The sequence below is a fragment of the Xenopus tropicalis genome, chromosome 9 (genome assembly GCF_000004195.4).
Source record: "Xenopus tropicalis strain Nigerian chromosome 9, UCB_Xtro_10.0, whole genome shotgun sequence".
In the NCBI taxonomy this organism is placed as follows: domain Eukaryota; kingdom Metazoa; phylum Chordata; class Amphibia; order Anura; family Pipidae; genus Xenopus; species Xenopus tropicalis.
Window position 1 is genome coordinate 7,994,296 of NC_030685.2, and position 72,089 is coordinate 8,066,384.

General features: G+C 43.6%; 1 protein-coding gene and 1 long non-coding RNA gene across 2 annotated transcripts; one reads left to right on the plus strand and one right to left on the minus strand.

The window, feature by feature from the left end:
• The first annotated feature begins 12,788 nt into the window (after positions 1-12,788).
• LOC101734682 (protein FAM135A-like) lies at positions 12,789-54,828 on the plus strand. The gene is made up of 18 exons (XM_031893381.1): positions 12,789-12,879; positions 18,138-18,217; positions 19,018-19,154; positions 19,246-19,316; positions 42,111-42,278; positions 43,079-43,199; positions 45,201-45,354; positions 45,657-45,706; positions 45,862-46,005; positions 46,926-46,999; positions 47,220-47,399; positions 48,413-48,627; positions 48,758-48,849; positions 50,957-51,057; positions 51,147-51,298; positions 52,569-52,679; positions 52,784-52,897; positions 54,285-54,828. Exons 1-18 carry the CDS (start codon positions 12,803-12,805, stop codon positions 54,488-54,490), a joined length of 2,247 nt encoding a protein of 748 aa, XP_031749241.1. The 5' UTR covers positions 12,789-12,802; the 3' UTR covers positions 54,491-54,828.
• Positions 54,829-64,020: 9,192 nt separating this feature from the next.
• LOC116407611 lies at positions 64,021-67,140 on the minus strand. The gene is made up of 2 exons (XR_004220455.1): positions 67,046-67,140; positions 64,021-64,256 (listed from the first exon to the last, which is right to left on the minus strand). It is a non-coding gene; the product is annotated as an uncharacterized LOC116407611 (long non-coding RNA).
• Between the last annotated feature and the right edge of the window lie 4,949 nt (positions 67,141-72,089).

Here is a 72,089-nt window from a genome sequence, read left to right on the forward strand (position 1 = left end):
TGATAAGGATATTAGCAGTCACTGAGGGGTTCTGTGCCCATATAAAGGCACAAGGCTGCAGGCTGAGTTATACAGGGAACTCTGAGTATCACTCATGTATTATAAGGGATAATGTACCCCCTACTGTAAATGATAAGGATATTAGCAGTCACTGAGGGGTTCTGTGCCCATATAAAGGCACAAGGCTGCAGGCTGAGTTATACAGGGAACTCTGAGTATCACTCATGTATTATAAGGGATTATGTACCCCCTACTGTAAATGATAAGGATATTAGCAGTCACTGAGGGGTTCTGTGCCCATATAAAGGCACAAGGCTGCAGGCTGAGTTATACAGGGAACTCTGAGTATCACTCATGTATTATAAGGGATAATGTACCCCCTACTGTAAATGATAAGGATATTAGCAGTCACTGAGGGGTTCTGTGCCCATATAAAGGCACAAGGCTGCAGACTGAGTTATACAGGGAACTCTGAGTATCACTCATGTATAATAAGGGATAATGTACCCCCTACTGTAAATAAAATAAGAAATAGAGGGCTGCTGGACAAAAAGCTTAATAACTGCAAAACGATAAAAAATGAAGACCAATTGCAAATTGTCTCAAAATGTTAATGTCTACATCTACATATTAAAAGCTAATTTAAAGGTGATCCTTGTTATGGGCTAAGGGGGCCCAGCCTGAAGGCCAGTTAGGGGGGGATTTGGGGTGAGTGCTTATTTGTGCCCTGGGTACCCCTGGAACTATAGCAGGGTGACTGTTACCCCAATGTTTCTATATATCTGTAACCTTGTTATGGGCTAAGGGGGCCCAGCCTGAAGGCCAGTTAGGGGGGGATTTGGGGTGAGTGCTTATTTGTGCCCTGGGTACCCCTGGAACTATAGCGGGGTGACTGTTACCCCAATGTTTCTATATATCTGTAACCTTGTTATGGGCTAAGGGGGCCCAGCCTGAAGGCCAGTTAGGGGGGGGATTTGGGGTGAGTGCTTATTTGTGCCCTGGGTACCCCTGGAACTATAGCAGGGTGACTGTTACCCCAATGTTTCTATATATCTGTAACCTTGTTATGGGCTAAGGGGGCCCAGCCTGAAGGCCAGTTAGGGGGGGATTTGGCGAGAGTGCTTATTTGTGCCCTGGGTACCCCTGGAACTATAGCAGGGTGACTGTTACCCCAATGTTTCTATATATCTGTAACCTTGTTATGGGCTAAGGGGGCCCAGCCTGAAGGCCAGTTAGGGGGGGATTTGGGGTGATTGCTTATTTGTGCCCTGGGTACCCCTGGAACTATAGCAGGGTGACTGTTACCCCAATGTTTCTATATATCTGTAACCTTGTTATGGGCTAAGGGGGTCCAGCCTGAAGGCCATCTATACCAGATATCATAATATTCCAGTAAAAAAATATCAAAGAAACCATTAGAAAATTAGGGATATTTTGCCTTTATTTCCCATGGCAGTGAAAACAGAAGCCTCCGCTGTTTATTCAGAGTCTTTAATCTGAGGAGAAAGGTGATGGAACAGGTTCCACCGGGTTCTTGGTGTCGGTATCACAGCACTCGAGTGGGTTCTCTTTCTCAAACAATTTTCTGAATTGGTCGCAGTCCTCGTACATCTCACAGTCATTGTAGATACCTGCAGGGCAGAGAGAACGTATGTTTCATTGCACTGATCCCCCTTATGTCTCCCTAATGCACAATGGGTTCTGTGATCTGGAAATGTGCTAAAGGATTGAAAGTATTCTCTAAAGCACCCCCCCCGTAAGGTTTATTATATAGTGAATAAAGTGCCCCCTATTGTAACATATAGGGATATTATAAGCCCCCGAGGAGTTCCTTATAATATATAGTGAATAAAGTACCCCCTATTGTAACATATAGGGATATTATAAGTCCCCGAGGAGTTCCTTATAATATATAGTGAATAAAGTGCCCCCTATTGTAACATATAGGGATATTATAAGTCACAGAGGAGTTCCTTATAATATATAGTGAATAAAGTGCCCCCTATTGTAACATATAGGGATATTATAAGCCCCAGAGGAGTTCCTTATAATATATAGTGAATAAAGTGCCCCCTATTGTAACATATAGGGATATTATAAGCCCCCGAGGAGTTCCTTATAATATATAGTGAATAAAGTGCCCCCTATTGTAACATATAGGGATATTATAAGTCACAGAGGAGTTCCTTATAATATATAGTGAATAAAGTGCCCCCTATTGTAACATATAGGGATATTATAAGCCCCCGAGGAGTTCCTTATAATATATAGTGAATAAAGTGCCCCCTATTGTAACATATAGGGATATTATAAGCCCCCGAGGAGTTCCTTATAATATATAGTGAATAAAGTGCCCCCTATTGTAACATATAGGGATATTATAAGCCCCCGAGGAGTTCCTTATAATATATAGTGAATAAAGTGCCCCCTATTGTAACATATAGGGATATTATAAGTCACAGAGGAGTTCCTTATAATATATAGTGAATAAAGTGCCCCCTATTGTAACATATAGGGATATTATAAGTCCCCGAGGAGTTCCTTATAATATATAGTGAATAAAGTGCCCCCTATTGTAACATATAGGGATATTATAAGTCACAGAGGAGTTCCTTATAATATATAGTGAATAAAGTGCCCCCTATTGTAACATATAGGGATATTATAAGTCACAGAGGAGTTCCTTATAATATATAGGGAATAAAGTACCCCCTATTGTAACATATAGGGATATTATAAGCCCCCGAGGTGCTTTTATACAGATTTGGCTGAATACTCATTTGCATATGTAAATTAGGATAAGGAAGGGTTAAACCTCATGCGCGGCAAAAAATGTTCAACAGGGCAGTAGAGGAGTAAATATGAGACTTACAGAGAAAGGGAGCTGGATCCTGCTGTGAATCCCTGCCAGAAAGCAAAATGAGCCGTTAGATTAGGATAGAATTGCAGATGTGGTAATGATATTAAAGGGGTAGTTCACCTTTAGATTAACTATTAATATGATGTAGGCATTGATATTCTCAGGAAATTTGCAATTGGTCTTCTTTTTTGTGCATGTGTTTTTTCCCGTTATTTAACCTTTTGTTCAGCAGCTCTCCAGGTTTGGAATTTGAGCAGCTCCCTGGTTGCTAGGGTCTTGTTTACCTTAGCAACCTGGCAGTAGGTTAAATGAAAGATTGGGATATGAATAGGAGAGGGGCTGAATAGTAAGATAAGGAATAAAAAGTAACAATATTAATAAACGTGTAAGCGCACAGAGCAATAGTTTTTGGCTGTCGGGGTCAGTGACCCCCATTTGAAAGCTGGAGAGATGTAGAAGTGGAAGGCAAATAGTTTGAAAACTATATATAATAAATAATGAAGACCAATTGCAAAGGAATAGGACATTCTATAACATAATAAACGTTGGGTATTTGGGCTCCATACCTAGGCAAAAGCACAGGAATAAACACCATTTGAAGGGTTAGTTCTACTTTAAACTGTTAGTATGATCTAATGTAACACTGTCACAGTTTTCCCACACTACATAACTGGTACCGGCCAATCAGCATGTAGCATTTATTGGCCTGCTGTAGGTTGAATAATGAAAGCGGCCGTCTGATTGGTTACTAGACCTAGGCAAACACTACCCGTTATAAGGTTAAAAGGGTTTCTCCCTATACACACACTTACAGTAGCAATGGCCGTTGCCCAATCGCCCCAGCGCATCATTCTTACCCCAAGTCCTGCCCTTCGGGTTCATCCTTTTGCCCCCGGAGATACCTCTCACAGTAGGTTTTCATCCTGCCACAGTCTGTGGGCTTTTCCTTTTCATACAAACCATAATAGCAACGTAGGGCGCTGCCTAGAGCAGAGAAGGGACATGTGACAGACATGGTCTATAGAGTATGAGTTTGCTCATATCCTGTACAGAGAGATACCGTAAAACTATGGCACATAGGGATTCCCCTGTACTAAGCACAATTCAGCAGGAACAGCCCCCTAAGTTTGCCCATAGCCTGTACAGAGAGATACCATAAAACTATGGCACATAGGGATTCCCCTGTACTAAACACAATTCAGCAGGAACAGCCCCCTAAGTTTGCTCATAGCCTGTACAGAGAGATACCATAAAACTATGGCACATAGGGATTCCCCTGTACTAAGCACAATTCAGCAGGAACAGCCCCCTAAGTTTGCTCATAGCCTGTACAGAGAGATACCATAAAACTATGGCAGCATAGGGATTCCCCTGTACTAAGCACAATTCAGCAGGAACAGCCCCCTAAGTTTGCTCATAGCCTGTACAGAGAGATACTGTAAAACTATGGCAGCATAGGGATTCCCCTGTACTAAGCACAATTCAGCAGGAACAGCCCCCTAAGTTTGCTCATAGCCTGTACAGAGAGATACCATAAAACTATGGCACATAGGGATTCCCCTGTACTAAGCACAATTCAGCAGGAACAGCCCCCTAAGTTTGCTCATAGCCTGTACAGAGAGATACCATAAAACTATGGCAGCATAGGGATTCCCCTGTACTAAGGACAATTCAGCAGGAACAGCCCCCTAAGTTTGCTCATAGCCTGTACAGAGAGATACTGTAAAACTATGGCACATAGGGATTCCCTTGTACTAAGCACAATTCAGCAGGAACAGCCCCCTAAGTTTGCTCATAGCCTGTACAGAGACATACCATAAAACTATGGCAGCATAGGGATTCCCCTGTACTAAGCACAATTCAGCAGGAACAGCCCCCTGAAGCTGAATATTCCACTATAGGGGCTGAGCCATTAGTAATGTAAGGAACTTACTGCAGGTCAGAGTGAGGAGGAGGAGGAGGAGGAGGAAGGTGATGCTGAGGCGCATTGTGTGCTACTGGGTCCCACGGGGTTACAGCCGGGCACCGGCAACTGTAAGAGAAACACAAACCTACATAAATACCCCTGGGTTTAGGGGCTGAGCCGAGAGGCAGCAGGGAAGGGGGGGGGGGGAGGCAGATTGAGTTTAATTCCAGAGAGTGAATGGGTGGAACACATCAGGCAGAAGGAACAAACAGGTCGAGACCTAAAGTGGGACAGGCATTCATGAAAAACATTCCTTGGCACCCCTGCTGCCTTGTGCTTGGGTACCAATGGCAATTTGCCCTGTCCTTATGCCCTGGTGCAGCAGGGAGGTGGGGGAAAGGGGCAGGTATAGGACCCCTTATCCAGAATGCTTGGGACCAAGGGTATTCCAGATAAGGGGTCTTTCTGTAATTTGGATCTCCATACCTTATGTCTACTAACAAATCAATAAAACATTAATTAAACCCAATAGGATTGTTTTGCCCCCTATACGGGGTAATTATATCTTAGTTGGGATCAAGTACAGGTGTTTTTTTATTTTTACAGAGAAAAGGGAATCATTTAACCATTAAATAAACCCAATAGGGCTGTTCTGCCCCCAATAAGGGGTAATTATATCTTAGTTGGGATCAAGTACAGGTACTGTTTTATTATTACAGAGAAAAGGGAATCATTTAACCATGAAATAAACCCAATAGGGCTGTTCTGCCCCCAATAAGGGGTAATTATATCTTAGTTGGGATCAAGTACAGGTACTGTTTTATTATTACAGAGAAAAGGGAATCATTTAACCATGAAATAAACCCAATAGGGCTGTTCTGCCCCAATAAGGGGTAATTATATCTTAGTTTGGATCAAGTACAGGTACTGTTTTATTATTACAGAGAAAAGGGAATCATTTAACCATGAAATAAACCCAATAGGGCTGTTCTGCCCCAATAAGGGGTAATTATATCTTAGTTGGGATCAAGTACAGGTACTGTTTTATTATTACAGAGAAAAGGGAATCATTTAACCATTAAATAAACCCAATAGGGCTGTTCTGCCCCAATAAGGGGTAATTATATCTTAGTTGGGATCAAGTACAGGTACTGTTTTATTATTACAGAGAAAAGGGAATCATTTAACCATTAAATAAACCCAATAGGGCTGTTCTGCCCCAATAAGGGGTAATTATATCTTAGTTGGGATCAAGTACAGGTACTGTTTTATTATTACAGAGAAAAGGGAATCATTTAACCATGAAATAAACCCAATAGGGCTGTTCTGCCCCCAATAAGGGGTAATTATATCTTAGTTGGGATCAAGTACAGGTACTGTTTTATTATTGCAGAGAAAAGGGAATCATTTAACCATTAAATAAACCCAATAGGGCTGTTCTGCCCCCAATAAGGGGTAATTATATCTTAGTTGGGATCAAGTACAGGTACTGTTTTATTATTACAGAGAAAAGGGAATCATTTAACCATGAAATAAACCCAATAGGGCTGTTCTGCCCCAATAAGGGGTAATTATATCTTAGTTGGGATCAAGTACAGGTACTGTTTTATTATTACAGAGAAAAAAGAAATCAGTTTTAAAATTCTGAATTATTTGATTAAAATGGAGTCTATGGGAGACAGGCTTTCTGTAATTCGGAGATTTCTGGATAACGGGTTTCCATATAAGGGATCCCATACCTGTACTGGATATAGCTACACCGGCACCTCTTTTCCTATCTATAGAATACTATAGAATAGTTTATTTAATAGAGAATTCATGGAGAAAATGGCCCCAAGCCCGGGGTCGGAAACGGTGCCAAATCATACGGCCCAGGGAAGAAGGGACTTATAACTACGAATTTATGTAGGGTAGCTGATCCCCCCCCCCCCCAGCTGTCATTATTCCTAATCCAGCCATTAATGGGATGCCCGGCAGAGAGGGATAGAATGGCAAGCCTAGAGGCCCTGCAAGGCTATAGGGATAACCCACCTGTACTGCTGGGACAGGGAATAACCAACGCTCTTCTCTTGCCTTCCTCTATTCTCTCTCTCTCTCTCCCTTTTATCTTTGTGCTTTTTAATTAAATTGTCATAAGAACATAATTAACACCAGGATACAGTCAAATGACCGGGTTTCTCAGAACCAGGCGCTGTCACGCACCCAAGGACAGTCAGTACCAGGGGCGTCACTGCTGGGCACCCACTAAAACAAATGTACTCCGGCACCATCACACCCTGATATATATATATATATGTAACACCAGATGCCAACTGGCTCCATGCCCTTAGGGAGAAAATGATCCAGTTGGGCAAGACTAAGGTTCTGGAACACTTCTTACCAAATGGTAACTTCATTGGAATCTTGGAAAAACTTTATTGGGCAATATTGCTTTAAGATTACAGCCCTGATGTTGCTGGACTACAGCTCCCAGCATGCCTCACCCTTCATTATATGTTACATTATTCTGGGATTTGTAGTCCAGCAACAGCTGAGTAACAATTGGTTGAGCCGCGCTGTGCAGCAGGGTTTAGTTTAGGGGTAATTCCCCTTTGAGTTCACTTTTAGTATCATGTAGAAAGTAATATTCTGAGACAGTTTGCAATTGGTCTTCACTTTTTATTATTGCTAGTTATTGAATTATTTTGCTTTTAGTTCCGCAGCTGTCCCGTTTGAAATTTCAGCAGTTATCTGGTTGTCCAACATCAAATGGTACTGACCCCCCAACATCAAATGGTACTGACCCCCCAACATCAAATGGTACTGTCCCCCCCCAACATTAAATAGAATAAAAATAATGTCCAACATCAAATGGTACTGACCCCCCAACATCAAATGATACTGACCCCCCCAACAGTAAAAAGAATAAAAATAATGTCCAACATCAAATGGTACTGACCCCCCAACATCAAATGGTACTGACCCCCCAACATCAAATGGTACTGACCCCCCAACATTAAATAGAATAAAAATAATGTCCAACATCAAATGGTACTGACCCCCCAACATCAAATGATACTGACCCCCCCAACAGTAAAAAGAATAAAAATAATGTCCAACATCAAATGGTACTGACCCCCCAACATCAAATGGTACTGACCCCCAACATCAAATGGTACTGACCCCCCAACATCAAATGGTACTGACCCCCCAACATCAAATGATACTGACCCCCCCAACAGTAAAAAGAATAAAAATTATGTCCAACATCAAATGGTACTGACCCCCCAACATCAAATGGTACTGTCCCCCCAACATTAAATAGAATAAAAATAATGTCCAACATCAAATGGTACTGACCCCCCAACATCAAATGGTACTGACCCCCCAACAGTAAAAAGAATAAAAATTATGTCCAACATCAAATGGTACTGACCCCCCAACATCAAATGGTACTGTCCCCCCCAACATTAAATAGAATAAAAATAATGTCCAACATCAAATGATACTGACCCCCCAACATCAAATGATACTGACCCCCCAACAGTAAAAAGAATAAAAATTATGTCCAACATCAAATGTTACTGACCCCCCAACATCAAATGATACTGACCCCCCAACAGTAAAAAGAATAAAAATTATGTCCAACATCAAATGGTACTGACACCCCAACATCAAATGGTACTGACCCCCAACATCAAATGGTACTGACCCCCCAACATCAAATGATACTGACCCCCCCAACAGTAAAAAGAATAAAAATTATGTCCAACATCAAATGGTACTGACCCCCAACATCAAATGGTACTGACCCCCAACATCAAATGATACTGACCCCCCCAACAGTAAAAAGAATAAAAATAATGTCCAACATCAAATGGTACTGACCCCCCAACATTAAATGGTACTGACCCCCCAACATCAAATGGTACTGATCCCCAACATTGTATGGTACTGACCCCCAACATTATATGGTACTGACCCCCCAACATTAAATGGTACTGACCCCCCAACATCAAATGGTACTGACCCCCAACATTATATGGTACTTGACCCCCCAACAGTAAATAGAATAAAAATAATGTCCAACATCAAATGGTACTGACCCCCAACATCAAATGGTACTGACCCCCAACATCAAATGATACTGACCCCCCCAACATCAAATGATACTGACCCCCCAACATCAAATGGTACTGACCCCCCAACATCAAATGATACTGACCCCCCCAACAGTAAAAAGAATAAAAATAATGTCCAACATCAAATGGTACTGACCCCCAACATCAAATGGTACTGACCCCCAACATTATATGGTACTGACCCCCAACATCAAATGGTACTGACCCCCAACATTATATGGTACTGACCCCCAACATAATATGGTACTGACCCCCCAACAGTAAATAGAATAAAAATAATGTCCAACATCAAATGGTACTGACCCCCAACATTAAATGGTACTGACCCCCCAACATCAAATGATACTGACCCCCAACATTATATGGTACTGACCCCCCAACAGTAAATAGAATAAAAATAATGTCCAACATCAAATTTTACTGACCCCCCAACATCAAATGGTACTGACCCCCCAACATTAAATGGTACTGACCCCCCAACATTAAATGGTACTGACCCCCTAACATTAAATGGTACTGACCCCCCAACATTATATGGTACTGACCCCCCAACATTAAATGGTACTGACCCCCAACATTAAATGGTACTGACCCCCCAACAGTAAATAGAATAAAAATAATGTCCAACATCAAATGTTACTGACCCCCCAACACCAAATGGTACTGACCCCCCAACATTAAATGGTACTGACCCCCAACATTAAATGGTACTGACCCCCCAACATCAAATGGTACTGACCCCCTAAAAGTAAATAGAATAAAAATAATGTCCAACATCAAATGTTACTGACCCCCCAACATCAAATGGTACTGTCCCCCCAACATCAAATGGTACTGACCCCCCAACATTAAATTGTACTGACCCCCCAACATTAAATGGTACCGACCCCCCAACTTCAAATGGTACTGACCCCCCAACATCAAATGGTACTGACCCCCCAACAGTAAAAAGAATAAAAATTATGTCCAACATCAAATGGTACTGACACCCCAACATCAAATGGTACTGACCCCCAACATCAAATGGTACTGACCCCCCAACATCAAATGATACTGACCCCCCCAACAGTAAAAAGAATAAAAATTATGTCCAACATCAAATGGTACTGACCCCCAACATCAAATGGTACTGACCCCCAACATTAAATGATACTGACCCCCCAACATCAAATGGTACTGACCCCCAACATCAAATGATACTGACCCCCCCAACAGTAAAAAGAATAAAAATAATGTCCAACATCAAATGGTACTGACCCCCCAACATTAAATGGTACTGACCCCCCAACATCAAATGGTACTGATCCCCAACATTGTATGGTACTGACCCCCAACATTATATGGTACTGACCCCCCAACATTAAATGGTACTGACCCCCCAACATCAAATGGTACTGACCCCCAACATTATATGGTACTTGACCCCCCAACAGTAAATAGAATAAAAATAATGTCCAACATCAAATGGTACTGACCCCCAACATCAAATGGTACTGACCCCCAACATCAAATGATACTGACCCCCCCAACATCAAATGATACTGACCCCCCAACATCAAATGGTACTGACCCCCCAACATCAAATGATACTGACCCCCCCAACAGTAAAAAGAATAAAAATAATGTCCAACATCAAATGGTACTGACCCCCCAACATCAAATGGTACTGACCCCCAACATTATATGGTACTGACCCCCCAACATCAAATGGTACTGACCCCCAACATTATATGGTACTGACCCCCAACATAATATGGTACTGACCCCCCAACAGTAAATAGAATAAAAATAATGTCCAACATCAAATGGTACTGACCCCCAACATTAAATGGTACTGACCCCCCAACATCAAATGATACTGACCCCCAACATTATATGGTACTGACCCCCCAACAGTAAATAGAATAAAAATAATGTCCAACATCAAATTTTACTGACCCCCCAACATCAAATGGTACTGACCCCCCAACATTAAATGGTACTGACCCCCCAACATTAAATGGTACTGACCCCCCAACACCAAATGGTACTGACCCCCTAACATTAAATGGTACTGACCCCCCAACATTATATGGTACTGACCCCCCAACATTAAATGGTACTGACCCCCAACATTAAATGGTACTGACCCCCCAACAGTAAATAGAATAAAAATAATGTCCAACATCAAATGTTACTGACCCCCCAACACCAAATGGTACTGACCCCCCAACATTAAATGGTACTGACCCCCCAACATTAAATGGTACTGACCCCCCAACATCAAATGGTACTGACCCCCTAAAAGTAAATAGAATAAAAATAATGTCCAACATCAAATGTTACTGACCCCCCAACATCAAATGGTACTGACCCCCCAACATCAAATGGTACTGACCCCCTAAAAGTAAATAGAATAAAAATAATGTCCAACATCAAATGTTACTGACCCCCCAACATCAAATGGTACTGACCCCCCAACATCAAATGGTACTGTCCCCCCAACATCAAATGGTACTGACCCCCCAACATTAAATTGTACTGACCCCCCAACATTAAATGGTACCGACCCCCCAACTTCAAATGGTACTGACCCCCCAACATCAAATGGTACTGACCTCCCAACTTCAAATGGTAATGACCCCCCAACATCAAATGATACTGACCCCCCAACATTAAATGGTACTGACCCCCCAACAGTAAAAAGAATAAAAATTATGTCCAACATCAAATGGTACTGACCCCCCAACATTAAATGGTACTGACCCCCCAACATCAAATGGTACTGACCCCCCAACATCAAATGATACTGACCCCCCAACATTAAATGGTACTGACCCCCCAACAGTAAAAAGAATAAAAATTATGTCCAACATCAAATGGTACTGACCCCCCAACATCAAATGATACTGACCCCCCAACATCAAATGGTACTGACCCCCAACCTTATATGGTACTGACCCCCCAACAGTAAATAGAATAAAAATAATGTCCAACATCAAATGGTACTGACCCCCCAACATCAAATGGTACTGACCCCCCAACATCAAATGGTACTGACCCCCAACATTAAATGATACTGACCCCCCAACATCAAATGGTACTGACCCCCAACATCAAATGGTACTGACCCCCCAACATCAAATGGTACTGACCCCCCAACTTCAAATGGTACTGACCCCCAAACATCAAATGGTACTGACCCGCCAACATCAAATGGTACTGACCCCCAACATTAAATGGTACCAACCCCCCAACTTCAAATGGTACTGACCCCCCAACATCAAATGGTACTGACCCCCCAACATCAAATGGTACTGACCCCCCTAACATTAACAGACACACACAGGAGTTGTAGCTTCACAGCGTGGTGCATCAACTCCTCTGCGCTCTCTCTATCTTTCTCTCTCTCTTTCTCTCTTTCTTTTTTTTATTTAACGAGGTAAGAAAATACTATATACTAAATACGATATTATTATTATATTTTCAAATCTTTAAGACAACCAGGGTAGGGGTACAGGGGGGTGGTTGCACTGTAACAGAACATTGAAATAGTCCCAATATTCGCCATTTTCTTTTGGCCGCCCGGTGCATTTTTTTTTTTAGTAATGAGCGAATCTGCCCCCATAACTTTTTTTGATTTCACATTTTGCATAAAAAAAAACAAAAAAACACGACGCACAACAAAGGTGGCATTAGATATGTGCAATGGGGAATTTGTCTGCCAATATGGAAAATGGCGGCTTTGCCCATATCTTCCCCATAAGCCAATACACGGGGCCCCCCGGCTGCTGCCCAATAGTTTCCCTTAGGCTGCTCCCCTGATGATTAAAGAGCGTTTTTTTCAGATTGTTATGAGAATGACCAGTTGTCCGTGTTTTTATATTTTCCATTCACTTTCCCATTTGTTTTGCAGTTATTTCATCTAAAACAACAATGAAGAAAGTTCAAGCTACGCTAGAATTTTCTTTACATTTCAACCAATTCCAAGGTCTGCTTCCGCTGAAAACTGGGTAAGTCTGTCTATGATCTGTATATAGAATAGAATAGGGTCCCTTGTACGGGTTCAGGGTCGGACTGGGCCACCGGGGCACCTGGGAAAAACCCAGAGGGCCCCAGCGGCCCAGACCCCATCTCTTTTGGTGCTCCCCTGGCACATTTCACTTACAGACGCAGGGGAGGACGTTGGTTGGGGTCCCCTGTGTGGGTTAGGGGGAGCAGCGGGGCCCCCCCATTGGGGGTACCTTGGGGGGTGCGGGGCCCCTGGGGCGTTAGCCCCAGTGGACCCTGCCAGGGGTGCTGCAACCATGAGACAAATTGGGCTCTCTGCAGTAGTGATGTGCCCCCCCTGGACCCCCCCAGATCGTGGGGTCCCCTGCGGTGGGTTAGGGGGGTCAGTACCATTTGATGCTGGACATTATTTTTATTCTATTTAATGTTGGGGGGTCAGTACCATTTGATGTTGGGGGGTCAGTACCATTTGATGTTGGTGGGTCAGTACCATTTAATGTTGGGGGTCAGTACCATTTGATGTTGGACATTATTTTTATTCTATTTAATGTTGGGGGGTCAGTACCATTTGATGTTGGACATTATTTTTATTCTATTTAATGTTGGGGGGTCAGTACCATTTGATGTTGGGGGGTCAGTATCATTTGATGTTGGGGGGTCAGTACCATTTGATGTTGGGGGTCAGTACCATTTAATGTTGGGGGGTCGGTACCATTTGATGTTGGACATTATTTTTATTCTATTTAATGTTGGGGGTCAGTACCATTTGATGTTGGACATTATTTTTATTCTATTTAATGTTGGGGGGTCAGTACCATTTAATGTTGGGGGGTCAGTACCATTTGATGTTGGACATTATTTTTATTCTATTTAATGTTGGGGGGTCGGTACCATTTGATGTTGGGGGGTCAGTACCATTTAATGTTGGGGGGTCAGTACCATTTGATGTTGGACATTATTTTTATTCTATTTAATGTTGGGGGGTCAGTACCATTTGATGTTGGGGGGTCAGTACCATTTGTTGTTGGGGGGTCAGTACCATTTGATGTTGGGGGGTCAGTACCATTTGATGTTGGGGGGTCAGTACCATTTGAAGTTGGGGGGGTCAGTACCATTTAATGTTGGAGGTCAGTACCATTTGATGTTGGACATTATTTTTATTCTATTTAATGTTGGGGGGTCAGTACCATTTGATGTTGGACATTATTTTTATTCTATTTAATGTTGGGGGGTCAGTACCATTTGTTGTTGGACATTATTTTTATTCTATTTAATGTTGGGGGGTCAGTACCATTTGATGTTGGACATTATTTTTATTCTATTTAATGTTGGGGGGTCAGTACCATTTGATGTTGGACATTATTTTTATTCTATTTAATGTTGGGGGGTCAGTACCATTTGTTGTTGGACATTATTTTTATTCTATTTAATGTTGGGGGGTCAGTACCATTTAATGTTGGGGGGGACAGTATCATTTGATGTTGGGGGGTCAGTACCATTTGATGTTGGACATTATTTTTATTCTATTTAATGTTGGGGGGTCAGTACCATTTAATGTTGGGGGGTCAGTACCATTTAATGTTGGGGGGTCAGTACCATTTAATGTTGGGGGTCAGTACCATTTGTTGTTGGACATTATTTTTATTCTATTTAATGTCGGGGGTCAGTACCATATAATGTTGGGGGTCAATATCATATAATGTTGGGGGGTCAGTACCATATAATGTTGGGGGGTCAGTACCATATAATGTTGGGGGGTCAGTACCATTTGATGTTGGGGGTCAGTACCATTTGTTGTTGGACATTATTTTTATTCTATTTAATGTTGGGGGGGTCAGTACCATATAATGTTGGGGGTCAGTATCATTTGATGTTGGGGGGTCAGTACCATTTGATGTTGGGGGGTCAGTACCATTTGTTGTTGGACATTATTTTTATTCTATTTAATGTTGGGGGGGTCAGTACCATATAATGTTGGGGTCAGTATCATTTGATGTTGGGGGGTCAGTACCATTTGATGTTGGGGGGTCAGTACCATTTAATGTTGGGGGGTCAGTACCATTTAATGTTGGGGGGTCAGTACCATTTGTTGTTGGTCATTATTTTTATTCTATTTAATGTTAGGGGGTCAGTACCATTTAATGTTGGGGGGTCAGTACCATTTAATGTTGGGGGGTCAGTACCATTTAATGTTTGGGGGTCAGTACCATTTGATGTTGGACATTATTTTTATTCTTTTTACTGTTGGGGGGTCAGTACCATTTGGTGTTGGGGGGTCAGTATCATTTGATGTTGGGGGGTCAGTACCATTTGTTGTTGGACATTATTTTTATTCTATTTAATGTTGGGGGGTCAGTACCATTTAATGTTGGGGGGTCAGTACCATTTGAAGTTGGGAGGTCAGTACCATTTGATGTTGGGGGGTCAGTACCATTTGATGTTGGGGGGTCAGTACCATTTAATGTTGGGGGTCAGTACCATTTGATGTTGAACATTATTTTTATTCTTTTTACTGTTGGGGGGTCAGTACCATTTGATGTTGAACATTATTTTTATTCTTTTTACTGTTGGGGGGTCAGTACCATTTGATGTTGGGGGGTCAGTACCATTTAATGTTGGGGGGTCGGTACCATTTGATGTTGGACATTATTTTTATTCTATTTAATGTTGGGGGGTCAGTACCATTTGATGTTGGACATTATTTTTATTCTATTTAATGTTGGGGGGTCAGTACCATTTAATGTTGGGGGGACAGTACCATTTAATGTTGGGGGGTCAGTACCATTTGATGTTGGACATTATTTTTATTCTATTTAATGTTGGGGGGTCGGTACCATTTGATGTTGGGGGGTCAGTACCATTTAATGTTGGGGGGTCAGTACCATTTGATGTTGGACATTATTTTTATTCTATTTAATGTTGGGGGGTCAGTACCATTTGATGTTGGGGGGTCAGTACCATTTGTTGTTGGGGGGTCAGTACCATTTGATGTTGGGGGTCAGTACCATTTGATGTTGGGGGGTCAGTACCATTTGAAGTTGGGGGGGTCAGTACCATTTAATGTTGGAGGTCAGTACCATTTGATGTTGGACATTATTTTTATTCTATTTAATGTTGGGGGGTCAGTACCATTTGTTGTTGGACATTATTTTTATTCTATTTAATGTTGGGGGGTCAGTACCATTTGATGTTGGGGGGTCAGTACCATTTGATGTTGGACATTATTTTTATTCTATTTAATGTTGGGGGGTCAGTACCATTTGATGTTGGACATTATTTTTATTCTATTTAATGTTGGGGGGTCAGTACCATTTGTTGTTGGACATTATTTTTATTCTATTTAATGTTGGGGGGTCAGTACCATTTAATGTTGGGGGGGACAGTACCATTTGATGTTGGGGGGTCAGTACCATTTGTTGTTGGACATTATTTTTATTCTATTTAATGTTGGGGGGTCAGTACCATTTAATGTTGGGGGGTCAGTACCACTTGATGTTGGGGGGTCAGTACCATTTGATGTTGGGGGTCAGTACCATTTGTTGTTGGTCATTATTTTTATTCTATTTAATGTTAGGGGGTCAGTACCATTTGATGTTGGGGGGTCAGTACCATTTGATGTTGGGGGGGGTCAGTACCATTTGATGTTGGGGGGTCAGTACCATTTGATGTTGGGGGCTCAGTACCATTTGATGTTGGGGGGTCAGTACCATTTGATGTTGAGGGGTCAGTACCATTTGATGTTGGACATTATTTTTATTCTATTTAATGTTAGGGGGTCAGTACCATTTAATGTTGGGGGGTCAGTACCATTTGATGTTGGGGGGGGTCAGTACCATTTGATGTTGGACATTATTTTTATTCTATTTAATGTTAGGGGGTCAGTACCATTTAATGTTGGGGGGTCAGTACCATTTAATGTTGGGGGGTCAGTACCATTTAATGTTGGGGGTCAGTAACATTTGATGTTGGGGGCTCAGTACCATTTAATGTTGGGGGGTCAGTACCATTTGATGTTGGACATTATTTTTATTCCTTTTACTGTTGGGGGGTCAGTACCATTTGAGGTTGGGGGGTCAGTACCATTTGAGGTTGGGGGGTCAGTACCATTTGATGTTGGACATTATTTTTATTCCTTTTACTGTTGGGGGGTCAGTACCATTTGATGTTGGGGGTCAGTACCATTTAATGTTGGGGGGTCAGTACCATTTGATGTTGGACATTATTTTTATTCTTTTTACTGTTGGGGGGTCAGTACCATTTGATGTTGGGGGGTCAATACCATTTAATGTTGGGGGTCAGTACCATTTGATGTTGGACATTGTTTTTATTCTATTTAATGTTAGGGGGTCAGTACCATTTGATGTTGGGGGGTCAGTACCATTTAATGTTAGGGGGTCAGTACCATTTGATGTTGGGGGGTCAGTACCATTTAATGTTGGGGGGTCAGTACCATTTGATGTTGGACATTATTTTTATTCTTTTTACTGTTGGGGGGTCAGTACCATTTAATGTTGGGGGGTCAGTACCATTTAATGTTGGGGGGTCAGTACCATTTAATGTTGGGGGGTCAGTACCATTTAATGTTGGGGGGTCAGTACCATTTGATGTTGGACATTATTTTTATTCTTTTTACTGTTGGGGGGTCAGTACCATTTAATGTTGGGGGGTCAGTACCATTTAATGTTGGGGGGTCAGTACCATTTGATGTTGGACATTAAAAAAAAATTTTTAGTTTTTCCGAAAATAACTCCCATAATTCGTGATCGATTAACGTTTAGTTACTTTCTTTGGCAAATAAAAATTCGGCAGGTTTGCTCTGTCGAGAACCATTGAGTCCTATGAAGGCTTATAATAGCAGAGTCAGTGACAGCCTGTCCTTGGTACATTTTCAAGGGGATATTAATCCCCTCATTGGTTTTTATTTCACACATTTTCAAGGGGAAGATAATCCCATCATTCTTTTCAATTCCACTCAAATTTTTCGAGTTGTAATGATACGTTCGGCTTGAAAAATTCAGAAATTCGAAATTTTCAGACTACCGATAACAGCATTATTGTGACATTTTATAAATACAACAAAGATTGCGTTTTATTCGGATTTATACCATGTTATACGACTTTGAAGGCCAGAAATAAACAAACTTTAGTAAATCAGTCCATAGGGATTTGGCTGAATCCAATGTTTGGAGAGAAAAGAATCATTCGAATGTCAGATTTTAAATGTTGATACTGTAATAATAATGATTTGTTTTGCTTGTAGATATTATAGAATCTGGGCGTCATTCAGCATTCCGAGGAGCATCCCTCACTCGATGGAAGCACGGATTTACCGAACTAGTGGTACGTTGTTACTCATACCTTCATATGGCACCACCAGTTTAACTACTTCTGCATATGGAACGTTCCGGATCAGTGCAATGGGTTCAGCCGCTTCATTATGTTCCGCTTTCCACTCACTGATTCTGGAGTTTCTCTCCAATGCACTTTAATGGGTGTTTTCTTTTTCTGGAACTACACGGGCCGATTGTAGCTGCCGATATCAGGCCCTTAGACAGGTTCGGTAGCTTATCGGCCCGTGTAGGGGCACAAACGGCGGACCTGCCCGACCGATATCTGGCCTGAAATCGGCAGATATCCATCGGGCAGGTTAAAAAATTTAGTCGGATCGAGGACCGCATTGGCTCGTTGATGCGGTCCCCGAACTGACTGTGCCCATTACCGTTGTTATGGGCCAAACGACCAAATTAGCCTAAATTCCCACGATATCTTCCACCCATAGGTGGGGATATTGGGAGAAGATTGCCAAGCGAGCAGATCTTAACGTGTATGGCCACCTTTACACCTTGTTTTTCCATATATTAAGCTGGCCATACACTTGATTGAATTAAAACAGTGGACACAGGCACCATTGGACAGAGGACCAATGAGCCAACGTGGTCCCCGATCCAACGGAGAATCAACTCTGCCCGATCAAGAGACCTTCCCAATTTTAGGGCGGATCTCGGCCCACCAACATTGTTCCACTTACCCGCTGGTTTCCTAAAACAATCACTATCTTAGCTGGGCATTATTTTTCAGAGATGTTAATTGCTATAAATGAGTATTAGTTCATTAAACGGTGTAAATATATTCTGTTTTAGATGGTTCGGAGCAGCCGGCTTCAATCAGCGAAAATGTCCTTCGCAGCTGCGTGTTTAAAATAGTCGACTTCGAGCAAGGTGTTCGGATTGACGATGTTGGGATATTCAGCATTATTGCCCTCCTGGATGAGAGTAAAGTAAGTGATAGAATTCCTGAGACTCTTTCAGAGCAGATCTGTGTTTCTGGGTTCTGTATCTTATGTTTCTTCTCTTTCCCTGCAATGGCAGATTGAAGAGACTCTGAATGCCCTGGAGGGAAAGCTGATCTTCAACATCTACTTCAGGCAGAGGTACCTTGAGTAAGTACATATGAACATTATAACTATTATAACATTAGAACTATCTATCCAATCACATACAGACCCACACTGACCTATCCACTCACATACAGACCCACACTGACCTATCCACTCACATACAGACCCACACTGACCTATCCACTCACATACAGACCCACACTGACCTATCCACTCACATACAGACCCACACTGACCTATCTATCCACTCACATACAGACCCACACTGACCTATCTATCCACTTACATACAGACCCATACTGACCTATCTATCCACTCACATACAGACCCACACTGACCTATCCACTCACATACAGACCCACACTGACCTATCCACTCACATACAGACCCACACTGACCTATCCACTCACATACAGACCCACACTGACCTATCCACTCACATACAGACCCACACTGACCTATCCACTCACATACAGACCCATACTGACCTATCTATAAACTCACATACAGACCCACACTGACCTATCCACTCACATACAGACCCACACTGACCTATCTATCCACTCACATACAGACCCACACTGACCTATCTATCCACTCACATACAGACCCATACTGACCTATCTATCCACTCACATACAGACCCACACTGACCTATCTATACACTCACATACAGACCCACACTGACCTATCTATACACTCACATACAGACCCACACTGACCTATCCACTCACATACAGACCCACACTGACCTATCTATCCACTCACATACAGACCCACACTGACCTATCCATTCACATACAGACTCATACTGACCTATCCACTCACATACAGACCCACACTGACCTATCTATCCACTCACATACAGACCCACACTGACCTATCTATCCACTCACATACAGACCCACACTGACCTATCTATCCACTCACATACAGACCCACACTGACCTATCTATACACTCACATACAGACCCACACTGACCTATCCACTCACATACAGACCCACACTGACCTATCTATCCACTCACATACAGACCCACACTGACCTATCTATCCACTCACATACAGACCCACACTGACCTATCTATCCACTCACATACAGACCCACACTGACCTATCTATACACTCACATACAGACCCACACTGACCTATCTATCCACTCACATACAGACCCACACTGACCTATCTATACACTCACATACAGACCCACACTGACCTATCTATCCACTCACATACAGATCCAAACTAACCTATCTATACACTCACATACAGACCCACACTTACCTATCCACTCACATACTGACCCACACTGACCTATCTATCCACTCACATACAGACCCATACTGACCTATCTATACACTCACATACAGACCCACACTGACCTATCTATCCACTCACATACAGACCCACACTGACCTATCTATACACTCACATACAGACCCACACTGACCTATCTATCCACTCACATAGAGACCCACACTGACCTATCCACTCACATACAGACCCATACTGACCTATCTATCCACTCACATACAGACCCAAACTAACCTATCTATACACTCACATACAGACCCACACTTACCTATCCACTCACATACAGACCCATACTGACCTATCCACTCACATACAGACCCACACTGACCTATCCACTCACATACAGACCCATACTGACCTATCCACTCACATACAGACCCATACTGACCTATCCACTCACATACAGACCCATACTGACCTATCTATCCACTCACATACAGACCCATACTGACCTATCTATCCACTCACATACAGACCCATACTGACCTATCTATACACTCACATACAGACCCATACTGACCTATCTATCCACTCACATACACACCCATAGTGACCTAGCTATACACTCACATACAGACCCACACTGACCCATCTATACACTCACATACAGACCCATACTGACCTATCCACTCACATACAGACCCACACTGACCTATCCACTCACATACAGACCCACACTGACCTATCTATACACTCACATACAGACCCATACTGACCTATCCACTCACATACAGACCCACACTGACCTATCTATCCGCTCACATACAGACCCATACTGACCTATCTATCCATTCACATACAGACCCACACGGACCTATCTATCCACTCACATACAGACCCACACTGACCTATCCACTCACATACAGACCCATACTGACCTATCTATCCACTCACATACAGACCCACACTGACCTATCCACTCACATACAGACCCACACTGACCTATCCACTCACATACAGATCCACACTGACCTATCTATCCACTCACATACAGACCCACACTGACCTATCTATCCACTCACATACAGACCCATACTGACCTATCTATACACTCACATACAGACCCACACTGACCTATCTATACACTCACATACAGACCCACACTGACCTATCCACTCACATACAGACCCATACTGACCTATCCACTCACATACAGATCCACACTGACCTATCTATCCACTCACATACAGACCCACACTGACCTATCTATCCACTCACATACAGACCCATACTGACCTATCTATACACTCACATACAGACCCACACTGACCTATCTATACACTCACATACAGACCCACACTGACCTATCCACTCACATACAGACCCACACTGACCTATCTATCCACTCACATACAGACCCACACTGACCTATCTATCCACTCACATACAGACCCACACTGACCTATCTATACACTCACATACAGACCCACACTGACCTATCTATCCACTCACATACAGACCCACACTGACCTATCCACTCACATACAGACCCACACTGACCTATCCACTCACATACAGACCCACACTGACCTATCCATTCACATACAGACCCACACTGACCTATCTATCCACTCACATACAGACCCACACTGACCTATCCATTCACATACAGACCCACACTGACCTATCTATCTACTCACATACAGACCCACACTGACCTATCCACTCACATACAGACCCACACTGACCTATCTATCCACTCACATACAGACCCACACTGACCTATCTATCCACTCACATACAGACCCACACTGACCTATCTATCTACTCACATACAGACCCACACTGACCTATCCACTCACATACAGACCCACACTGACCTATCTATCCACTCACATACAGACCCACACTGACCTATCTATCCACTCACATACAGACCCACACTGACCTATCTATCCACTCACATACAGACCCACACTGACCTATCTATACACTTACATACAGACCCATACTGACCTGTTTATCCACTCACATACAGACCCACACTGACCTATCTATCCACCCACATACAGACCCACACTGACCTATCTATCCACTCACATACAGACCCACACTGACCTATCCACTCACATACAGACCCACACTGACCTAGTGCTGGGCGGTATGACCAAAAATTTATATCACGGTATTTTTTTTATTATATCGGTATCACGGTATTTGACGGTATTTTTTTTTCCCCATGCATGATTACGTGACCACCCCAAACACCCCCCCCCAACCCCAAACACCCCCCCCCCCAACCCCAAACACCCCCCCATCCAACCCCAAACACCCCCCCATCCCCTTCACATAAATAAACCTTACGGGCCAGGCAGCCGCAGGCACCCCCGACAGCTCACAGAGCCTCCTGGCAATTTTTCTTACTATTTCCGGGTTGCGCGCGTGACGTCAGCGCGCACAACCCGGAAATAGTAAGAAAAATTGCCAGGAGGCGCCCACACCGGTATGCCGGTAAGTTAAAATTTTTTATCATCTTTTTTAAAAAAACCGGTGTTCGGTATATACCGGTATACCGCCCAGCACTACACTGACCTATCCACTCACATACAGACCCACACTGACCTATCCACTCACATACAGACCCACACTGACCTATCCACTCACATACAGACCCACACTGACCTATCTATCCACTCACATACAGCCCCACACTGACCTATCTATCCACTCACATACAGACCCAAACTGACCTATCTATACACTCACATACAGACCCACACTGACCTATCCACTCACATACAGACCCATACTGACCTATCCACTCACATACAGAGATACACCGAAAACATCAATAGGCAGGCACTCCCGGAGTGCCTGCCTATTGATGTTTTCGGTGTATCCATGATGGCTCCCTCTGGCTGAAGGTCTGGGGCATGAGCACCTGGGCCCAACTATACTATGGGTGAGATTTGATTTATACCCCCTTTCTTATGAGCATATGTATCCCCCTCCTTTGTTCCACTCACATACAGACCCACACTGACCTATCCACTCACATACAGACCCATACTGACCTATCCACTCACATACAGAGATACACCGAAAACATCAATAGGCAGGCACTCCCGGAGTGCCTGCCTATTGATGTTTTCGGTGTATCCATGATGGCTCCCTCTGGCTGAAGGTCTGGGGCATGAGCACCTGGGCCCAACTATACTATGGGTGAGATTTGATTTATACCCCTTTCTTATGAGCATATGTATCCCCCTCCTTTGTTCCACTCACATACAGACCCACACTGACCTATCCACTCACATACAGACCCATACTGACCTATCTATACACTCACATACAGACCCATACTGACCTATCTATCCACTCACATACAGACCCACACTGACCTATCCACTCACATACAGACCCATACTGACCTATCCACTCACATACAGACCCACACTGACCTATCCACTCACATACAGACCCACACTGACCTATCTATCCACTCACATACAGACCCATACTGACCTATCTATCCACTCACATACAGACCCACACTGACCTATCCACTCACATACAGACCCACACTGACCTATCTATACACTCACATACAGACCCACACTGACCTATCCACTTACATACAGACCCATACTGACCTATCTATCCACTCACATACAGACCCACACTGACCTATCTATCCGCTCACATACAGACCCATACTGACCTATCTATCCATTCACATACAGACCCCACACGGACCTATCTATCCACTCACATACAGACCCACACTGACCTATCCACTCACATACAGACCCATACTGACCTATCCACTCACATACAGACCCACACTGACCTATCCACTCACATACAGACCCACACTGACCTATCCACTCACATACAGACCCATACTGACCTATCCACTCACATACAGACCCACACTGACCTATCCACTTACATACAGACCCATACTGACCTATCTATCCACTCACATACAGACCCACACTGACCTATCCACTCACATACAGACCCACACTGACCTATCCACTCACATACAGACCCACACTGACCTATCTATCCACTCACATACAGACCCATACTGACCTATCTATCCATTCACATACAGACCCACACTGACCTATCCACTCACATACAGACCCACACTGACCTATCTTTCCAATCACATACAGACCCACACTGACCTATCCACTCACATACAGACCCACACTGACCTATCTATACACTCACATACAGACCCACACTGACCTATCCACTCACATACAGACCCACACTGACCTATCTATCCACTCACATACAGACCCACACTGACCTATCCACTCACATACAGACCCATACTGACCTATCCACTCACATACAGACCCACACTGACCTATCTATCCACTCACATACAGACCCACACTGACCTATCTATCCACTCACATACAGACCCACACTGACCTATCTATACACTTACATACAGACCCATACTGACCTGTTTATCCACTCACATACAGACCCACACTGACCTATCTATCCACCCACATACAGACCCACACTGACCTATCTATCCACTCACATACAGACCCACACTGACCTATCCACTCACATACAGACCCACACTGACCTAGTGCTGGGCGGTATGACCAAAAATTTATATCACGGTATTTTTTTTATTATATCGGTATCACGGTATTTGACGGTATTTTTTTTTCCCCATGCATGATTACGTGACCACCCCAAACACCCCCCCCCCAACCCCAAACACCCCCCCCCCCAACCCCAAACACCCCCCCATCCCCTTCACATAAATAAACCTTACGGGCCAGGCAGCCGCAGGCACCCCCGACAGCTCACAGAGCCTCCTGGCAATTTTTCTTACTATTTCCGGGTTGCGCGCGTGACGTCAGCGTGCGCGTGACGTCAGCGTGCGCGTGACGTCAGCGTGCGCGTGACGTCAGCGTGCGCGTGACGTCAGCGCGCACGTAACGTCAGCGCGCACAACCCGGAAATAGTAAGAAAAATTGCCAGGAGGCGCCCACACCGGTATGCCGGTAAGTTAAAATTTTTTATCATCTTTTTTAAAAAAAACGGTGTTCGGTATATACCGGTATACCGCCCAGCACTACACTGACCTATCCACTCACATACAGACCCACACTGACCTATCCACTCACATACAGACCCACACTGACCTATCCACTCACATACAGACCCACACTGACCTATCTATCCACTCACATACAGCCCCACACTGACCTATCTATCCACTCACATACAGACCCACACTGACCTATCCACTCACATACAGACCCATACTGACCTATCCACTCACATACAGACCCACACTGACCTATCCACTCACATACAGACCCATACTGACCTATCCACTCACATACAGAGATACACCGAAAACATCAATAGGCAGGCACTCCCGGAGTGCCTGCCTATTGATGTTTTCGGTGTATCCATGATGGCTCCCTCTGGCTGAAGGTCTGGGGCATGAGCACCTGGGCCCAACTATACTATGGGTGAGATTTGATTTATACCCCCTTTCTTATGAGCATATGTATCCCCCTCCTTTGTTCCACTCACATACAGACCCACACTGACCTATCCACTCACATACAGACCCATACTGACCTATCTATACACTCACATACAGACCCATACTGACCTATCTATCCACTCACATACAGACCCACACTGACCTATCCACTCACATACAGACCCATACTGACCTATCCACTCACATACAGACCCACACTGACCTATCCACTCACATACAGACCCACACTGACCTATCTATCCACTCACATACAGACCCATACTGACCTATCTATCCACTCACATACAGACCCACACTGACCTATCCACTCACATACAGACCCACACTGACCTATCTATACACTCACATACAGACCCACACTGACCTATCCACTTACATACAGACCCATACTGACCTATCTATCCACTCACATACAGACCCACACTGACCTATCTATCCGCTCACATACAGACCCATACTGACCTATCTATCCATTCACATACAGACCCACACGGACCTATCTATCCACTCACATACAGACCCACACTGACCTATCCACTCACATACAGACCCATACTGACCTATCCACTCACATACAGACCCACACTGACCTATCCACTCACATACAGACCCACACTGACCTATCCACTCACATACAGACCCATACTGACCTATCCACTCACATACAGACCCACACTGACCTATCCACTTACATACAGACCCATACTGACCTATCTATCCACTCACATACAGACCCACACTGACCTATCCACTCACATACAGACCCACACTGACCTATCCACTCACATACAGACCCACACTGACCTATCTATCCACTCACATACAGACCCATACTGACCTATCTATCCATTCACATACAGACCCACACTGACCTATCCACTCACATACAGACCCACACTGACCTATCTTTCCAATCACATACAGACCCACACTGACCTATCCACTCACATACAGACCCACACTGACCTATCTATACACTCACATACAGACCCACACTGACCTATCCACTCACATACAGACCCACACTGACCTATCTATCCACTCACATACAGACCCACACTGACCTATCCACTCACATACAGACCCATACTGACCTATCCACTCACATACAGACCCACACTGACCTATCTATCCACTCACATACAGACCCACACTGACCTATCTATCCACTCACATACAGACCCACACTGACCTATCTATACACTTACATACAGACCCATACTGACCTGTTTATCCACTCACATACAGACCCACACTGACCTATCTATCCACCCACATACAGACCCACACTGACCTATCTATCCACTCACATACAGACCCACACTGACCTATCCACTCACATACAGACCCACACTGACCTAGTGCTGGGCGGTATGACCAAAAATTTATATCACGGTATTTTTTTTATTATATCGGTATCACGGTATTTGACGGTATTTTTTTTTCCCCATGCATGATTACGTGACCACCCCAAACACCCCCCCCCCAACCCCAAACACCCCCCCCCCAACCCCAAACACCCCCCCATCCCCTTCACATAAATAAACCTTACGGGCCAGGCAGCCGCAGGCACCCCCGACAGCTCACAGAGCCTCCTGGCAATTTTTCTTACTATTTCCGGGTTGCGCGCGTGACGTCAGCGTGCGCGTGACGTCAGCGTGCGCGTGACGTCAGCGTGCGCGTGACGTCAGCGTGCGCGTGACGTCAGCGCGCACGTAACGTCAGCGCGCACAACCCGGAAATAGTAAGAAAAATTGCCAGGAGGCGCCCACACCGGTATGCCGGTAAGTTAAAATTTTTTATCATCTTTTTTAAAAAAAACGGTGTTCGGTATATACCGGTATACCGCCCAGCACTACACTGACCTATCCACTCACATACAGACCCACACTGACCTATCCACTCACATACAGACCCACACTGACCTATCCACTCACATACAGACCCACACTGACCTATCTATCCACTCACATACAGCCCCACACTGACCTATCTATCCACTCACATACAGACCCACACTGACCTATCCACTCACATACAGACCCATACTGACCTATCCACTCACATACAGACCCACACTGACCTATCCACTCACATACAGACCCACACTGACCTATCTATCCACTCACATACAGACCCATACTGACCTATCTATCCACTCACATACAGACCCACACTGACCTATCCACTCACATACAGACCCACACTGACCTATCTATACACTCACATACAGACCCATACTGACCTATCTATCCACTCACATACACACCCATAGTGACCTAGCTAACCTCACATACAGACCCATACTGACCTATCTATACACTCACATACAGACCCATACTGACCTATCCACTCACATACAGACCCACACTGACCTATCTATCCACTCACATACAGACCCACACTGACCTATCTATCCACTCACATACAGACCCATACTGACCTATCTATACACTCACATACAGACCCATACTGACCTATCTATACACTCACATACAGACCCATAGTGACCTATCTATACACTCACATACAGACCCATAGTGACCTATCTATCCACTCACATACAGACCCACACTGACCTATCCACTTACATACAGACCCATACTGACCTATCTATCCACTCACATACAGACCCACACTGACCTATCTATCCGCTCACATACAGACCCATACTGACCTATCTATCCATTCACATACAGACCCACACGGACCTATCTATCCACTCACATACAGACCCCACACTGACCTATCCACTCACATACAGACCCATACTGACCTATCCACTCACATACAGACCCACACTGACCTATCCACTCACATACAGACCACACTGACCTATCCACTCACATACAGACCCATACTGACCTATCCACTCACATACAGACCCACACTGACCTATCCACTTACATACAGACCCATACTGACCTATCTATCCACTCACATACAGACCCACACTGACCTATCCACTCACATACAGACCCACACTGACCTATCCACTCACATACAGACCCACACTGACCTATCTATCCACTCACATACAGACCCATACTGACCTATCTATCCATTCACATACAGACCCACACTGACCTATCCACTCACATACAGACCCACACTGACCTATCTTTCCAATCACATACAGACCCACACTGACCTATCCACTCACATACAGACCCACACTGACCTATCTATACACTCACATACAGACCCACACTGACCTATCCACTCACATACAGACCCACACTGACCTATCTATCCACTCACATACAGACCCACACTGACCTATCCACTCACATACAGACCCACACTGACCTATCTATCCACTCACATACAGACCCACACTGACCCATCTATCCACTCACATACAGACCCACACTGACCTATCTATACACTTACATACAGACCCATACTGACCTGTTTATCCACTCACATACAGACCCACACTGACCTATCTATCCACCCACATACAGACCCACACTGACCTATCTATCCACTCACATACAGACCCACACTGACCTATCCACTCACATACAGACCCACACTGACCTAGTGCTGGGCGGTATGACCAAAAATTTATATCACGGTATTTTTTTTATTATATCGGTATCACGGTATTTGACGGTATTTTTTTTTCCCCATGCATGATTACGTGACCACCCCAAACACCCCCCCCCAACCCCAAACACCCCCCCCCCAACCCCAAACACCCCCCCATCCAACCCCAAACACCCCCCCATCCCCTTCACATAAATAAACCTTACGGGCCAGGCAGCCGCAGGCACCCCCGACAGCTCACAGAGCCTCCTGGCAATTTTTCTTACTATTTCCGGGTTGCGCGCGTGACGTCAGCGTGCGCGTGACGTCAGCGTGCGCGTGACGTCAGCGTGCGCGTGACGTCAGCGCGCACGTAACGTCAGCGCGCACAACCCGGAAATAGTAAGAAAAATTGCCAGGAGGCGCCCACACCGGTATGCCGGTAAGTTAAAATTTTTTATCATCTTTTTTAAAAAAACCGGTGTTCGGTATATACCGGTATACCGCCCAGCACTACACTGACCTATCCACTCACATACAGACCCACACTGACCTATCCACTCACATACAGACCCACACTGACCTATCCACTCACATACAGACCCACACTGACCTATCTATCCACTCACATACAGCCCCACACTGACCTATCTATCCACTCACATACAGACCCAAACTGACCTATCTATACACTCACATACAGACCCACACTGACCTATCCACTCACATACAGACCCATACTGACCTATCCACTCACATACAGAGATACACCGAAAACATCAATAGGCAGGCACTCCCGGAGTGCCTGCCTATTGATGTTTTCGGTGTATCCATGATGGCTCCCTCTGGCTGAAGGTCTGGGGCATGAGCACCTGGGCCCAACTATACTATGGGTGAGATTTGATTTATACCCCCTTTCTTATGAGCATATGTATCCCCCTCCTTTGTTCCACTCACATACAGACCCACACTGACCTATCCACTCACATACAGACCCATACTGACCTATCTATACACTCACATACAGACCCATACTGACCTATCTATCCACTCACATACAGACCCACACTGACCTATCCACTCACATACAGACCCATACTGACCTATCCACTCACATACAGACCCACACTGACCTATCCACTCACATACAGACCCACACTGACCTATCTATCCACTCACATACAGACCCATACTGACCTATCTATCCACTCACATACAGACCCACACTGACCTATCCACTCACATACAGACCCACACTGACCTATCTATACACTCACATACAGACCCACACTGACCTATCTATCCACTCACATACAGACCCATACTGACCTATCTATACACTCACATACAGACCCATACTGACCTATCCACTCACATACAGACCCACACTGACCTATCTATCCACTCACATACACACCCATAGTGACCTATCTATCCACTCACATACAGACCCACACTGACCTATCCACTTACATACAGACCCATACTGACCTATCTATCCACTCACATACAGACCCACACTGACCTATCTATCCGCTCACATACAGACCCATACTGACCTATCTATCCATTCACATACAGACCCACACGGACCTATCTATCCACTCACATACAGACCCACACTGACCTATCCACTCACATACAGACCCATACTGACCTATCCACTCACATACAGACCCACACTGACCTATCCACTCACATACAGACCCATACTGACCTATCCACTTACATACAGACCCATACTGACCTATCTATCCACTCACATACAGACCCACACTGACCTATCCACTCACATACAGACCCATACTGACCTATCCACTCACATACAGACCCACACTGACCTATCCACTTACATACAGACCCATACTGACCTATCTATCCACTCACATACAGACCCACACTGACCTATCCACTCACATACAGACCCACACTGACCTATCCACTCACATACAGACCCACACTGACCTATCTATCCACTCACATACAGACCCATACTGACCTATCTATCCATTCACATACAGACCCACACTGACCTATCCACTCACATACAGACCCACACTGACCTATCTTTCCAATCACATACAGACCCACACTGACCTATCCACTCACATACAGACCCACACTGACCTATCTATACACTCACATACAGACCCACACTGACCTATCTATCCACTCACATACAGACCCACACTGACCTACAGTGGCTTGCAAAAGTATTCGGCCCCCTTGAACTTTTCCACATTTTGTCACATTACAGCCACAAACATGAATCAAATTTTATTGGAATTCCACGTGAAAGACCAATACAAAGTGGGGTACACGTGAGAAGTGGAAGGAAAATCATACATGATTCCAAACATTTTTTACAAATAAATAACTGCAAAGTGGGGTGTGCGTAATTATTCAGCCCCCCGAGTCAATACTTTGTAGAACCCCCTTTTGCTGCAATTACAGCTGCCAGGCTTTTAGGGTATGTCTCTACCAGCTTTGCACATCTAGAGACTGAAATCCTTGCCCATTCTTCTTTGCAAAACAGCTCCAGCTCAGTCAGATTAGATGGTCAGCGTTTGGGAACAGCAGTTTTCAGATCTTGCCACAGATTCTCCATTGGATTTAGATCTGGACTTTGACTGGGCCAGTCTAACACATGGATATGTTTTGTTTTAAACCATTCCATTGTTGCCCTGGCTTTATGTTTAGGGTCGTTGTCCTGCTGGAAGGTGAACCTCCGCCCCAGTCTCAAGTCTTTTGCAGACTCCAAGAGGTTTTCTTCCAAGATTGCCCTGTATTTGGCTCCATCCATCTTCCCATCAACTCTGACCAGCTCCCCTGTCCCTGCTGAAGAGAAGCCCCCCCAGAGCATGATGCTGCCCCCCCATATGTGACAGTGGGGATGGTGTGTTCAGAGTGATGTGCAGTGATAGTTTTCCGCCACACATAGCGTTTTGCATTTTGGCCAAAAAGTTCCATTTTGGTCTCATCTGACCAGAGCACCTTCTTCCACAAGTTTGCTGTGTCCCCCACATGGCTTGTGGCAAACTGCAAACGGGACTTCTTATGGTTTTCTGTTAACAATGGCTTTCTTCTTGCCACTCTTCCATAAAGGCCAACTTTGTGCAGTGCACAACTAATAGTTGTCGGACAGATTCCCCCACCTGAGCTTTAGATCTCTGCAGCTCCTACAGAGTCACCATGGGCCTCTTGGCTGCATTTCTGATCAGCGCTCTCCTTGTTCGGTCTGAGTGTTTAGGTGGACGGCCTTGTCTTGGTAGGTTTACAGTTGTGCCATACTCCTTCCATTTCTGAATGATCGGTGGAACAGTGCTCCGTGGGATGTTCAAGGCTTTGGAAATCTTTTTGTAGCCTAAGCCTGCTTTAAATTTCTCAATAACTTTATCCCTGACCTGTCTGGTGTGTTCTTTGGACTTCATGGTGTTGTTGCTCCCAATATTCTCTTAGACAATCTCTGAGGCCGTCACAGAGCAGCTGTATTTGTACTGACATTAGATTACACACAGGTGCACTCTATTTAGTCATTAGCACTCATCAGGCAATGTCTATGGGCAACTGACTGCACTCAGACCAAAGGGGGCTGAATAATTACGCACACCCCACTTTGCAGTTATTTATTTGTAAAAAATGTTTGGAATCATGTATGATTTTGGTTCCACTTCTCACGTGGACACCGCTTTGTATTGGTCTTTCACGTGGAATTCCAATAAAATTGATTCATGTTTGTGGCTGTAATGTGACAAAATGTGGAAAAGTTCAAGGGGGCCGAATACTTTTGCAAGCCACTGTATCTATCCACTCACATACAGACCCGTACTGACCTATCTATCCACTCACATACAGACCCACACACCTATCTATCCACTCACATACAGACCCACACTGACCTATCCACTCACATACAGACCCACACTGACCTATCCACTCACATACAGACCCACACTGACCTATCTATACACTCACATACAGACCCATACTGACCTATCTATCCACTCACATACACACCCATAGTGACCTAGCTATACACTCACATACAGACCCATACTGACCTATCTATACACTCACATACAGACCCATACTGACCTATCCACTCACATACAGACCCACACTGACCTATCTATCCACTCACATACACACCCATAGTGACCTATCTATCCACTCACATACAGACCCACACTGACCTATCCACTTACATACAGACCCATACTGACCTATCTATCCACTCACATACAGACCCACACTGACCTATCTATCCGCTCACATACAGACCCATACTGACCTATCTATCCATTCACATACAGACCCACACGGACCTATCTATCCACTCACATACAGACCCACACTGACCTATCCACTCACATACAGACCCATACTGACCTATCCACTCACATACAGACCCACACTGACCTATCCACTCACATACAGACCCATACTGACCTATCCACTTACATACAGACCCATACTGACCTATCTATCCACTCACATACAGACCCACACTGACCTATCCACTCACATACAGACCCATACTGACCTATCCACTCACATACAGACCCACACTGACCTATCCACTTACATACAGACCCATACTGACCTATCTATCCACTCACATACAGACCCACACTGACCTATCCACTCACATACAGACCCCACACTGACCTATCCACTCACATACAGACCCACACTGACCTATCTATCCACTCACATACAGACCCATACTGACCTATCTATCCATTCACATACAGACCCACACTGACCTATCCACTCACATACAGACCCACACTGACCTATCTTTCCAATCACATACAGACCCACACTGACCTATCCACTCACATACAGACCCACACTGACCTATCTATACACTCACATACAGACCCACACTGACCTATCTATCCACTCACATACAGACCCACACTGACCTACAGTGGCTTGCAAAAGTATTCGGCCCCTTGAACTTTTCCACATTTTGTCACATTACAGCCACAAACATGAATCAATTTTATTGGAATTCCACGTGAAAGACCAATACAAAGTGGGGTACACGTGAGAAGTGGAAGGAAAATCATACATGATTCCAAACATTTTTTACAAATAAATAACTGCAAAGTGGGGTGTGCGTAATTATTCAGCCCCCCGAGTCAATACTTTGTAGAACCCCCTTTTGCTGCAATTACAGCTGCCAGGCTTTTAGGGTATGTCTCTACCAGCTTTGCACATCTAGAGACTGAAATCCTTGCCCATTCTTCTTTGCAAAACAGCTCCAGCTCAGTCAGATTAGATGGTCAGCGTTTGGGAACAGCAGTTTTCAGATCTTGCCACAGATTCTCCATTGGATTTAGATCTGGACTTTGACTGGGCCAGTCTAACACATGGATATGTTTTGTTTTAAACCATTCCATTGTTGCCCTGGCTTTATGTTTAGGGTCGTTGTCCTGCTGGAAGGTGAACCTCCGCCCCAGTCTCAAGTCTTTTGCAGACTCCAAGAGGTTTTCTTCCAAGATTGCCCTGTATTTGGCTCCATCCATCTTCCCATCAACTCTGACCAGCTCCCCTGTCCCTGCTGAAGAGAAGCCCCCCCAGAGCATGATGCTGCCCCCCCATATGTGACAGTGGGGATGGTGTGTTCAGAGTGATGTGCAGTGATAGTTTTCCGCCACACATAGCGTTTTGCATTTTGGCCAAAAAGTTCCATTTTGGTCTCATCTGACCAGAGCACCTTCTTCCACAAGTTTGCTGTGTCCCCCACATGGCTTGTGGCAAACTGCAAACGGGACTTCTTATGGTTTTCTGTTAACAATGGCTTTCTTCTTGCCACTCTTCCATAAAGGCCAACTTTGTGCAGTGCACAACTAATAGTTGTCGGACAGATTCCCCCACCTGAGCTTTAGATCTCTGCAGCTCCCCAGAGTCACCATGGGCCTCTTGGCTGCATTTCTGATCAGCGCTCTCCTTGTTCGGTCTGAGTGTTTAGGTGGACGGCCTTGTCTTGGTAGGTTTACAGTTGTGCCATACTCCTTCCATTTCTGAATGATCGGTGGAACAGTGCTCCGTGGGATGTTCAAGGCTTTGGAAATCTTTTTGTAGCCTAAGCCTGCTTTAAATTTCTCAATAACTTTATCCCTGACCTGTCTGGTGTGTTCTTTGGACTTCATGGTGTTGTTGCTCCCAATATTCTCTTAGACAATCTCTGAGGCCGTCACAGAGCAGCTGTATTTGTACTGACATTAGATTACACACAGGTGCACTCTATTTAGTCATTAGCACTCATCAGGCAATGTCTATGGGCAACTGACTGCACTCAGACCAAAGGGGGCTGAATAATTACGCACACCCCACTTTGCAGTTATTTATTTGTAAAAAATGTTTGGAATCATGTATGATTTTGGTTCCACTTCTCACGTGGACACCGCTTTGTATTGGTCTTTCACGTGGAATTCCAATAAAATTGATTCATGTTTGTGGCTGTAATGTGACAAAATGTGGAAAAGTTCAAGGGGGCCGAATACTTTTGCAAGCCACTGTATCTATCCACTCACATACAGACCCGTACTGACCTATCTATCCACTCACATACAGACCCACACACCTATCTATCCACTCACATACAGACCCACACTGACCTATCCACTCACATACAGACCCACACTGACCTATCCACTCACATACAGACCCACACTGACCTATCTATACACTCACATACAGACCCATACTGACCTATCTATCCACTCACATACACACCCATAGTGACCTAGCTATACACTCACATACAGACCCATACTGACCTATCTATACACTCACATACAGACCCATACTGACCTATCCACTCACATACAGACCCACACTGACCTATCTATCCACTCACATACACACCCATAGTGACCTATCTATCCACTCACATACAGACCCACACTGACCTATCCACTTACATACAGACCCATACTGACCTATCTATCCACTCACATACAGACCCACACTGACCTATCTATCCGCTCACATACAGACCCATACTGACCTATCTATCCATTCACATACAGACCCACACGGACCTATCTATCCACTCACATACAGACCCACACTGACCTATCCACTCACATACAGACCCATACTGACCTATCCACTCACATACAGACCCACACTGACCTATCCACTCACATACAGACCCATACTGACCTATCCACTTACATACAGACCCATACTGACCTATCTATCCACTCACATACAGACCCACACTGACCTATCCACTCACATACAGACCCATACTGACCTATCCACTCACATACAGACCCACACTGACCTATCCACTTACATACAGACCCATACTGACCTATCTATCCACTCACATACAGACCCACACTGACCTATCCACTCACATACAGACCCACACTGACCTATCCACTCACATACAGACCCACACTGACCTATCTATCCACTCACATACAGACCCATACTGACCTATCTATCCATTCACATACAGACCCACACTGACCTATCCACTCACATACAGACCCACACTGACCTATCTTTCCAATCACATACAGACCCACACTGACCTATCCACTCACATACAGACCCACACTGACCTATCTATACACTCACATACAGACCCACACTGACCTATCTATCCACTCACATACAGACCCACACTGACCTACAGTGGCTTGCAAAAGTATTCGGCCCCCTTGAACTTTTCCACATTTTGTCACATTACAGCCACAAAACATGAATCAATTTTATTGGAATTCCACGTGAAAGACCAATACAAAGTGGGGTACACGTGAGAAGTGGAAGGAAAATCATACATGATTCCAAACATTTTTTACAAATAAATAACTGCAAAGTGGGGTGTGCGTAATTATTCAGCCCCCCGAGTCAATACTTTGTAGAACCCCCTTTTGCTGCAATTACAGCTGCCAGGCTTTTAGGGTATGTCTCTACCAGCTTTGCACATCTAGAGACTGAAATCCTTGCCCATTCTTCTTTGCAAAACAGCTCCAGCTCAGTCAGATTAGATGGTCAGCGTTTGGGAACAGCAGTTTTCAGATCTTGCCACAGATTCTCCATTGGATTTAGATCTGGACTTTGACTGGGCCAGTCTAACACATGGATATGTTTTGTTTTAAACCATTCCATTGTTGCCCTGGCTTTATGTTTAGGGTCGTTGTCCTGCTGGAAGGTGAACCTCCGCCCCAGTCTCAAGTCTTTTGCAGACTCCAAGAGGTTTTCTTCCAAGATTGCCCTGTATTTGGCTCCATCCATCTTCCCATCAACTCTGACCAGCTCCCCTGTCCCTGCTGAAGAGAAGCCCCCCCAGAGCATGATGCTGCCCCCCCATATGTGACAGTGGGGATGGTGTGTTCAGAGTGATGTGCAGTGATAGTTTTCCGCCACACATAGCGTTTTGCATTTTGGCCAAAAAGTTCCATTTTGGTCTCATCTGACCAGAGCACCTTCTTCCACAAGTTTGCTGTGTCCCCCACATGGCTTGTGGCAAACTGCAAACGGGACTTCTTATGGTTTTCTGTTAACAATGGCTTTCTTCTTGCCACTCTTCCATAAAGGCCAACTTTGTGCAGTGCACAACTAATAGTTGTCGGACAGATTCCCCCACCTGAGCTTTAGATCTCTGCAGCTCCCCCAGAGTCACCATGGGCCTCTTGGCTGCATTTCTGATCAGCGCTCTCCTTGTTCGGTCTGAGTGTTTAGGTGGACGGCCTTGTCTTGGTAGGTTTACAGTTGTGCCATACTCCTTCCATTTCTGAATGATCGGTGGAACAGTGCTCCGTGGGATGTTCAAGGCTTTGGAAATCTTTTTGTAGCCTAAGCCTGCTTTAAATTTCTCAATAACTTTATCCCTGACCTGTCTGGTGTGTTCTTTGGACTTCATGGTGTTGTTGCTCCCAATATTCTCTTAGACAATCTCTGAGGCCGTCACAGAGCAGCTGTATTTGTACTGACATTAGATTACACACAGGTGCACTCTATTTAGTCATTAGCACTCATCAGGCAATGTCTATGGGCAACTGACTGCACTCAGACCAAAGGGGGCTGAATAATTACGCACACCCCACTTTGCAGTTATTTATTTGTAAAAAATGTTTGGAATCATGTATGATTTTGGTTCCACTTCTCACGTGGACACCGCTTTGTATTGGTCTTTCACGTGGAATTCCAATAAAATTGATTCATGTTTGTGGCTGTAATGTGACAAAATGTGGAAAAGTTCAAGGGGGCCGAATACTTTTGCAAGCCACTGTATCTATCCACTCACATACAGACCCGTACTGACCTATCTATCCACTCACATACAGACCCACACACCTATCTATCCACTCACATACAGACCCACACTGACCTATCCACTCACATACAGACCCACACTGACCTATCCACTCACATACAGACCCACACTGACCTATCTATACACTCACATACAGACCCATACTGACCTATCTATCCACTCACATACACACCCATAGTGACCTAGCTATACACTCACATACAGACCCATACTGACCTATCTATACACTCACATACAGACCCATACTGACCTATCCACTCACATACAGACCCACACTGACCTATCTATCCACTCACATACACACCCATAGTGACCTATCTATCCACTCACATACAGACCCACACTGACCTATCCACTTACATACAGACCCATACTGACCTATCTATCCACTCACATACAGACCCACACTGACCTATCTATCCGCTCACATACAGACCCATACTGACCTATCTATCCATTCACATACAGACCCACACGGACCTATCTATCCACTCACATACAGACCCACACTGACCTATCCACTCACATACAGACCCATACTGACCTATCCACTCACATACAGACCCACACTGACCTATCCACTCACATACAGACCCATACTGACCTATCCACTTACATACAGACCCATACTGACCTATCTATCCACTCACATACAGACCCACACTGACCTATCCACTCACATACAGACCCATACTGACCTATCCACTCACATACAGACCCACACTGACCTATCCACTTACATACAGACCCATACTGACCTATCTATCCACTCACATACAGACCCACACTGACCTATCCACTCACATACAGACCCACACTGACCTATCCACTCACATACAGACCCACACTGACCTATCTATCCACTCACATACAGACCCATACTGACCTATCTATCCATTCACATACAGACCCACACTGACCTATCCACTCACATACAGACCCACACTGACCTATCTTTCCAATCACATACAGACCCACACTGACCTATCCACTCACATACAGACCCACACTGACCTATCTATACACTCACATACAGACCCACACTGACCTATCTATCCACTCACATACAGACCCACACTGACCTACAGTGGCTTGCAAAAGTATTCGGCCCCCTTGAACTTTTCCACATTTTGTCACATTACAGCCACAAACATGAATCAATTTTATTGGAATTCCACGTGAAAGACCAATACAAAGTGGGGTACACGTGAGAAGTGGAAGGAAAATCATACATGATTCCAAACATTTTTTACAAATAAATAACTGCAAAGTGGGGTGTGCGTAATTATTCAGCCCCCCGAGTCAATACTTTGTAGAACCCCCTTTTGCTGCAATTACAGCTGCCAGGCTTTTAGGGTATGTCTCTACCAGCTTTGCACATCTAGAGACTGAAATCCTTGCCCATTCTTCTTTGCAAAACAGCTCCAGCTCAGTCAGATTAGATGGTCAGCGTTTGGGAACAGCAGTTTTCAGATCTTGCCACAGATTCTCCATTGGATTTAGATCTGGACTTTGACTGGGCCAGTCTAACACATGGATATGTTTTGTTTTAAACCATTCCATTGTTGCCCTGGCTTTATGTTTAGGGTCGTTGTCCTGCTGGAAGGTGAACCTCCGCCCCAGTCTCAAGTCTTTTGCAGACTCCAAGAGGTTTTCTTCCAAGATTGCCCTGTATTTGGCTCCATCCATCTTCCCATCAACTCTGACCAGCTCCCCTGTCCCTGCTGAAGAGAAGCCCCCCCAGAGCATGATGCTGCCCCCCCATATGTGACAGTGGGGATGGTGTGTTCAGAGTGATGTGCAGTGATAGTTTTCCGCCACACATAGCGTTTTGCATTTTGGCCAAAAAGTTCCATTTTGGTCTCATCTGACCAGAGCACCTTCTTCCACAAGTTTGCTGTGTCCCCCACATGGCTTGTGGCAAACTGCAAACGGGACTTCTTATGGTTTTCTGTTAACAATGGCTTTCTTCTTGCCACTCTTCCATAAAGGCCAACTTTGTGCAGTGCACAACTAATAGTTGTCGGACAGATTCCCCCACCTGAGCTTTAGATCTCTGCAGCTCCCCCAGAGTCACCATGGGCCTCTTGGCTGCATTTCTGATCAGCGCTCTCCTTGTTCGGTCTGAGTGTTTAGGTGGACGGCCTTGTCTTGGTAGGTTTACAGTTGTGCCATACTCCTTCCATTTCTGAATGATCGGTGGAACAGTGCTCCGTGGGATGTTCAAGGCTTTGGAAATCTTTTTGTAGCCTAAGCCTGCTTTAAATTTCTCAATAACTTTATCCCTGACCTGTCTGGTGTGTTCTTTGGACTTCATGGTGTTGTTGCTCCCAATATTCTCTTAGACAATCTCTGAGGCCGTCACAGAGCAGCTGTATTTGTACTGACATTAGATTACACACAGGTGCACTCTATTTAGTCATTAGCACTCATCAGGCAATGTCTATGGGCAACTGACTGCACTCAGACCAAAGGGGGCTGAATAATTACGCACACCCCACTTTGCAGTTATTTATTTGTAAAAAATGTTTGGAATCATGTATGATTTTGGTTCCACTTCTCACGTGGACACCGCTTTGTATTGGTCTTTCACGTGGAATTCCAATAAAATTGATTCATGTTTGTGGCTGTAATGTGACAAAATGTGGAAAAGTTCAAGGGGGCCGAATACTTTTGCAAGCCACTGTATCTATCCACTCACATACAGACCCGTACTGACCTATCTATACACCCATACTCAAGGTGAGGCCTTACCAGGGACCTATAAAGAGGCAAAATTATGTTCTCATCCCTTGAGTCAATGCCCTTTTTATACAAGACGGCACTTTATTTGCTTTAGTAGCCACAGAATGACACTGCCTGGAATTAGACAACTTGTTATCTACAAAAACCCCCAGATCCTCAGTTAAGGATACCCCCAACACACTACCATTTAGTGTATAACTCGCATTTATATTATTCCTACCAAAGGGCATAACTTTGCACTTGTCAACATTGAACCTCATTTTGCTGCCCAGTTTTCCAATTTTGTCAAAGGACCAAGGACCCAAGTTCCCTGCGGAGCTCCCCTAACAACACCAGCCCAATTAGAAAACGTTTCATTTATTCATTCTGATACAATAAAACGAAATCACGGACCAAATATAATCTAATGGGCGACTGTGTTTGATTTTCTGTTTAACAGATTCAAAAACTTTGAGGACATGGATCTGATCTGCAGCCAGGAAGCAACCGTGCGTTTTAATCTGCACGGTGGGATCCATACCCACATGAATGTGGTGTTTGACAACTTTTCTCAATTGTCCTTTACAATTCATGGCCTGTTGGTTGTGCTGCAGCCTGCACTGAGGAGGTAAGTACATAGATCGTTATTGTCAGTTAATTACTTCTCTGCCTATTAGCTATAATAGACGAGTTAAATGTTAGTATGATGTAGAGAATGATATTCTGAGACAGTTGGTCTTCATTTGATATTATTTGCAGTTTTTTAATTATTTCAGTAATTGTTCAGCAGCTCTCCGGGTTGCAGTTATAGCAGCTATCTGGTTTCTAGGTTGGGAATTACCTTAGCAACCAGGGAGTGGTTTGAATGAGAGGCAGGAATATGAATAGGAAAGGGGCTGAATAGACATAAAAAGTAATTAAAAGTAACAATAATAATAAAACTGGGGCCTCACAGAGCAATAGTTTATTGGCTCTCTTTTTAAAAACTGCAAAGAGTTTGAAGAAGGCAAATAATAAAAAAGTATAAGTAATAAATAATGAAGACCAATTGTAAAGTTGCTTAGAATTGGCCAGTCGCCAGATAAAACTTGCCGAGTTCATGTAGAAATCAATGTCAGAGGTTCCCTTTCCTTGAAATTCTTTCTTTTGTCCAAAAATCCTGACTTTTCTGAAGCAACAATTCGATAAAGTCGGGATTTTCGAGGCAACAATTAAAAAAAAAGTTGAGATTTTTATGACTTTTCCTTGCAACTTTTTTTTTAGTAAATATTAGACATTCGGGAAAAAGAGTTTAGCCAAATTTGAAATTAAAATCAACTTCTATAGAGAACTGGGGGGGGGGGGGGCAGTGGGACAGCTTTACAGTTGGGTTAATGAGTGTAGGGAGTTTGTGAGACATTGTTGTAATTTTTGTTGCCATTTTAATAGCTTTCCGGACAAAAGCTCCTTGTTCAAAAAGATTCTCCCCAATTGGTGGACAAAGACAAACGTTCCAACGTTGGAAAGTGTCATTTTTGGCAAAGCCATAAAGAAGAAATTGGCAGTGGATGTAAGTAGCCATAATGCAGCTAGATAGAAATAAAAGAAAAGCAGTTCTTTAACCTTAAAGGATTAGTAACACCAAAAAATGATAGAGCTTTCAAGTAATAAAAATATAATGCACTGTTGCCCTGCACTGGTAAAACTGGAGTGTTTGCTACAGTAACACTACTATAATTTATATAATAAGCTGCTGTGTAGCCACGGGGGCAGCCATTCCTGCACTGGTACAGCTGGGGTGTTTGCTACAGAAACCCTATTATAGTTTATATAAATACCCCGCTGTGTAGCCCCGGGGCAGCCATTCCTGCACTGGTACAGCTGGGGTGTTTGCTACAGAAACCCTACTATAGTTTATATAAATACCCCGCTGTGTAGCCCCGGGGGCAGCCATTCCTGCGCTGGTACAGCTGGGGTGTTTGCTACAGAAACCCTACTATAGTTTATATAAATACCCCGCTGTGTAGCCCCGGGGGCAGCCGTTCCTGCACTGGTACAGCTGGGGTGTTTGCTACAGAAACCCTACTATAGTTTATATAAATACCCCGCTGTGTAGCCCCGGGGCAGCCATTCCTGCACTGGTACAGCTGGGGTGTTTGCTACAGAAACCCTACTATAGTTTATATAAATACCCCGCTGTGTAGCCCCGGGGGCAGCCATTCCTGCACTGGTACAGCTGGGGTGTTTGCTACAGAAACCCTACTATAGTTTATATAAATACCCCGCTGTGTAGCCCCGGGGCAGCCGTTCCTGCACTGGTACAGCTGGGGTGTTTGCTACAGAAACCCTACTATAGTTTATATAAATACCCCGCTGTGTAGCCCCGGGGCAGCCATTCCTGCACTGGTACAGCTGGGGTGTTTGCTACAGAAACCCTACTATAGTTTATATAAATACCCCGCTGTGTAGCCCCGGGGGCAGCCATTCCTGCACTGGTACAGCTGGGGTGTTTGCTACAGTAACACTACTATAGTTTATATAATAAGCTGCTGTGTAGCCCCGGGGGCAGCCATTCAAGCTGGAAAAAAGGAGAAAAGGCACAGGTTACATAGCAGATAACAGATAAGCTCTGTAGAATACAATAGTGTTTTATCTGTTATCTGCTATGTGCCTGTGCCTTTTCTCCTTTGAATGGCTGCCCCCATGGCTACATAGCAGCTTATTATATAAATTATAGTAGTGTTACTGTAGCAAACACACCAGTTTTACCAGTGCAGGGCAACAGTGACTTTTCTGAGGTTTATTATGCAACAAAAACGCAACAATTCCGAAAATTTTCCATTGAAAACTTTTTGAGATCATGTAGAAGCTCCTCCTTTGCTTCCGTGGTTTTTGGGGGTTATTTTGACCTTGGCTTTTGTGCGACAGTTCACAAAAGCTGCGGTTTTTGTGTGATGACTCAAAAAAGTCATGGTTTTCATGACTTTCCGACAACTTTTTTTCATTCCTGCTTTTCCAGTCCAGATCTTTTTTATAAATGACTGCCATTCATGGAAATGAGTTTTAAACAAATATAAATCAGTAAAAAAATAATAATTCCCCCCCTCGCTTAGTATTTGGTTCAGTCCTACTTACAAGTCATCATGCAAATCTATATCGGTAGAGCGCTCCTTAGTGGATTTAGTGCAGCAGTAGAGAAGCTCAAACTTATATGAATGAAACAAATATACAGACAGGGTCGGACTGGGCTGCTGGGAAAAAACCTGGTGGGCCCCGGCCCTATTGGGCCCAGTCCGACCCTGTCTGTAAATCAATATCCCTGATACGCGCAGGGCACTTTCCCCGAGCCGCCAGTGCAGTTATGTTCACTCGAGGGAGGGGATTGTGGGGGTGTGACGGCCGCTACGGTGGCCCATTGGGCCCTGCAACTCCCCAGTCTGACCCTGTATACAAATATATTTATATATAGTTCCCTGTAGAGAAGGAACCAAGCCTCCATATTGTTTCCTACTAAACTAAACATTATGCTGTGTATCCCTCCGTGCTTCATGCCTCTCTGTCTCTATTTCAGGGTAAAAGCTCAGTGATAGAAGGGAAATACCTGCAGCATGCCTACCGTTTCCTCTCTGCGCTACGGTCCTGCTTGCTGCTTTCCTATGATGGATTCTACAGCTATTTCAGCTCAGTGTCAGAAACACTGCCTTCCCCCTGCAAGCTGGAGCTTGGTATGTGATTGGTCCTGTTTTGCTCCCCATTGACATTTATGTTAACTCTTGGTATCTTATAGAACAGCCAATTTCAAACAACTTTTCAATTGGTCTTCATTATTTATTTAGTTTTTGAATTATGTGCCTTCTTCTTCCAACCGTTTCCAGCTTTCAAACGGGAGGGGGGGGGCAGTCAAAACACAAACAATTTTATTGTAATAGTTAGAGATGAACCACCCCTTTAAAGTGGTTTTGGGAATGTTTCCGCCATTTTGCTCATCACTAATAATGACATTACACGCTTTTTGTTTCCTACGCAGAAAATCTCAATATGAAAGCCCGGCTTAGCGACTTACACGACAAAGTGACAGTAAGTTTTTTGCTCACCTTATTCTATGATACGATACTAACCTGCCGCCCAAAACTCCTCCCACTGAACCCCCAAACTCCTCCCTCTGAAAGTCCCTTCCATACCATATGCTATATGTTTAGCAGTGTGTTAATTATTGAATATTTCCCCCATAGGAAATAGAGGACCCCGGTGATCTGGCAGAAGCAATTAATGCCAGCCTATTAGAGCTGTCGGGTGAACTGCTCAATCTGTGGGGAACATTCCTACAATTCTCCTTGAAGCGGGAAATGGAAGCTTTTATTGAAGAAAAAGCAAGGGTAAGTAGCGCAATGGTTGGGATTTAGGGCCGGTGGGGCCTCCTTATTGTGTCACAGCTCAGCACTTATTGTATTGATTGTGTGTATATGGTGAGACCAGTTGAAAAAGGTTGATAATTATGACTGACTATTATAAATATCATAGGCCAAAGCAGGGTCGGACTGGGCCGCCGGGACCCCGGGAAAATACCCGGTGGGCCCCAGCAGCCCTGACCCGACCCTATTGGTGCTTCCTCTGGCCTCCAATGTCCTCCTCTGATGCGTTTCACATACACGCGTTCAGAAGAGGACGTTGGACAGGGAGTTGGGGTTAGGGATGCGCGGCGGGGGACGCGGCAGAGGAGGAGGCACCTTGTGGGGTGCGTGGCCCCTGGGGCAGCCCTGCACCCCCCAGTCCGACCCTGGGCCAAAGAAAGTACTTAATACTCCTTATTGGTCTATATACCTAAAGACCCCGCCTTAAATGGGATGTAAACCCTGCTGCAGGGGCGGGCCAAGCCGATCGGGTGCCCTAGGCAACCTGATCAGCTGCCCAGCCCCTGCACCTCCCCCCACCTCACGTTTTGACGCACATGTGCATTGGGGGGGGTGGGGTGCAATGCGATAATTCATTGCCCCCCACGTAATGGCAAGCGAAGGGGGCAATGAGAAAGGAGCTAGGGGTAGGAGAGGCTCCTGCCTGGTGCCCCCTTCTGCCTACCCCTAGTTCCGGCCCTGCCCTGCTGCACAGCGCGGCTCAACCAAACTCTATTCAGGCTACAAATCCCACAATAATTTAACATATAATGAAGGGTGAGGCATGCTGAGAGCTGTAGTCCAGCAACATCAGGGCTGTATTCTTAAAGAAATGTTGCACAACCTCAGCTCAGTATAGTATCTGCCATTCCGATTTCAAACCGTGTATTTTTATTGCTTTACAGGAAGAAAAGATCGGCAAATTGTTCTTTTCTACCCAGCATCCCCGGCAAGGAGCTCTTACCTACGATGAGAAGATGTGAGTACAGTGGGTTTTTAAAGACATTTCCAATAAAACAGCTACTTTTTAAAGCCCATTCCTTCTATAGTTAGATGGGTACAATTTTGTTTTTCTTGCAATATGTCCCCTATAAAAGTTGAAATGATTGGTTGCTATGGGTTACTAGAGCTTTAGTTTTTAGTTGAATGATCCGGGACCCTGGTTTGTTGTTAATAAAAGAATCGGTTTCTCTGTGCAGAACCCAAAGCCACAAATGGATTTATAAAGAAGTGAAGAACTCTCCCAGAGACAGCTGTTCCCTTGAGTGCCCCGGAATGGACTGCGTGGTGCGCTCTCCTCCTGTGATCTTTGAGGACCGGTACCTGGATCCAAACGAGGGACTTCAGCCAATCTGTGATGGCGATACTTTAATACAAGTGTAAGTCCTGATCCTTATAGGAGGGGTTCACCCTGATCCTTATATGGGGGGGGTCATCTTTCATTTAACTTTTAGTATGTTATAGAATGGCCAATTCTAAGCAACTTTTCAATTGGTCTTTATTATTTTTTTCTTATAGTTTTTTTTAATTGCTTAAACTCTTTACAGCTCTCAAATGGGGGTCACTGACCCCGGCAGCCAGTTTTATTGTCATTGTTACTTTTTTATTACTTTTTTTTTCCTATCCAGTCTCTCTGCTATTCATATATCAGCCTCTCATTCAAACCACTCCCTGGTTGCTAAGGTAATTTAGACCCTAGCAACCAGACAGCTGTTTTAACTCCAAACTGGAGAGCTGCTGAACAATTATTGAAATAATTAAAAAACTACAAATGTAACATTGTTAACCTTTAGTATGATGTAGAGAGTAATATTCCGAGACAATTTGCAATTGGTCTTCATTTTTTATGTAGTTTTTTTAATTATTTCAATAATTGTTCTTTCTATCTATACAATTTTGCTTTGAAATATTAAACCAGGGCAAATGACTGGCTGATCTGATTTAGTGGCAGCCTTAATGGACTAAAAGTTGTACATTTTCACCATGTTCAGTAACTATGAGTAACCAATGAGGGGGTAATATTTACTTGCCATTTGTTTAGGAAGCTGATTGGTTGCAGTGGTGCCCCATTAGTATTTTATGGATCCATTTGCCCTGATGCCCAGATCTCATTAAATCCAGTAGAACAATGAAACTATTGACATCAGCATAAATAAAATAAAAAGCCTTATAGGACAGAGCCTACGTTACCTGCTGGGTATAATGTGGGGGGGTGTCTGTTACATATAAATTGTCATCATATCATTTTCTTAATTAGATTATTAGCTCCTTGCATAGAACAGCCCCCCAGTGAGCATATATAAATGCCAACATTGCTGCTCCCTATGGATACTTTGCTATTAAATGGACAGTTTTACATCTTGACCCAAAATGATGTTTTTATATTATGTAGATTGTTCCAGAACAAAGGAGAAGTCATCAATAGGGAACCCATCTGGGTGCGATATATTCATCCAGCAAATGTGTCCCCCCCAGCGGGGAAACAGATCCAAGAAGACTTCAGGTTCCCTCAGGTAGCGAGGCCTCCAGTACAGAAGAAAGATCTAGAAAAAAGATCTAGTGAAGATGATGGAACCCATCTGATTGTCTGTGCCCACGGTCTGGGCGGTAAGTGAATCAGCTATTTTCAAGAGAAACTAAACCCTGCCCAACCTTGACAGTTCGGTTTAGTGTCTTTTTAAGATTGGATTTTAAAGTAAGGAGGTTGTTACTTATTCACCTTTATTTCTGCCCTTAGGTTCCCACTTTGATCTGATGCTTGTGCGACATTACATCGAGGCTGGAGTGACGGACAGAGATGTTGACTTCCTAATGTCTAAGAGCAACATGGTACGTAGGGTTAAAATATCTGTGCCCCTCGGAGCTCCATGACCTGTATAAAAGCACTCAGCCTTCAGCCTCGTACCTTTATATGGTCATGGAACTCCTCTGATTTATAATATCCCTATATGTTACAATAGGGGGCACTTTATTCACTATATATTATAAGGAACTCCTCAGGGGCTTATAATATCCCTATATGTTACAATAGGGGGCACTTTATTCACTATATATTATAAGGAACTCCTCGGGGGCTTATAATATCCCTATATGTTACAATAGGGGGCACTTTATTCATTATATATTATAAGGAACTCCTCAGGGACTTATAATATCCCTATATGTTACAATAGGGGGCACTTTATTCACTATATATTATAAGGAACTCCTCTGACTTATAATATCCCTATATTTTACAATAGGGGGCACTTTATTCACTATATATTATATGGAACTCCTCTGTGACTTATAATATCCCTATATGTTACAATAGGGGGCACTTTATTCACTATATATTATAAGGAACTCCTCAGGGACTTATAATATCCCTATATGTTACAATAGGGGGCACTTTATTCACTATATATTATAAGGAACTCCTCAGGGACTTATAATATCCCTATATGTTACAATAGGGGGTACTTTATTCACTATATATTATAAGGAACTCCTCTGACTTATAATATCCCTATATGTTACAATAGGGGGCACTTTATTCACTATATATTATATGGAACTCCTCTGTGACTTATAATATTCCTATATGTTACAATAGGGGGCACTTTATTCACTATATATTATAAGGAACTCCTCAGGGACTTATAATATCCCTATATGTTACAATAGGGGGCACTTTATTCACTATATATATTATAAGGAACTCCTCGGGGGCTTATAATATCCCTATATGTTACAATAGGGGGTACTTTATTCACTATATATTATAAGGAACTCCTCGGGGACTTATAGTATCCCTATATGTTACAATAGGGGGCACTTTATTCACTATATATTGTAAGGATCTCCTCTGTGACTTATATTATCCCTATATGTTACAATAAGGGGCACTTTATTCACTATATATTATAAGGAACTCCTCGGTGACTTATAATATCCCTATATGTTACAATAGGGGGTACTTTATTAACTATATATTATAAGGCACTTCTCGGTGACTTATAATATCCCTATATGTTACAACAGGGGGTACTTTATTCACTATATATTATAAGGAACTCCTCGGGGACTTATAATATCCCTATATGTTACAATAGGGGGTACTTTATTCACTATATATTATAAGGAACTCCTCGGTGACTTATATTATCCCGATATGTTACAATAAGGAGCACTTTATTCACTATATATTATAAGGAACTCCTCGGTGACTTATAATATCCCTATATGTTACAATAGGGGGCACTTTATTCACTATATAATATAAGGAACTCCTCGGGGGCTTATAATATCCCTATATGTTACAATAAGGGGCACTTTATTCACTATATATTATAAGGAACTCCTCGGTGACTTATAATATCCCTATATGTTACAATAGGGGGTACTTTATTAACTATATATATTATAAGGCACTTCTCGGTGACTTATAATATCCCTATATGTTACAACAGGGGGTACTTTATTTACTATATATTATAAGGAACTCCTCGGGGACTTATAATATCCCTATATGTTACAATAGGGGGTACTTTATTCACTATATATTATAAGGAACTCCTCGGGGACTTATAATATCCCTATATGTTACAATAGGGGGTACTTTATTCACTATATATTATAAGGAACTCCTCGGTGACTTATAATATCCCTATATGTTACAATAGGGGGTACTTTATTCACTATATATTATAAGGAACTCCTCGGTGACTTATAATATCCCTATATGTTACAATAGGGGGTACTTTATTCACTATATATTATAAGGAACTCCTCGGTGACTTATAATATCCCTATATGTTACAATAGGGGGTACTTTACTCACTATATATTATAAGGAACTCCTCGGGGGCTTATAATATCCCTATATGTTAGGATAGGGGGCACTTTATTCACTATATATATTTACTTATTATTTTACTTTTTATTTCCTTCCTAGGGTCCCTTCAGCTTCTGGAACATTGATTACTTGGCCAAGAATCTCCTAAACGAAATCTTAAATCACATAGAAATCAAAAAGCTGACTGTTTCCAGGATCAGGTAGAGTATTTCTCAAAAATCTCACATTATCCTTATTACATGCCTGACTTTTTCCTTTTTAAACAAATATTCCCCTTCTCTCCCCGCAGCTTTATCGGCTTCTCTTTAGGCAATATAATAATACGGGCCGTTCTGTGCCGCCCTGAGTTTGAAGCCTACCTTGGGAAGCTGCACACCTTCCTATCCTTTGGGGGCCCACATATGGGCGTCCTGTACAACAGCAGTACTCTGCTTAAAATAGGTAAGGATTTACTGGCTACACTTCTGTGCATTATAATTATTGGCTAACATATATGGGAAATAGTTACAAATGGAAACTCCGTTCCTCTAATCTAAAGGGGTGACCTCTGGTGCGTTGATTGTTTTTATGGGAAAAAAGAACACCCCCATCTGCGTATAATCCCCTCTAATGTACTTGTACAGAGTAATCATGACCCCTCGCAAGCGCCTCTTTTCCAGAGAAAACAACCCCAACCCTGACAGTCTCACCTCATAGTTTAACCCTTCCATCCCCTTTACCAGTTTAGTTGCAGTCTCTGCACTCTCTCCAGCTCATTAATATCCTTCTTAAGGACTGGAGCCCAAAACTGCCCCCATACTCAGGGTGAGGCCTTACCAGGGACCTATAAAGGGGCACAGTTATGTTCTCATCCCTTGAGTCAATGCCCTTTTTTATACAAGACAGCACTTTATTTGCTTTAGTAGCCACAGAATGACACTGCCTGGAATTAGACAACTTGTGATCTACAAAAACCCCTAGATCCTTCTCCATTAAGGATACCCTTAAGGATAGTTTGCGTTTATATTATTTCTACCAAAGTGCATAACTTTGCACTTATCAACATTGAACCTCATTTTCCAGTTTGCTGCCCAGTTTCCCAATTTTGTCAAATCGCTCTGCAAAGCGGCAGCATCCTGCATGAAACTTATAGTTTTGCCCAATTTAGTGTCATCAGCAAAAATAGAAACAGTACTGTCTATGCCCCCCTCCAGGTCATTAATAAACAAGTTAAAAAGCAAAGGCCCAAGGACTGACCCCTGCGGTACTCCACTAACCACACTGGTCCAATTAGAAAATGTTCCATTTACCCCCACTCTTTGTACTCTATCCTTCAGCCAGTTCTCTATCCAATTACAAATATTATATTCTAGGCCAATATTCCTTAATTTGATCATTAACCTTCTGTGAGGTACTGTATCAAACGCTTTAGCAAAGTCCAAGTAGATGACATCAACTGCCATTCCAGCATCAAGGTTCCTACTCACCTCCTCATAAAAGGCGACTAAATTAGTCTGGCAAGATCTGTTACGCATAAAACCATGCTGGCACAAACTAATAGTATTGTGAAATGGCACAACTGTATTCTGGAGCTTTTTAATTGTTATGTTTGATGATAATAAATGAATTAGCTGCACATACATTTCCTGTAACCGCAGCCTCCTTGTATATATTTATAAATAAACATGTTCCTTGTATATATTTATAAATAAACATGTTTCCTGTGTGGTAGGTCTGAGGTGCATACAGCTGCAAAAGAGCAACGTCTCTGTGTTGCAGTTGGGGTTCAGAGATCACAAAGACCCGAGAAAAACGTTCCTCTACCAACTTAGCCAGAAAGCAGGTAAGGGATACGGCCTCTGTACAATGACCCAGAAGCCATAAATAAAGCCATTGTATTTAATGGGGTTGTTCTGTATTCTCATGCTGGATATTATTGTATTACAGGTTTGGAGTACTTCAGGAACGTGGTGCTAGTGGGCTCGTTACAGGATAAGATGGTTCCTTATCACTCGGCTCGCATGGAGATGTGCAAAGGCGCTCTGAAGAGCAATACATTAGGTAAGTGTCTGCCTTTATTTCTGTTCTTTATTTAAGTGTCTACAGTTATTTCTCAAGGTCATTTCTTCTGAGGGCAGTGTCTGTCTGTCCTGCACTGCTGATCATGACTACATGTACCACTGAAGCAATGTAGCAGAATCCACCTCTCTGCCAGCTAAGGCTAAAGGTGGCCATACACGGGCCGATTGTAGCTGCCGATATGGGTCCCTTGGACAGATTCGGCAGCTTATCGGCCCGTGTAGGGGCAGAAACAACGGGCATGCCCGACCGATACCTGGCCTGAAATTGGGCAGATATCGATCAGGCAGGTTAAAAGATTTAGTCGGATCGGGGACCATATCGGCTTGTTGATGTGGTCCCCGAACCAACTGTGCCATTGCCGCCGTTAGAATGCGATTGTGGGGATATCAGTAGAAGATCCGCTCGCTTGGCGACCTCGCCAAGTGAGTGGATCTTAACATGTGTGGGCACCTTAAGGATGAACAGATCTATTGTGGGTCTGCAAACTGCTCCGTGGGTCCTTAGCCTAAGGGTGAAGACACATGGAGCTACTAGTAGCAGCTACTAAAACAGACAATGCTGCTTATTTACTGATAATTGTCTCTACGTGTGTATTACAGAGGCAATTCTCAGTATTGTCTATGGCCGGGGAAATTCTGGCGTTTAGTAGCCGTGACAAGTAGCTGCTACTAAGTAGCTCTGTGTGTCTTCACCCTAAGACTCCAGTTCCCACAATGCCTTGCACACTTCTCTACACAAGCTTCTTAATCATAGAACGTGCAACAGGTTGAGTGTATTGGACATCTTGGCTGGAGGAGAGTCGACTCCTACTGAAATTGTTTTAGTGGTTTATTTACTAAAATCTTCATTGATCTTTTGGTGGATAAATCTAAAGTCATTATTTGCCTTATTTAGCAGCCACTATAGTAGGATAGATACCACCAAGGGGGGGGGGGTCACTTTAAGTTTCCTTTTAGTTATGTTATACAAAGGCCAATTCTAAACAACTTTCTGTTCGGTCTTTATTATTTATTTCTTATGGTCTTTGAATTATTTCACTTCTTCTTCTGACTCCTTCCAGCTTTACAATTGGGGGTCGCTGAGCCAAAAAACCATTGCTCTGTGAGGCTATAGTTGAATTATTATTGTTACTTTATATGACTATTTTTTCTATTCAGTCCCTCTCCTATTCATATATCAGTCCCCCTGGTTGCTAAGGTAATTTGAATCCTAGCAACCAAATAGCTTCTGAAACTCCAAGCTGCCAAACATAAACTGAAATAACTAAAAATGTACAAATAAAAAAAAAAAGGCCAATGGCAAACTGTCTCTCTACATCATAAAGTGGACAACCCCTTTAACAATGTGTTGCTTTTTTCTTTTCTAGGAACTGTTTACAGTGAGATGGTCCGCAACGTCCTCGAGCCAGTTCTAAAGAACAAGAACTGCAACTTTGTCAGATATGACATTGCCTTGGATCAGCCCAATACCTTCAAGTCCTTTATTGGAACTGCAGGCCACACCGCAATGATAACATCTTGGCAATTCCTGGAACAATTCTTTCTAAACGCCGCCCTCGACTATTTCGAGTAGAAGAAATGCAGTGCTTTAATATGATCTGAGAAAGGATCCGGCGTATGCCCATTGAACGAAACGAGGTTTCGTACGATATTATTGGTGCGTGTATGGCCAGCTTTACAGACATAAGGTTATTCCTTAGGAAACTCCTCCATTCACAGGTGGGGTGGGGGCAGCTGCAGGGGGAACGCCTCTGGCTCCGGTCACAGGCAAAGCAAGGAGGGCCGCAGAGGGGAACAGAGCATTACAAGGGCTCATCGAAACTCCTCCTGTCACAGGCACAGGGAGGGGGCTGCATGGGGGGAATGGGGCCCCACGCAGTATCACAAACTCCTCCGTTTGTAAAGAGGAGCAGGGTCGGTCTGGGGGGGTGAAGGGTGTTCTGCCCCCAATAAGGGGTAATTATATCTTAGTTGGGATCAAGTACAGGTACTGTTTTATTATTACAGAGAAAAGGGAATCATTTTTAAAAATTAGAATTATTTGCTTGTAATGGAGTCTATGGGATATAGCCTTTCCGTAATTCGGAACTTTCTGGATAACTGGTTTCCAGATAAGGGATCCAATACTTGTACCTGATATGTATAGTTTTATGGAGATTTCTGGCTTCTATAGATCAAAAACTCCCAGCAGTAAATTACCAAATGTTCCAAAGCATTACAGCAGAATACGGCATACTTTACATTCCAAAGCCAAAAATCCTGGGACATTAGGTTTACCCCAGGAAACCATACATTTTTAAAAAGTAAACATTCTGCCAAATCCGAAATGGGTAACCAAGTCTTTCTACTTCTAAGTACCAAACAGCAATGCTTTTCTGAATTTAGCAGTTTCTATTAAAAAAATTATAAGTCTAAAAAAATCGCCTCAAAGCTTCCAAGCACCTTATCTCCCACATAACATTGGGTACCAAGAAAAAAACACCCTAAATATGAAAGCCAAGGGGCCATGGAACAGTTTGATGCCCATTGTGCATAGGATACTAAAGTATCTGGCATTTAGGATCCCAAAAGGAAGTTAGTGCATACAAATTGCCCCAGAGAGCTCTTTGGCTACTGAAATTTTAAAACATTTAGGGGTAAAAACACAAAAATATACATTGACCCCCCAAAACCATATATTTTTGGAAAGTACACATTCGGGTGAATTCAAAATGGGTACCCATGTCTTTCTACTCCAAACTACAGAGTCGCAATGCTTTCCCAAAATTGGTGGTTGTGATGAAATACCTGAAAATTGCACCAAACCTTCTACTTTCAAGCACCTTATCTTCCACATTACATTAGGTACCAAGATAAAACATGCTAAATATGAAAGCCAGGGGTCCACTGAACGGTTTGATGCCCATTTTGCATAGGATCACCAATGTTTCTGGCATTTAGAGACCCCATAAGGAAGTTAGTGCATACAAAGTGAATACTCTGCAATATAAACTCCCGGTATGTGCATTATGTGCCATAAGACCCCCTAACAGTACGGAGACCCTAGAAAACCATACATTTTCTAAAAGTACACATTCTGACAAAACAAAAATAGGTAAATACATCTTTCTACTGCAAACTACCAAACTACAAAGCTATGCTAAACAGAACGGTTTTGAAAATCGTCACAAAGCTTGCATTTTGCCCCATTATGTACCCCACATTTTGTAATGTATCAACATAAAACACCCTAAATATGAACGCCAGGGGCCTACTGAACAGTTTGATACCCAATATGTATAGGTTTACCCAAGTATGTGGGGTACAGAGGAAGCCAAATCGATATAAAGCAGACAATATTTCCATGAGCAAAGACAAGTAACAAAGAACAATGCGAAATGCAATAAAATTGCTAAAATCCAAACAAAATCACTGAAATCAATGGGTTTTTTTTCCGCCTAGTGTAATCTGCATTCAGAATCACAGTTTGAATATTTTGGCTTGTGCATATTAGTTTTACGGACAAAATCAAGTGAACAACACCTACGCATAACTGAAAATACACCAAAATCACAGAAAATGTAATAGAAGCACCAAAATAACATGCAAAAGGTATTGTGCAGTGCAGGTAGGGAATACACTATCCGCAATGGGAATAAAACTTTTTTTTCAGGATGATGTACAGTAGATGTACAGTGTTGAAATGGGGGATGAGGACAGACCGGGAATCTGAGAACAAAGCCCCCCTGCCCCCACCCTTGACTCCCCCTGTTGTGCACCCCCTATTCTCTGTCACGCGTACTTCTCCTCTCACCATTGTGTCCCACCTCCACTCTCCCCTCCTCTCACTCAGGCTGGCATTGGGCCCCTCCACCCCCAGTGAGCCCCCTATTGCAAACCCCATCGCATCCCCACTCTGCCCCTCCTCCCAACCCACTGATCCTTTAGAGCGGTTCTGTCCAACCCTGACATATGGGCTGTAGGGCAGAAACCACTATTGACCACTCTTAGTTTTTCAACCGCACCCACTTTAAACCACACCCACGTTATCACAGGAACTTTCAAGACCATACCCACATTAATGATGGTAGCATATACCGAAAAAAACAAATAATTGGTGCTCACTGCAGTGATATCACCCATCATATTAATATATGTGATATTAAGGCATACCCATAAATTCATATGCCATTATATCCATAATATTATTAGTGGGTTTGGACAAATAACCAAACTGGTGGGCCAAGTGATAGGCCAAACAAGGCTGATCCAAAGACACCCCATGCAAGGCCAATGTAATGCTTATGTTTAGACATTTTCATGAGGTTTCTTTGCTAGGTTTCATCCACTGGGATGTGCCACTCACCTACTGATCTTCAGCCAATCGCCATATAAAGAATATAAGGCGAGCAGATGTCAAAGGAGACATTTAGGATAAACAAAAAAACCCCTAACCCTGTAGGCAATTATGAATAATATACGGTGCTGGTTTCCCTTTGGGCTAAACATTAACCCTATCTGTAACAATGGCCCCTTTATTGTGTTTCAAATGAGGAGTGGGCATGTCCTAACGGTCCCTGCCAGAAGCACAGTAGGAGGGGGAGAGCCAATCACAGCCCTGCAGTCCCACAAGCACAGACAGGCTTCAGTTCCCTATCAGGTCAGCTTAGCTGCTGATTGGTTCCTACCCTACAGTGCCGCCGCCCCCCCTGCACAGCCTGGGAAGGGAGGCAGCAGGAAGTGGAACAGATGGGCGGGACTAGTGGGATTTTTCAATAAATCGCTACTTTTTAAAGCCCATTCCTTCTATATTTAGGGATAAAAACAATCCTCCCTTACTAATAACTCCATTAAGAAAGTACTTCCCCAAAGAGGGTGCTTGGAAGGAGGGGCCCCCAATAACCATTGCAAAAACCCAGTAAAACCTTTCCAACGCCTCAACTGATAACCAAATCGTTATATATATCTATATATTAATTTAAAAATAAAAAAAATATAAAAAGGTTATGAAGCTGCACACCACAAGTACTGGACACTACCTGGGTCCCTGAATAATGTAGCAAATGTAGATCAGACAGGAGAAACGGCACTCACAGGAAATTTTCACAAAGGAGACATCAAATGAAGTGGAAAAAGTGAGATCCTTTATTTAGTCCGACGTTTCAGTTCCTTCTGGAACTTTCATCAGGGACAGCAGTGTTACAGTGCATGGTGAACGCTATTTAAACCCAAAAGGGCGCCAAGTTGTTGCTAGGCAACATTGTGCAACTCTCCTTCTACCTCTGTGTGCTTAAACAGGTTTGATACACTGTATTGTTTATGAAATACTCGCAACACTTGTATCCATCTGGCTGGGCTTAGGTTGAACCTTTACACACTGTAACATTGCTCCCTTGTTGGTTTGCCTATGTCCTGGCCCTCCACTTCGTACAATAGACAAGGTAGCAGGTGTACCCCTCTTTGCACACCTGGGGGGTAGCAGGTGTACCCCCCCACAATACTGATGGTACCTCCATCACATTATGGACCCCGCGTGGGGATACCCCTCCGGACCCTAGGTCACCTTATATGTCAATGCGATTCCTACTCATGAGGTGCTGCCCTGCGTAGGGCCACAAAGTCTTTAAGTACCCCCCTTAACCCCCAAGTGAGTGGTGCGGATGGCTATACCGTTTTTTGCACTATCTCCCCTTGAATGCACGTTTGCCCTTTTATCTGGTCGCCTCTCTGAGCATGCACTAATATCTGGCCACATATTGTGGACCGTGATATCTATGTGCAACTCTGGGTGGCGCTGTAATGAAGGCCGCTGACTGACACTGGCCCGTGCAAACCCGTGCAAACACGATTAGCGCTAGGTGTATTAGCCAATGCACGCGGGACCCCTGGGTCCGCCCACCTCTGGTGGGTTGCTTAGCAACCGCTTAGAAGCGTGTCGGGGGCGATTGGTAATGGAACTACGGGAATCTGCATACACTTGGTGCCTAGCCGGTAAGCTTAATAGCGATATGGGGAATACGTGTGCTATGTACTGGAGGGACCTGAGACTGTTGGCAAGTACCTCTTCCGCAATCCTGGCAAGGCGGCTGTGTCAGATCGCGTTCTGGGACAATGTGTAATTCAATGTGTATGATAACATGCCCCTTATTTTTTGCCCATTAAGTTTTGCCATATATTGATTGCGATCTTTGCCCACTTTATTTTGTTTATTTGCCTTTTTTTACTCGCTCACTGTATGTGGGGGGTTGCCTAGCAACAACTTGGCGCCCTTTTGGGTTTAAATAGCGTTCACCATGCACTGTAACACTGCTGTCCCTGATGAAAGTTCCAGAAGGAACTGAAACGTCGGACTAAATAAAGGATCTCACTTTTTTCACTTCATTTGATGTCTCCTTTGTGAAATTTCCTGTGAGTGCCGTTTCTCCTGTCTGATCTATATATTAATTAATATATTAAGAGTCCAAAATGGGAAGCACTCCAAAAAAATATATCGATACCTTGGTGCTAGAGCAGAGAAATCTTCAAATGGAGTAAATGTCAGCACTCAAAGGATTTTCATAACTGGTCAAAGAAGTCATCAAGGCTGGTATATTGCAAAGGTGAGTATTTATTACCAACGTTTCAGTCCTCACTGGGACTTTCGTCAGGGAATACAACAAGAGAGCACACATATCGGCGTTTTTAAAGGGGAAATGGCGCCAAGAGATAGTGTTGCTAAGCAACAGAAAGTAAACAACGCAACCGACAGAATCATATCAGAGAAAGTAAAGTGCATAAATAAAGTACTAAAATTATTAGGTGTGTGTGTAGTTACTCGGTCGCTCAGGCTCTGTACTCACTCTGTGACACATAACCATAAACTTACTTGCAGCCGATCGTATCTGGAGTGCTGGACAGCGGACCGCTCAGTATATTGTAGGCAAGAATAGCGCGTACACACAGATGGCAACAGGTAAGTTCGGCACGCCAGACGTTGCGAGGCCAGTGGGGCACGTAGAGACACCGTGTTACGGCGTTGCTATGCCGATGGGGAGGGTAGAGACGCCGTGTTGAAGCACGGAGGTACTCCCCCTCCTGGGCAAAGCTCATAGCGTACTGACCCCAATGAACAGCGCTACCGCAGCGCTCCGCCACAAGTCGGGGTGTTTGTTTAGTGGGGAGACAAGCCTCTTTCAAGGAAGAACATGCCTGGCAAAAAATCATGACCCCACGCGGGGCATGTCCCATGAGGTGCACATCTTGTGAAAATAAATAAATACCCCCCGCAGGGTATAACCAGTATCGGGTTGCTGTCCAAGCACAGTGCCTCATCCGCATGAGGTGCTAATAAAAAGAAATCGGGAAACGGCAGTCCCCTTATACAGGCCATGATAGTACACACCATATGAGAGAAAAGATGAAGTAAGTAACGAAAGAAAAGATACAAAGTTAAACATAGAAGTAAAAGAACATGTTCTCATGTTATTCATAACAATCGCATTTCCTGAACAAACAGATGGAGAGGGGCAAACTAGAACAGAATTCGGTTCCAGCAGAATGAACGTTCAGCGCTATCCCAGAAACATGGGGGGACGGAGCAGTTACATTGTGTCATACATATGATATCAATAATCAAGGCAACTATAAATAAAGCAGAGCTGCAGGAGTTATACAAAGAAATATGATAAATCAGACAAGCCAATAGTATTGCAGTCAAAAAGAAGAAAATCACTGTGTAGTTAAGGACACATGGGGATGTTCAGATAAAGCATCCAAGTGGCAGTGTTTCATTAAGGCCCTTCGGGGATACACAATCGAGTTTGTGAATCCACCTGGATTCTCTTTGTAGTAAGGCCAATTCCCTATTTCCTCCTCTTGGTAAGGGGGGCTGAGAGTCTATGGCCATACATCTGAAGGTGGGTAGAGGATGTTTCATGTTTAAAAAATGTCTTGCGACCGGTTGGTCTGCCTTGCCATCTTTCAGTGCCCTGCTCACTGCAGAGCGGCGGTTTGCAATCCGGTCACGTAGAGTGGTGATGGTTTTCCCCACGTAGTACATGCCACATGGGCACGTAATGATGTAGATAACATAAGTCGAGGTGCAGGTTAGTCTGTGGTTGATTCTAAGTCTTTTACCTGTGAGGGGGTGAGGGAAATCGGGGCCAGTTAGTAAGCATCTGCAAGTGGTGCAATCAGGGCATTTGTAGCAGCCCAGTTTTTTCTGTTTAGAGAGCCAATCCATCAGGGTTTTAGGGGGTCCCTTAAAGTCTGTTTTTACTAAACGGTCTCTCAAACTGCTGCCTCTTCTGTATCCCAGCATCGGTTGATCAGAAAGGTGCAGAGATAAGGTCTCGTCCTGATTAATCATTGGCCCATTGGCCTTCGGATGCTTTTGGAGAGAGATGATGATGTAGCACTGTAGGTATTAGTGAAAATTAGGGGAGGTGTTAGGGACACCTCTGGCTTTCTCTGAGAGATTAACTCGTCCTGTGTGTGTAGAAGCGCCCTCTGCATCTGTGGTTGAAGCTGGGTGTCAGTATAGCCTCTTTCAAGGAACCTGTGGTACATCTCATCTAGTTGGATTTTAGCTGTGTTGGGTGAGCTGTTATTTTTAATGACCCGCAGGAATTGGGAATATGGAATACCCCTGATGGTGGCAGGGGGGTGGTGGCTCTTAGCGTGTAATATGGAGTTACGGTCGGTAGGTTTTCGAAAGAGTCTGGTCCCGAGGCCTGATTCAGTCTTGTAGATGTTTAAATCCAAAAAGTCGACATTGTCCTCATGATAGTTCAAAGTAAGTTTGATGGGGCTATCCAAAGCATTTAGTTCCATGTGGAACTGTAGTAGGCTATCTAGATCCCCCTTCCAAATGAGGAAGAGATCATCAATGTAGTGAAAATAAGAGATGATGGATTTGCCCAATAAGGGGAGGATAAATGCCTCTTCAAAGTAGTGCATATATAAATTGGCATAAGATGGTGCCAGGGCACTACCCATCGCGGTCCCCGACACCTGGAGATAAAAGGAGCTTTCAAAGCGGAAATAATTTCTGGTCAAAGTCAATTCCAGGAGCTGTAGCAGGAATTCAATAGGTGGGTTTGTAGGGGGATTTTGCAGAAGAGCTTTGCGTGTTGCCCATATCCCTTGGTCATGGGGTATCACTGTGTATAGACTCTTTACATCCATAGTAACTAGGAGACTATTGTCAGGGATGTCACTAAGATCCCTAAGCCTCTGTATCACATGTGTAGAGTCCCTAGTGTATGACTGCATGGATTTAACCAGAGGTTGCAAATAAAAGTCGATGTACGTGGCGACAGACTGATATAGTGAGCCCACTGCCGAAATGATGGGTCGACCCGGGGGTGCTGAGAGGGACTTGTGTACCTTTGGTAACGTGTAAATTATAGGTATGCGTGGGTATTCAGCGTTCATGTACTGGGCAGTATCCAAGTCAATCCACCCTGCATTAAGGGCGGAGGAAGTGAGGGAATCCAGTTCCCTTTTGAATTTGCTAGTGGGGTCCCCAGGGAGACGTTTATATGTGGTAGAGTCTCTTAGTTGTCCTAAAAGTTCATCCCTGTAGTAGCCATATTCCAATAGTACTATGGATCCACCCTTATCTGCAGGCCTAATTACCAAATTTGTATCCTCCTGTAGGGTTTTGATCACTTGACACTCTGCTATTGATAGATTAGGGTGAGCCCGTGTACTTTTAGCCGTAGCTTTGGCTTCTAAATTAAGAACTTTACCGAAAGTACGCACTGCCGCAGGGGTGTTAGGAGGCTCAAAGCGGCTTTTAGCCCTAAAGGGGGGTTGTATGTCCCTAGATGTATTTCTAAAATGTTCTTTCAGCCTGAGTTTTCTCTGGAACTTGTATATGTCTACTAGCGTATCAAATGTGTTGGGTGTAGTCCTAGGTACAATGGAAAGGCCTTTGCACAATAATGAAGACTCACCCGGTGTAAGGATATGTCTACTCAAATTGAAAACTATGTTCTCTTCCCCCTTGGAGGTTTTCCCCTTACATTTGTGACCCCCTCTCCTGGTGGGTCTCCTCCTTCTTTCCTTGATCTTGTGACTACCCCTAAAAAAGGTCTATTGCCAGGGTTGTCAATGTTCCCAGTGTCTGAGTCGGTAGACTGGTCTGAACTGTCTACAGTCGTAAGGGATCTGGGGAGTCTTTTGCGTCTGATAGGTCTCCTTCCTTGGTCACCCGGTCTTAAACCCAATAGCCACCCATAGACCCTCTTGTGTTTATAGTCATCTGCCACTTTGTGTAGTTTTTTCTGTTTGAAATTAGTTAAATCTTGTTTGTACTTGTCGATATTTGTTTGTAGTTTGTGTATCCAGTCCGAAGTAGTGTCTGCCCTAAGGGTTTCTAGGTGCTGTAGTTCTAATGTGTTAATGTCTGCCCGTATAGATACCAGTTCCTTCCCAACTTGTTCTACCACTAGTAATAGAAGGTCAAATGAGCAATGGTTCAGTATGCCACACCATTTGCTGCAGAATTCTGGGTTGCTGCGGCCTATGGTGGGGATGTTATTAATCCTGAAACCCCGTGGGATAAGTCTTTGTCTATGATAGTTGGAGAGATAGATACCGTGTAGCTGAAGGTCTGACTCCTTCTTCTTCAAATTTAATAGATCATGATATATGTCGATATCAGGTTTGTTGGTAGCAAGATCCAGCGGAGTTTCAGTAAACAGAATTTTGTCCACATCCTGTGGGGTGAAAGTGAAGTCTGTGCTTGTATCAACTTCAAATGTTAGTTGCGAGCTGCTACCTTCCATTAGCCAATGGGTAGTAGGGATGAGTGATGCAGGTAACTCAGTGTATCCAGAGGAACGGCGTATTGTAGATTGTTATCGTTTTAGTACCGTGATCTCACCAAAGATGAAATAGTGAAAAAAGCAAAATTCATCATATTAAATGTAAATGGCCCCAAAAGAGAGGGCCATTAGAACTCCTTTAAAATAGGAAACAACAGTAGTGGGTGCTTACCCTTATATATATATATTATTGTTATTAGTTCCAGATGTAAGACTGCCTCCATAGTGGCAGATTTAAATACATTGTAAACCAATAGTGGCCATATTAATAAAAGAATAAGTGGCGGCTACAAAGCACGAGGAACAGACGCTCTCACATATCTGCATGCTTTTATTCATTAAATCATTTCATAAATGCTGGTCTGAACTCTCCATTTGTATTTATTCAGAGCAAAGCCGTTTATCAGAGAAGAGATGGCAGAACGGGTGCCGCTGCCCCCTGCTGGAGGGTTCATAGATTGCACAGGTCAGTATCACAGCAAAGAACGTTCTGATAATGTTTCTCCAGTTGTTTACAGCTACCAGTAGTGGCACAGTTCCTCATAATATCTGTATGGCACATAAAAATAATTTTTAATAATTACAGATGGTTGTTTTGATCCTTTTTATTGTCATTAATGCATAATATAGCTAAATTGGCCCTGAGGTGTAAAGGTAATACGGGTATGGGATACCTTATCCGCAAACCCGATATCCAGAAAGCTCCGAATTATGGAAAGCCTGTCTCCCATAGACTTCATTTTAATCAAATAATTCAGATTTTTAAAATGAATTTCCTTTTTCTCTGTAATAATAAAACAGAACCTTGTAATTGATCACAACTAAGATATAATTACCCCTTATTGGGGCAGAACAGCCCTATTGGGTTTATTTAATGGTTAAATGATTCCCTTTTCTCTTTAATAATAAAACAGTACCTGTACTTGATCCCAACTAAGATATAATTACCCCTTATTGGGGCAGAACAGCCCTATTGGGTTTATTTAATGGTTAAATGATTCCCTTTTCTCTGTAATAATAAAACAGTACCTGTACTTGATCCCAACTAAGATATAATTACCCCTTATTGGGGCAGAACAGCCCTATTGGGTTTATTTCATGGTTAAATGATTCCCTTTTCTCTGTAATAATAAAACAGTACCTGTACTTGATCCCAACTGAAATATAATGAATTCTTATTGGATACAAAACAATCCTATTGGGTTGAATTAATGTTTTATTGATTTTTTAGTAGACTTAAGGTATGGAAATCCAAATTACGGAAAGACCCCTTATCTGGAATACCCTTGGTCCCAAGCATTCTGGATAACGTGTCCTATACCTGTACAAGGAATTAAAAAGTTTGCTACTGGAAACCCCCGACTTGCCCCTGTTGCCCAACTCCATCAAACAATGGTAAGCCTTTACCTATGTTGGAAGCATATGAGCCCTACCAGTGTGGGGCCCGTTAGGAGCATTTGTTGCACAAAGGGGTATTGTTTCCCCCAAACAGAGTGTGGGGTTGGTATCACTGAGTATCACTCTGAGACCTGGTGGGATGAAACATGCAGCTGGGCTGTGAACTTTGTTGCTACAAGTTATGGGCTCTGGGCAAATTATGATTTTAAATTGTTTAGAATGTAATAAAAAAATGACTTGTTCTTCTAGCCTGGGGAATGTGTACTTATCTGACAGCAACAAATAACATCAAGCGCCATCTTTCATATTATTCATTTAACTTGCTTATATAGAATAAATAAAAGATTAAAATGACAATCATTACACTTAAGTAATGTTTAAATATACATGCAAATGAAAAAGTGGCCAAATCTAAATACAGGTATAGGATCCAGAATGCTTGGGACCAAGGGTATTCTGGATAAGGGGTCTTTCCGTAATTTGGATCTCCATACCTTAAGTCTACGAAAAAGTCAATAAAACATTAATAAAACCCAACAGGATTGTTTTGTCTTCAATAAGGGGTAATTATATCTTAGTTGGGATCAAGTACAGGTACTGTTTTATTATTACAGAGAAAAGGGAATCATTTAACCATTAAATAAACCCAATAGGGCTGTTCTGCCCCAATAAGGGGTAATTATATCTTAGTTGGGATCAAGTACAGGTACTGTTTTATTATTACAGAGAAAAGGGAATCATTTAACCATGAAATAAACCCAATAGGGCTGTTCTGCACCAATAAGGGGTAATTATATCTTAGTTGGGATCAAGTACAGGTACTGTTTTATTATTACAGAGAAAAGGGAATCATTTAACCATTAAATAAACCCTATAGGGCTGTTCTGCCCCCAATAAGGGGTAATTATATCTTAGTTGGGATCAAGTACAGGTACTGTTTTCTTATTACAGAGAAAAGGGAATCATTTAACCATGAAATAAACCCAATAGGGCTGTTCTGCCCCCAATAAGGGGTAATTATATCTTAGTTGGGATCAAGTACAGGTACTGTTTTATTATTACAGAGAAAAGGGAATCATTTAACCATTAAATAAACCCAATAGGGCTGTTCTGCCCCCAATAAGGGGTAATTATATCTTAGTTGGGATCAAGTACAGGTACTGTTTTATTATTACAGAGAAAAGGGAATCATTTAACCATGAAATAAACCCAATAGGGCTGTTCTGCCCCCAATAAGGGGTAATTATATCTTAGTTGGGATCAAGTACAGGTACTGTTTTATTATTACAGAGAAAAGGGAATCATTTAACCATGAAATAAACACAATAGGGCTGTTCTGCCCCAATAAGGGGTAATTATATCTTAGTCGGGATCAAGTACAGGTACTGTTTTATTATTACAGAGAAAAGGGAATCATTTAACCATGAAATAAACCCAATAGGGCTGTTCTGCCCCAATAAGGGGTAATTATATCTTAGTTGGGATCAAGTACAGGTACTGTTTTATTACTACAGAGAAAAAGGTAATCGATTTTAAAATTCTTAATTTTTTTTATTGAAATGGAGTCTATGGGAGACGGGCTTTCCGTAATTTGGAGCTTTCTGGATAACGGGTTTCCAGGTAATGGATCCAATACCTATATATGTTTGAACCATGGGGTTGTAGAATATGAAGTTTAAAAATCCAAAAGGGTTTTGTTTTGCCTTTTTTAAGCAAAGAGGTTTAGCAATCACAGAGTACGTAACTTATAGAAACAAAAGAGGATTAAGGTAGAATAATTGAAGGAAAATTTTGATTGGTTGCTCAAGAGTGCACCTAATATAACACCAGGGCCAAATCAATAGAGGAAGGAACACACACACATATATATATACAGAGATGGGTGCTGCCGTATTACCCACAATATATACTGTATACGCGGTGGGTTTTTTCTTACTTACATCCATTTATATCAACCTTTGAACAGTGGGTGTTGCCGCTTTTACAGACGATTCCTGTCATGTCTCCGCCATTGGACAAATAACAACGTATGTTGCCGCCTTAGTGAGTAAAGACAGAGATCAGTGATTGGCCACAGACGTGGGGCAGGCAAGTCTTATCCCAATGGTATACAACTACATGCAAGACTGGCTTAGTGCATTTTTTATTGTCTTATTTATCTTTTTTTATGAGATTTTTTATCATTAAGAAAATTAAGACTTTCTAATATAACAGCACTTAGACCTTTATTATTCCCTGACTGATCCTCCTGGAACCAGCACAATTACAGTTGCAATGAAGATAGAGCAGTTCCTTCAATACATGAACACTATACAGTGTTTTTATAGAAAAACATTTTATTTGTATTTTTACTCCTAAGGGCTGTGTCTCAGGTGGTGCTTCTCCAATAGTGCCACTACCACCCCTTGTCCCCAACTATGCCAGCCGTGCCACCCACCTGTCTGTAGGTACATGTGCTATATAATAAACTTACTGCAGGCCGCAGTGAGGAAGACGAGCATGAAGACAACGGTGAGACGCATTGTGTGATTCTGAATGAGCCAAGATTTATCCCAGCAAGAGCGACGGACGTAAATATCCGGCATCTCCTGACAAATCTACTAATAACCCAAGGTAACAGTGGCTTTAGCGTGGTAGTGACATTGGATGCTGAAAAAGATATGGGTTTGGTCCTCATTTCTTGACCCAGGCATCACCCACTGCATCCTCACATTGAACTCTCTATCCAATAAAATGCGTGACAATATCATCTTGGAGTGATACTGGCCACAGCTTTATTAATTTCAGCAATAAATTCAATAACATAACAATGTAATAATATACAGATCCAACTTCTCATTACAGCAATTTTACAGTAACATAAAAACATGTTAAACCTTGCAACATTGTAACGTGTATAACATCCATATCACATGAGCCCCTGTCAGTCTGCCCTTCCGTACCTGAAGCAATATCCTCCAGCCGTAAAGCATCCTGGCCCAGAGGATATGCCGCCCCAACCATAATTATCAAAGAGCCTCCACCTTACCTGGAGCGCCCGCCATCACCATTGAGTATCTTCCCTCCAGAATAATGGTCACCCACCTTAGGGGTTAAACCATCCCGCCAAGATAAGCCTCTCTTACTGGGCCAAATATTTTCCCGGCAGACTGACAAGGGCCCGCCATCTGCTGTGACAAATATCGGTAATGGAAGGGGGTGACATTCCCGTCCTGCCTGTCCCTCCCATTAACTAACTATTAACTCATGTACCCCAACCCTCCTCGACCACACGTGTGACAGCTAAGAAATTAAACCCCAAACCATAAAAACCACCCCATCTAGGGAGGGCGGGTAGAGAACTTTGCTTTCCTCTGGCTCCCATAAAATGGTGACCAGGTAACCTTTCCTAACTCTAAGATGGCCACTTATTCCACCCACCGTGTAGTACCCTCCCCTTTTACTTAAACCCACCTATGGGGCGCCTGCAGGGATTGAGCCTGGGTCATGCCGCCCCTCCTCCGACTTCACTGTTATCGGTGGCTTCCTTACTCTGGATACAGGCAGTATACAATACCCCAGTCACCCAGATACTAATATTATGCTCTCCTCTCCATTTCCACTTCATCAAGGCACAAGACAGAGGTGCCTACTGTCCCCCTTCTTGTTTTTACTCCCTATTGAATTACTAGCTGAATGCATTCAAAACTCTATGCATATGAAAGGCTTTAACAAAGGGGATCTTTGTAAAAAAAAATCCCTATATGCCGATACTCAACCTTAAATTGCCTACTAGGCATAATTACTGAGTTCAGTCACTATTACGGACTTAAAATTAACTGGCTTAATTGACTGCAGCTCAATAACTTTCGCACCCAAAAGGGGAGAAGATCTTCTCTGGAGGAGTAACTGGAGGGGTCCCAAGCCCAGGGTCGGACTGGGCCGCCGGGACACCGGGAAAAATCCCGGTGGGCCCCGGCCCTAGTGGGCCCCAGCGGCCCAGTCCGACCTTTGCCGGCGCTCCCCGCTACTGACTATTCCTCCCCGACGCATTCAATTTATACGCGCTCGGGGAGGACGTCAGGCGGGGGCCCTTCAGGGGGGTTAGGGGGGCCCCTGGGGGGGGTTAGGGGACGCGGCTGGGGCACCTGCAGGGCCCCTGGGGCGGGAGCCCCGGTGGGCCCTGCACCCCCCAGTCCGACCCTGCCCAAGCCAGACTTGGATTTCTTACTATTGCTATTGCTATACTATGAAAAAAAAGCAAAAATAAAAGTCTTTAAAAAAAAATGGCAAGCCTAGAGGCCCAGCCCTGCAAGCTGTATAGATATGGGCTAGAGGGATAACTCACCTGTTGGTGCTGAGACTGACCAAAGATCTTGTCTCCTATTCGCTCTCTCCTCTCCCTTTTATATTTGTGCTTTTAATTACAATATTGCAAACAAATCATTAAAACCAGGATACAATAACTCTTTCACACCTCTCACATTTATCATTAAACACACATCGTTAAAACCAGGATACAATACAACAAATGACACAAGCAGGGCAGCGTCACAGCTGGGCACTATTTACACTATTTACTAGACTCCTGCACCATCACGCCTTTATATTAATAGGCATTAAATTTGCCCACTAACCTTTTTAATACCAGCTACTACTGCCATGGTGCAAGTTGCACCCAGGGGGTCAGCAGGGGCATCAAACAGCTGCTCCTCAACAGAAATCCAAATTTCTAAATCAGAATGTTGGAGGGGGGCAGCATACACCCCCAGATTGCCCCTGGCCTATAACTGATTAATTCTTGTCAGCTCAGCGAATGCAAATGGTTACTTTCTGCCCTGCATATTATCTATAACTAGAGCTGATTGGCTAATACAGTTATGATCTCATTAATTTGTCACAACTATAAATTCAGAACAAATACTTCGCCAAGAGATAATTGGTATCATAAATGATTTACTACATCATTGTGTCCAGCTGGCACATCCATATGAGTAAATGTTGCCCTTTTTCATTTTTATAGTGTGGAAGGAAAAGGATAAAACTCTGCCCATTCATTGGCTGATGTGATCCAGCATGTATGTGTGCCCAGAGGCGGGCCAGCCAACCAGGGAGGTGCCTTTTCTGCCTAAGCCTAGTTCCGGCCCTGTGTGTGCCCGTTGGTTTGTGTATGAGCACAGTAGAAAGCTTGTGAGAGCACCCACTAGTGTTACAATGCTGGCAGACCTCAGACCCATAGCAACCGTAAGAATTTACATATTGGAGCCTATAAACATCAAACGTGACATAAAAAGGGGCATGGTTTCATAAAAAACAAACATGCTAACCAAGGGGGTGTGGCCAAAAATTAGGCATGGTTTAGCTGCCCACCCTTTAAAGAACGACCCCATGCCAACGTGCCCCCCTGCAACCGCGGGGTTGGCTTCCTCTATGGTCACGCCCCTGATCTGCTCCCTTGGTGATCTCAATAAACATGGAATAAATAGCATACAATGGCTGCAAGCACCATAGCCAGACATCTCTGCTTTTATCAACTATAAATGAATAACCTTGGGTTAAGAGAATGAGCCAAGATTTATCCCAGCAAGAGCGACGGATGTAAATATCCGGCATCTCCTCACAAATCTACAAATAACCCAAGATAACAGTGGCTTTAGCGTGGCAGTGATGTTGGCTGCTGAAAAAGATAAGATATGGGTTTGGTACACGTTTCATACACTGGATACAGGCGCTATACAATACCCCAGTCACCCAGATATTAATATGCTCTCCTTTCCTTTTCTACTTCATCAAGGCACAAGACAGAGGTGCCCACTGTCCCCCTTCTTGTTTTTTCTCACTATTGAATTACTAGCTGAATGCATTCAAAACTCTATGCATATGAAAGGCTTTAACAAAGGGGATCTTTGTAACAAAAATTCCCTTTACGCCGATACTCAGCCTTAAATAGCCTACTAGGCATAATTACTGAGTTCAGTCACTATTGCGAACTTAAAATTAGCTGGCTTAATTGACTGCAGCTCAATAACTTTCGCACCCAAAATGGGAGAAGATCTTCTCTCCACACACCCCAATTTGGCAAAACCCGAGATTGCTAAATTTTCAAAGGCTACCAGACTAACAGTGGTGGGCAGGACAAGGACTTAAATACTTCTTTTCCAAGATGGCCAAATGGTAACACTTGACCAACTAATTATTAATGAGAGATGAACAACTAATGCTTCTACTGCCAATGCTATCAATTACAACATGCAGCCAGTTCTCTATCACTCCAACTTGCAGCGCAGCAGTAAAGTGTGCCTAAATCTGAGCTTTCAGCCAGCGCTACACATTAGAACTGCTTTCAGCTAGCCTATTGTTTCTCCTACTCCCATGTAACTGGAGGAGTCCCAAGCCGGACTTGGATTTCTTACTATTGAGTGCTATTCTGATACCTACTGGGAGCTGCTATCTTGCTCCCTTCCCATTGTTCTGCTGATCGGCTGCTGGGGGTGAGGGGGGGATATCACTCCAACTTGCAGCGCAGCAGTAAAGTATGCCTGAGTCTGAGCTTTCAGCCAGCGCTACACATTATAACTGCTTTCAGCTAACCTATTGTTTCTCCTACTCCCATGTAACTGGAGGAGTCCCAAGCCGGACTTGGATTTCTTACTATTGAGTGCTATTCTGATACCTACTGGGAGCTGCTATCTTGCTCCCTTCCCATTGTTCTGCTGATCGGCTGCTGGGAGGGAGGGGGGGTATCACTCCAACTTGCAGCGCAGCAGTAAAGTGTGCCTGAGTATGAGCTTTCAGAAGGAGCCGGCGCTACACATTAGAACTGCTTTCAGCTAACCTATTGTTTCTCCTACTCCCATGTAACTGGAGGAGTCCCAAGCCGGACTTGGATTTCTTACTATTGAGTGCTATTCTGATACCTACTGGGAGCTGCTATCTTGCTCCCTTCCCATTGTTCTGCTGATCGGCTGCTGGGGGTGAGCGGGGGGGATATCACTCCAACTTGCA

Bases quoted from the DNA above. Each gene is read 5' to 3' on its own strand.
- LOC101734682 (XM_031893381.1), top strand. From the start codon at position 12,803: ATGAAGAAAGTTCAAGCTACGCTAGAATTTTCTTTACATTTCAACCAA. The intron at 43,200-45,200 runs GTAAGTAGCCAT...TCTCTATTTCAG, and splicing joins AGAAGAAATTGGCAGTGGAT to GGTAAAAGCTCAGTGATAGA. The intron at 45,707-45,861 runs GTAAGTTTTTTG...TTTCCCCCATAG, and splicing joins ACTTACACGACAAAGTGACA to GAAATAGAGGACCCCGGTGA.